Raw genomic sequence first — 72,089 nt, 5'->3', positions numbered from 1 at the left:
TCGGTCTTGGCATACAATAAGTGCTCAGCAGTGTAGCTGGCATCCAACTGGAAGGATCCGGGAAGGCTTCTGGGAGGAGGGGAGGACACTAGCTGGGCCTTGAAGGCTGAGATGGACTCTAGTTGGTGGAAATGGCAAGAGAATGCCCCACATTTATGAAGAGAGACAAGGGAGCCTGCTGTCTGCTCATCGCTGTCCCCCTGCCCCCAATTCCCCTAGAGGCAGAGGGGGAGCCCGGGGCTAGGAGTGATGGAGGCTTGTCTCAGCAGAGCAGCTGCCCTCCCCTCCCCCACCGCCCATCAGCCCCTGCCCCCAGCCCTCCCTTCGCTCCATCTAGCTCCCCCCTCCCCCATGAGTATTTATCAGTCCTGCTGAGATGCGCTTAGTGCTTAGTGGGGACCAATTTCCTGCCGTCAGTCAGGAATACTGGCATTTGTAGGGCAGTGAGGAGACCTGGGAGTGGGGAGAGGGAACCTGTGGTGCTCTGGGACTTCGTGCTCTGTCCTGCCCTCCCCTGGCTGCCCTTTATCCCTTGGGTTTGTCCACTCCTCCCTCTTGCTGGGGCTCTACCACCCCTAGGGTGGAGGAGAAATGGGATTCTAGTTCCTGGGAGACAGGGAGGATCCAGGGCTGGGCTGATTGGAGGAGCTGAGCCTGGGGAGGTGGCGGTACAGTGGAGCCATCCGTCAAAAGGACGCTGAGTTTTGCTGGCTGGGCGTCCCTGAAGTAGGTCATCGATACTCTGGGTTCATTCAACTCCGGGGCTCTGGGTGACTCAGAACAGAAATATGGGGGTTTGTGGCCGATTCCAGCCTCCATGGGAAACTAAAGCAGCGGCTCAGAGGCCCAGGAGGGGGTGAGGGGAGGCTATGACTCAGGCAGCATGGAGGTCCAGGCTCTCCCCGGGCTCAGGGACCCAGGCTGCTGGAGTCCTCTCAGCCCAGGCAGGAGCTTCCTTGATTTAGAGGTCTGGGCTGGGCGTAGGCCTAGCTGGCTACTTTCAGGAAGCTTCCCTGTATGCGACCAGGCCAGCAAGCCCTTCCTTTGGGCCAAGAGTCCTATCTGGGTCTGCAGTGCCTCCCCAGTTTCCCGTTTCCTTAGCTAGACACAGAGCTACCACTCATTGGGCAACATTATACACCAGGCCCTGGGCCAGGTGCTTGATACATATTAACTTGTCTAATTCTTTATCAACCTGGAAAGACAGGCATGATTAAAATTACCCCACCCCAATGTTTTGGGGAAATGAGTTCTAAGAGCCTAGATCATTGCTCACGATCTTTTTTCAAATGTCACCTCCTCAGAGAATTCTTCCCCTATCACCTATTTTGTTCTTTTCCTCCCCCTCCCACCCTTGTCTTTTCCATCTTATCACTTTATTTTCTCCTTGTTTATTGCCTGCCTCCCTACTAAAGTGGGAGCTCCACGGGAACGGAAACCTTATTTGTCGTGTTCCCCTCCAAGCCCGGAACAGCACCTAGAACTGTGCTTTGAATGATGAATGTTTGTTGAGTGAGTGAAAGAATGAATGAAGGAAGGAAGGAAGGATGGAAGGAAGGAAGGAATGCCCCATGGCTAATAATAGCAGAGCAAGTATTCCAACCAGGAACCAAGTTCAGAAAACACTACCTGCTGGCAGCACCTGCACCAATGCCACCCGTCACTGTCAAAGGGAAAGCAATGTGCAGAGGAGCAGTCATTACAGGTAGTGGACGCCCTCAGTCTGGGGTCCCAGCAGACCTGTCTCAGCTTGATGAACAGCATGAAGTCAGAGATGCTAAAATTCAGCCCCCAGCCCCTGTTGCGGTTCGTGGATGGAAATGGAAACGAGTTTTAAGTCTCCGGGGCAGAAGCAGGCGGCTGGGGGGAGGGGTGGCAACTCTCTTCACATCCATGGACTGGGCTGCTGACCTCTTCCAGGCCAGAAGAGCCAGATAGGGATGCATCTGCTATAGAAACCCAGCACAGCTGGGCCCAGCCGGCGGCTCTGCAGGGCTGGGTGCTGCTACCTGAGCTCAGACAGTTATTAGGATTTGGGGTGGGGGAGGGAGTCTATTTGTCTGGGAATGACAGGGAAGGGGAGAAGGGCTTTCGGGAGATGAGTGGCAGGAGAGATAAGCCTGATGTGTGACTTTCTGATGCTTGGTTGGTTTGAAAATAAGTTCTGGGCCTAGATACAGGATTGACAGGAGGATCAGAGAGGGCTGTTTGCTTTCCGCCTTCTGACTTTGAAAAGGGTCCATGAGTCAGGAGGCTGGGTCCTAGTGCCGGAGGGGCAGTGGAGGGTTGGGGGGCTGCCATGGGTCACCTTGACCAGGTTGCTCAGGAAGGTCGGGTTCCCAGGCTGGTGTGTTTTGGAATCAACCCCAGTGACTCTAAATTTCTGGGCTTGCCTTTGCTCCTGTTCTGGGAAGAAGCATGAGTGCTTGGAGCTCACAGACAAAGGGCCTTGAATGTGCTGGATTGCCGGCCGTCTTCCATGTGCATCTCCAGATCCACTTTCCACTCTCTCTGCCTTGTACCAGTCTCATTTATCCATTGGTTGCTTGGTTGGGTCAATGGGAGGCATTGGCGGGGAGGAGGATGGGGTCATGGCCTCCATCCCCCACTCCCACCCTTCCCTCCCCTCCTTCCCTGCCGTGCGGTTGGGTGTTGGTTGTGACCCTCTAAGAGGCCGCAGCTCCTGCCATGCAGCGCTCTCCCTATAACTGTGGCTTCCAGATTCCCCTCCCTTGCTGGTCTGGGGTAGTAACAGCTCCCTACCCTTGCAAGCCTAGGGTTCCTATATCACCCCTTGTTGATTCCTCTCCATCCTGCCCACACCTCTGGAAATAGTCCCTTTGTTAATTTCTGTTTAATTGGAATATGACATCTCTTTCCTTTTGGGATCCTGGCGAATACATCAGCCTTGACCACAAGGAGGTGCTCCCAAGTACACCTGGTGGTCCTGTGGATCTGTCTCTTGCTTCAACAGTGTTTGGAAGGAACTGACCCAGAGACGTCTCCTCTTCCAGCCTCTGAACACCCTCTGACCTACTCTCCAGCTGCAACTTCTGCTACCACCTTCTCGGCTATGCCCTGCTTCCTGGACTTGCCAACAGCATTTTTTTGTGGTTCACTTCTTATCGCTGACCAACCATGAGCTCCCTGGTTTTTCAGATTTATTCCACGGCCTGGTCAAGCTCCAGGTGGGAATGCCCTACGGCTAATAATAGCAGAGCAGGTATTCCAACCAGGAACCAAGTTCAGAAAACACTACCTGCTGGCAGCACCTGCACCAGTGCCACCTGCAGGCCTACACCACCTCTCTCTGGGCTTCTATTTCACCCGAGATGCTGTGGCTCTGGAGGGTGTGGACTACTTGTTCTGGGGTTGCCAGAGGAGAGGCTTGAGTGTGCCGAGCATCTCTTGAAGGTAAGAAACAGTATGGCAGGGCTTCCCTGGTGGCACAGTGGTTAAGAATCCGCCTGCCAATGCAGGAGACATGGGTTCGAGCCCCGGTTTGGGAAGATCCCACATGCCGTGGAGCAACTAAGCCTGTGTACCACAACTACTGAGCCTGCGCTCTAGAGCCTGCGAGCCACAACTACTGAGCCCATGTGCCGCAACTACTGAAGCCGGCAAGCCTAGAGCCTGAGCTCTGAAACAAGAGAAGCCACCACAATTAGAAGCCCACGCACCACAATGAAGAGAAGCCCCTGCTCGCCACAACTAGAGAAAGCTCATGTGCAGCAACAGAGACCCAACAACGAAGACCCAACGCAGCCAAAAATAAATAAATAAATAAATTTAAAAACAAACAAACAAAACCAGTGTGGCCTATATGCCCTCTTCCAGGGTATGCAGAAGCCATCCCAAGATGAGTGGGGTAAAATCCTGGACGCCATGGAAACTGCCATTGTCACGGGAAAGAACCTGAACCAGGCCCTTTTGGATCTTCATACCCTGGTTCTGCCCGTGCAGACCCCCATCTCTGTGACGTCCTGGAGAATCACTTCATAGGTGAGGAGATGAAACTCATCAAGAAGATGGGCCACCACCTGACTAACCTCCACAGACTGGCTGGCATTAGGCTGGGCTGGGCGAGTATATCTTTGAGGGGGCCACCCTCAACTCAAGAAAGGCTAGGAGCTTCCAGCCCAGCTGCCTTTGAGGGGCCCCTCTGTTATCCCCCGGTGTCAGGGCTTCTGTCTGAGCCTCTCCCTGCAGCCACTAGGCAGCTTCTTAACCACTTTGGAGCCCTCTCCCAAGCCATGGACCCAATGGAAACAAGAAAGCCTTTTACAGCACTTCCCCACCCCCTGCAAAGGTGCTCCCATAGATATTACCCAAAGTGGCTGTCAGCACAGGGATACTGGAAAGGGGTTTGTGTCTGGGTTTCTGAAGGCTGCTTTTCTGCCTATGCAGGTTGGGCCAACCTTGGGGCAGAGGGAGAGCCTCACTAGTGGGGGTCAGAGAGCATGGGTGGCAGACCCTCGCTTTCCTTCTCTCTTCTCAGGCCTCAGGTTTCTCATCTGTAAAATGGGGGTAATGATAACTGCAGGGACCAACTGCCAGGTACTGTACTAAGAGCTGTATGTGCACAATACCATTAGTTTCCCAGAAGCCCTGTGCGATGGCTTCTCTAGCGTCCCTGTTTGATGAGCAAACTGAGCCTCAGAGAGGTAAAGAGCCTTGCTCAGGTCCCCAGTCTGAGCATGGTAGCCTGGAATTCACACCCAGGTCTCTCTGTGCTCTTAATCCCTGGGCCTTCTCTGCCTACCTTCTTGGGGCATTTGAGACAAAGTCAGGCCCAGTAGTCAGCTTGGGGCCTTGGAATCAGCAACAAAGGGTAATTTTCAAGATACAGCTGCTCAGTGTGGGGAGAGGCCCGGGTGGTAGAGCTGACTTTCTCCCTTTCCCTCCCCTCCCCTCCCCTTCCCTTCCCTGCCATTCCAAAGAGAACTAGGCATGAATAACTTTGGCAGAACCTCTCAGGCCCCCTGTTTCTCGCCTGGGTAGTGGTATTAGTTTTCCTTGCTTTGCATTATGAGAGATCCACTGCCTTCATGGCTTCAGCTAGTCATCTGCCTGTATCCACACTGGTGTCCTGAAATATGCAGCCCCTCCTACTGTGACTCTGGGCTTGGCCATGTGACTGGATTTGGATAGTGGGACAGTAGCCAACTTGGTGCAAGCAGTAGCTTGAAAAACTCTTCGCTTGGACCCCTGCCATTCCCATGAGAGCTGTCCAGAGCTGGCCTCCTAGGAGATGAGGGACCAGGTGGAGCAGAGCTGAGCCATCCCAGGTGAGGACTTCTTAGACCAGCCAGTGTCCAGTGGATCTGCCAAAGGTATGTTAGCCAGGTGAGATCAGACAAGCCCAGACTCATGAGAGATAATAAATGGTTAGTTTTAAAAGCCATTAACTTCTGGGATCCTGGAGATCTCTCTCTCTTGGAGGCATCTCTTTCTTCACCAGTGCCAGGCCACATCTGGGCTTTCAGGCCTGAGGAGGTGGGAACAGTGAGAGGAGGGTTTCTACTTATACCCAATACATGGACAATGTTCTTCTGGCTCCCTGGGGCCCTCACCCCTGGGCTTCTCAGCATCTTTCCCTGGAGATTTCCTCTGGCTCCCCAAGTCCCTGAACTGACTATGAATGGGGTCATCTTTCTGGCTGCCTCCAGAAAAAGCTGAACACGGCACAGGGGACATGGAGCCCCAAGCAAGATGGCCCGGGGATGTCCCACTGCCACCCGCACCCTCCAACTCCACTGGAAAAGAGAGAAATGTTTTCACACCCAACATCACTGAGGCCCCCAGTGTCCTTGGGTGTGAAACCAAGGTTGGCCGCAGGTCATTTCCCTTCCCCCCTCCACCTGGGTTGTTCTCAGCACTGCATGTTGCAGGCAGGAACCCAGCACTACCTTGTTTCACAGCTAGCAGCAGTGGCTCATTGTCTATGGGGGATTTAGGGACAAGGCAGATCACGGCCCTCAGAAACCACTGGACTAGAGGCTTCTGGAAGACAGGGACCGTGTCTGATCCATTCCCGTATCCCACGCCCAGCATGAGGAGGACACATGCATTTTACTGCCACCGACACAGAAAGACTCAGCTGGTTCAGTGCATGGCCCCCAACCAATTTCTCTCTTTGCCCTTCCCTGTCCTCCATCCTTATCCAGGCCATTGCTATTCCTACAGCTCCCAGCAGCTGGCTCCCGTCTCCAGGAAAAAAGCACAGGGGTCCTCCCCGGTCCCCAATCCCTCCCTCTGTCCCTGGCTCCCTTCTTCATGAATCCTGTTGGGCCTTGCCAGCGCCCCTGCCCATCTCTTGACCTTTCCCTGGAGCAAGTCACCACTCAGGGCCCCAAATGGCTGGACACAGGTACCTCTGCCCAGGGCTTTGTCTTCCAAAGGCTAGTGACGGCAGGCCCACTGTCATTACAATTACTTCTGGTCCCACCTCTGATAGACAGAGGGGTCACTTTCATTTTAAAAATTAAATTCAATTTAATATTTGAGTAGGTAATAAATTATCATATTTCAAGGGTATCTACAGTGAAAAGTCCCCCTCCCATCCTGACCCAGCCTCCCAGCTCCCTCCACGGAGGCAACGTTACCAGTTTCTCCTGTGTCCTTCCAGGGACAGTCTTCGCATCTAAAGGCCATATATGGATATTCACACATATTTTTATAAATTATACGTTCCCCCTCTTTTGTTCACAAATGGTACATATCATAATATAATAATAATAATGGTACCATGTGACCCACAGGGTTCTGTGCTCTGTTTTATCACTTTACACTATATCTCAGAGATCACCCCCTAGCAAGACAGAGTTTCCCCGTTCTTTTTTTGGGGGGAGTGGATATACTTCACATACCATAAAATTCAGTAATTTTTAATATAGTCACAAAGTTGGGCAACCATCACTATTTAATTCTGGAACATTTCCATCAACCCCCAGAGAAACCTCATACCATTAAGCAGTCACTCAGTCACTACTTTGCTTCTGCCTTCCAGCCTCTGGCGATCACTAATCTACCTTCTGTCCCTATGGACTCGCCTGTTCTGGACACTTATTATAAATGCAGTCATATGATATGTGGCCTTTTGTGTCTGGATCCTTTCACTCAGCATAATGTTTTCAAGGTTCATCCATGTTGTGGCATGTGTATCAGTACTTCATTCTTTTTACTGCTGAATGATATTCTTAAAGATATACCATGTTTTGTTTATCCATTTATCAGTTCATGGATGTTTGGGTTGTTTCTACATTTTGGCTATGATGAATGACGCTGCTATGAACATTTGTGTACAAGTTGTTATAGGAACATAGGTCTTTGATTCTCCTGGGTGTGTACTTAGGAGTGGAATTGCTGTGTCCCCTCATTCTTTTTAATGTCCGCATAGTAGTATCTCATTGTATGCATATACCACAGTTGATTTAAGCAATCATCTGTTGATGGACCCTTAGTCCCCCTTCCCCCTTTTATTTATTCATTTTTACTCTTTCAAACAATGATACGGGGAATAATTTTGTACATTCACCAATTCACACATGTCCATATATATCTTTTTGTAACATTCCCAGAAGTGTAATTGCTGTGCCAAAGGGCGTATGCATTTGTAATTTTGATGAATGTCGTCACACTGTTTGCTTCCCCCCAGAGACTGTACCAGAAGCAATGTATGAGATGCCAGTTTCCTCTCAATCTCACTGATACATTGTGTTAGCAAGATTTTCGATCTTTGCCAATCTGATTGGTAAAATGTATATCAGGTAGTTAAAAAATTTTTTTTTAATTGAAGCATAGTTGATTTACAATGTTGTGTTAGTTTCAGGTGTATAGCACAGTGATTCAGTTATATATATATATATATATATATATATATATATATATATTCTTTTTCAGATTCTTTCCCCTTGTTGGTTATCTATTTTATAGATAATAGTGTGTATATGTTAACCCCAACCTCCTAATTTATCCCTCCCCCCCCACCGCCCGCTTTCATCTTTGGTAATCATGTTTGTTTTCTATGTCTATGGGTCTATTTCTGTTTTGTAAATAAGTTCATTTCTTTTCTTTACATTCCACATTTAAGCATATCAGGTAGTTTTATTTTGTGATTTTCTTAGTATGGGTAAGGTTGAGTGTCTTTTCTAATGTTTAAGAACTATATCTCCCTTGCCATGAACTATCTTCATAGCCTTTGCCCTTTTTTCTATCATGGTATGGGTCTTTTTCTTATTGATTCATAAGAGCTTTTTATACAAGTGGGAAATTAATGCTTCATCTGTGATAAGCACCAGGTATTTCTCCTCGTTTGTTGGTTGTCTTGACTTTGGTAATGGTGCTTTCTGTCATGAAGAGGTATTCTATTTATTTATTTATTTTCTTGCGGTACGCAGGCCTCTCACTGTTGTGGCCTCTCCCATTGTGGAGCACAGGCTCCAGATGCGCAGACTCAGCGGCCATGGCTCATGGGCCCAGCCGCTCCGCGGCATGTGGGATCTTCCCGGACCGGGGCACGAACCCGTGTCCTCTGCATCGGCAGGCGGACTCTCAACCACTGCACCACCAGGGAAGCCAGAGGTATTCTATTTTTGTATAGCCAAATTTACCAGTGATTTTCTCTTTGGCTTCTGGGTGTCTTGTCAAAGGCCTTTCCCACGTTAAGATTATTTAAAAAAATTCCCTCCTTGTTTCTTCTAGGCTACTTATTATTTCATTCAAAAATATTTCAATCTTTGATCTTTCTGGAGTTTATTTTGGTATAGGTGTGAGGTATGGAACTAATTTAATATTTTCTCAGTGGCTTCCCAGTTGTCCCAATAACATTACTGAATAGTTCATCTTCTCCTCATTGACTTAAATGCTACCTTTCTCATAGACTAAGTGCTCCCATGTTTTTGCAATTGTTTTTGTGCTTTATATTCTGTTGATGTGTTTGTCTACTAATAAGTCCCCACCATACTATTCAAATTACTGCAGGTCTAGGCTATATTCAAATAATGGACAGGGCTGGCCTCCCCTCATTACTCTTCTTTTCAGAATTTTTCTGGCTATTTTGCATGCTTATTTTTCCATATGAACCTCAAAGTCATCTCGTTTCATGAAAAATTCCCAGTGGTACTTTCACTGAAACATGTAAATGTCATAGATTAAGGGAAAACCAATATGGTTTTATGATGTCAGTTCTTCCTATCTAAGAACATGGTATGCCTTTTTATTTGTTCAAGTCATCTTTTGGGTCCCTCAGTAGCATTTTAGTGTTTTCTTTATAAATGTTTTCTTCATACTCCTAGGCACTTTATCTTTTTCATTGTAATTGTAAATATCATATATTCTCCCATTATATGCCCCAACTGGCTGACATTTTAAATTATGAACCCATTGATATTTGCACATTAATTTTGTAGCTAGCCACATTATTGAATTTCTTTACTATTGGTAATAGTTTTTCAGTTGATTCTCTTTGTTGTACCAGGTATACATGCCTATCTTCTGCAAATAATGATAATTTTACCTACGCTGTTCAATTTTCATATAGTTAAGTGATTTTTCTTTTTCTCTTTTTTTTTTTTTTGTGGTACGCGGGCCTCTCACTGTTGTGGCCTCACCCGTTGCGGAGCACAGGCTCCGGACGCGCAGGCTCAGCAGCCATGGCTCACGGACCCAGCTGCTCCGCGGCATGTGGGGTCTTCCCGGACCGGGGCACGAACCTGTGTCCCCTGCATCGGCAGGCGGACTCTCAACCACTGCGCCACCAGGGAAGCCCGATTTTTTTTAGTTAATTGCATTAGGTGGTATTTACAGAACAAAGTCAGTCATAGTGAAAATATGATGTCCTGGATGTCCTAGTCTCGTTCCTGAATTTAATGAGAATGCTTTTAGAATTTCCTCATCTGGGGTTAAGATGGATAAGAAGAAGCTGTTTGACTTGTGGTTGCCAAGGGGGTGGGGAGGTGGGGAAGGGATGGACTGGAATTAGCAGATGCCAACTATTATATCTAGAATGGATAAACAACAAGTTCTTACTGCATAGTACAGGGGACTACATTCAATATTCTGTAATAAACCATAATGAAAGAGAATATGAAAAAGAATATATATATATATGTATAACTGAATCACTTTGCTCAACAGCAGAAATTAACACAACATTGTACATCAACTATACTTCAACAAGATAAATTTTAAGAAATAAAAGAAAAAAAAAAGAAGCTGTTCTTATTTCATTAAGAATTTTTAAAATTAAGAATGGCTGCTGATTTATGCAGATAATTTATGCTTAGATTCTCTAATGTGGTAAATTATATTAATAGATGTCCTGACACTAACGACCTAGCACTTCTTAAACCCTGCTTGATCATGATATATCGTTCTTTTACTGTGTTGCTGGATTCTGTATGCTACTCTTTCATTTAGATTTGTTTCAGGGAAATTAATGTGAGATTGACCTGTCATTTTTGTGTTCTTCCAGTTGGGTGTTGGTATTATTATTGGTGCTATACTCACTTCATAAAAATCATCTAGAAACTTTCCTTCTTTTTCTATGTCCTGGCACAGTTTAAATAGCACTGGAGAGAACCGTCCCTTAAAGGATTAGTAGAATTTGAGGGGCCAACCTCAACCTGCTGCTGGTGCCTGGGAGGAGGGTCTCAGTGACTCAGATGATTCTGTCACCTCTGCGGTGACAGCAGGACAATTTCAGTGGTGCTGGCGGTAAGCCTCAGAGACGCAGACTCCCAGGTCCTTGGGGTGGGACTCTCCTTCCCACCATCCTGGATCGTCTCGCTGGGCGAGCCTGTAAGAATACCACATGGAAAGGTCACAGCAGAGCTGGTGGACAGACACGACCCAGCGTGAAAACAGCTGGATTTGGAGGGGAGAATTTCTTCAGGCTGGGCTCAGTGATATGGTGGCTGTGAGGTCAGACTACCCATTCCCTCTCCTCCATCTCTCTCAGAGCCCGCCAGCGAGGAGGTTCACACATCTGGGTGTGTGTCTCTGTGTGTCTGGGTAGCTGGGCCTCCCCAACCACCACCCCCACCCCACCCCATCCTCCATTACAGTTCTCTGCTGTTCTGTCTGTGGGTGTCCAGGTAACAGTGGTGCTTCTGCCGATCTCTGGTCGCCCTCTGCTGTAGCACCTTGTGTCCAGCGACCAGCAGCAGATGGGCAGGCTCCAGTTGTTTCTGTGTGTCTGCCAAGGACGCATCTTCCCAACACTTCATAAACACTGCTTTATAAGCTGCAGGGACTTCTCCCACCTCCGCCCCCTCCTCCTGCCTGCTTCCACCTCTTCAGGCCTGCTGGCACAGTTTAATTTCCATCCCTGGTATTTCTCCCCAGCCCGTGACAACCTCAGGTGGAAGCAATTTCACCGTCTTGTAACTCACTGGGTCATTATAATTAGTATCCCCGACACCTGGGGCGAGGGCGGAAGGAAGGAAAGAAAGACTTGATACAGCCGGGCGAAGACCAGCCTCTGGGGGCTGGGGCGGCCCTTCCTTCTGCTTTAGCTCCGAACTCAGATTTCCTCAGGGCTCTAATTCCATCACACCCCCTCCCCTCTGTGTGTGCAGGGTGGGAGGCAGGTGAGGAATCAGGCACTGCTGGGATGGGCCCTGGCTTTGCACAGCGGGGGTCTCTGGCCTGAGTGAGGGTCCCAACGTCTGAGGCTGGGGGTAGTGTGGCCCCTGGAGGGAGAGGAGGTCAGTACCTTCCACATCCCCCTGTCTTAAGGACCTGGTATCCCAGCAAGTCATCCCTCCCTGCCTTTGGGTCCCTGCAGCCCCAGAGCCAGAGCCCATCAAGAGCTGGTGATGGTGGCCACGGGCAGAGCTGGGTCCAGTCCCAGGCACAGCCAGGAGTGGGTATGACTCTGAGAGAAGCAGCCAGGTGGGGGGACAGGACACGTCAGGGAGCAAAATTTCCCATCAGGTTAGTCAAGGCTTTTTGGTTGCAAGCAACAGAAATATACTCACGTAAGAGAGGGAATTTATGGTTAGGGTGTTGGGCCACCTCAAAGTTAACAGGTAACAAGAGGAGAACCAGCAGCTTTGGGAAGTCAGGACCAAGGCCGCCCCAAGGATCCTGGAAGTCGGAAGAGGTGAGTCTTCTCTCCAGGGAGCAGTTTATGTGCTCAGTAGCTCATGCAGCCAATGTGACTCAGTTCCATAGCCCCCAGTCTCTCTCTGTTTCCCAGTTAAAAATTCCAAATTCCTCATGGAGGCTCATTCATTCATTCATTTGTTGGTTGACTCATTCGTTCCATAAATATTTATCGAGCCTCTCCTGTGTGGTAGGCAGAATTCAGGCAGGCACTGAAGAGACAGCAGTGATCAAATAAAACAAAAGTACTTCTCTAGCCTCTTACATTGTGGGGGGCAGAATCTGATGGCTCAGTTTGGGTTGGGTGTCCACCCGAAGCCAATCAGCTGTGGTCAGTGGATTTCGTGAGCCCGGAGGCCACCCCAAATGGGTTCTACTGCAATGGTCAAATTGCTCTTCAAGACATACCTCAGCTCTCGACTGACATTGTAGAAAGCAGGTGGTGGGCTTAAAAGAAGCAAGACTTTGTGGAGCTTATTCTTACATCTAGGCAGCAAGATTTTGCTCTGGGCAGACTGGGGGTTCTCAAGGAGGATACTGGCTATGGTGCATGCCCAGGCTCTTTGCATCATCCACTCCCAGGTGGGAGGGGGCAGGGGGCTGGAGAAGGGCCATCCATACCCGCAGCTTTCTCTGTGCACCACACCTGATGCAGCAGCGGCTGTGGGTGAGGCTTGGACACCTGCCTCCCTCACCCCACCTTCTCCTCTCCTCTGTCCCTGTCCTGGCTGGAGCTTCCATGGACAGAGAGCAAGCTTGCGGGCTCAGGGCAGTCTTGGGGCGCCCCATCTTTGAGCATTCCACATCCCCTGAGGACTGAGTCTGTCCTGTTGATTGCCGCTCCCTCTATTCCACACTCAGTTCAGAAGAAAAGCTCATCAGTCCCCCCACTTCCCCACCTTTTCACCCACACCCCCGCCGATTTTTCGGCCTTAGCCCTGGGAGACGTGGCTTAGCTGTGCCGGCTCTCAGCAGACAGTGCCCTGTGCAGACGCCCCAGGGAATTCCCAAATCAATCACTCAGGGCTTCCCACTTTCGACCCAATTCGTAAGGCCCTGGGTGACCACCCCTCCCGGGCTGGAGCCTTGTAAGGGGACTGCTTATAATAATACCATTATTCTCCTTAGCCGGGGGCAGTCTGAGCCCTCAGTGAAGCGGGCCTGCCATTAGAACCCTGCAGAAACAGAGTAATAGCCTACGCAGGAAGCCATTTGTAATGTTGCTGTAATTCCCATGATTCATTAAACAGGAATGGAAAGTGATAACATTTCCCCTAGAAAAAAAGACTCTTCCTGGAGTCACACGCTGAGTTCACTTGGCTCAACTATTTTATTGACTAAGCATCTTGTGCTGATGTGAAGAGCACGCAGGCCCAGTGCCACTTAGTTTTACATCAGCTGAAATGAAAGTGGGGGAGGGGGTCCTGCTGGGCTTGGGCCTTGACCATGGAAATGGAGCCTCTGTCCCCACTTGGTTGCCCAGTCTGGTGTCTCCTGAAGGCCTGGGGTCCTCTGGGGCTGAGGGTCCGTTTGACTGAGGCCTGTCCTGCAGCCACCCTTGGTGGAGGGCTGGGGGACAGAGTGGAAAGGCCTGTCTGCCTGTGCCTGAGCCTGCAGCTGGCATTACTCAGCCCCATGCGATGCCCACCTTAGGGCCCTTCCCTGGCCCTCATCACACACATGGTCTGTGGCCCCCCGATGGCTGCCCATCCCCCACCCCTTTCCTTTATATGGTCTCAGATCACTCACCACTCAGTGCCCCAATTAGGAACCTGGATGTTGTCCCTGATGCCCTACTTCCGTTACTCGCCAGCTGACTACTCACAGAGAGGCCTCCTCTCCCTCCACTGCCACTGCCCAAGTTCAGGCCTCACCATCTCCTGCCCACCCAGCCATGCCATTGCCAGCTGCCCATTGGAATCCCTGTCTCCAGCCTCTCCCTCCGCAATGAAGCCTTTACAGTGTGGCCGGGGTGATTGTTCTAAGCGGTGACTCTGACCGTCTTTCCTCTCTTTCTTAGAACCTCTGCAGGCTCCTGAGGGATCAGTCCAGAATGCCAAGCTGGCCTCAGTCTACCTTTCCAGCTCCACCTCCAGCTACCCTCACCCTCACCCCACCATGCATTTCAGGTTTTAGCAACCCTCAGGATCACTCGGTGTCTTCAGACCATACTGTGTGTATTCAAGTTTTTTCTGTGCTGTTTCCTCAGCCTGAAAAGCCCTTGCCATTCTTCCTTCCTTGGAAATCCCTACTTCCTCCTACAAGCTGCTCCTGTGGCCCTCCCCAGCACAGGAAATGGTGCCCTGCCCTTCAGGCTGTGCAACACCAAACTTTGAAGTCATCTTTTTCTTTCTCTCTCTCATACCTTGTATCCCTGAATCTATCTGTCACCAAATCCTATTGCCTCTAATTTCAAAGTATAGCAACAATCTGACCATTCCCACCACCCTCATCCCTGGGGGGCTCATCACGGGGCTCCCAGCCTTTGTCCTTCCTCTCCCCATTCCCATTCTGTCATCCACATGTCTGAGCACCCTGTTCCTTTGATGAAAGCCCCTTCACTGGCTTCCCATTTCACTCAGAGAGAAGGCTGCTGCCCTCACCACGGCCTTGAAGATCTTATATACTCTGCCCCCCACGGCACCCCTGACCTCACCTCCTACTGTTTACCCCATGCTTACTCTGTTTTAGCTGCACTGGCTTCCTCGCCTTTTCTTTTCTTTTTTTTTTTTTTAAGATTTATTTATTATTTATTTATTTTATTTATTTATTTTTGGCTGTGTCGGGTCTTAGTTGCAGCACGCAGGATCTTCGTTGAGGCGTGCGGGCTTCTCTCTAGTTGTGGCGTGCAGGTTTTCTCCTTTCTAGTTGTGGCGTGCAGGCTTCAGGGTGTGTGGGCTCTGTAGTTGTGGCACGTGGGCTTAGCTGTCCCGCGGCATGTGGGATCTAAGTTCCCTGACGAGGGATTGAACCTGTGTCGCCTGCATTGTAAGGCACCTTTTCTACCACGGACCACCAGGAAAGTCCCTTCCTTGCTTTTTCTTGACCACACCAAGCAGACCCCTGCCTCAGGACCTTTGCACTTGCTCTTCCCTCTGTCCTGCACCACCCCCAGTTCTCTGCAATGCCACATTCTCAGGGACAACTTTCATGACCTTCTTTTTTTTTTTTTGGTACGCGGGCCTCTCACTGTTGTGGCCTCTCCCGTTGCGGAGCACAGGCTCCGGACGCGCAGGCTCAGCGGCCATGGCTCATGGGCCCAGCCGCTCCGCGGCACGTGAGATCTCCCGGACCGGGGCACGAACCCGCGTCCCCTGCATCGGCAGGCGGACTCTCAACCACTGCGCCACCAGGGAAGCCCTCATGACCTTCTTCTTTAAACTGGGCAACTTCTTCTTCCTCTGGCACTTCCTACTTTCTTCTTTCCATTTTATCTTTCTCCATAGCATGTGTCACCAACACACTGTATATTTTATTTTATTATTTTAGTTTTAATTTTTTAGCTTATTTCCCTCCACCAGACTATAAGCTCCATGAGGGCAGGGACTTTGGAGAGGTTCTTTTTTGTTTATTTCTGTATGCCTAAAATAGTGTTTGGTGCTTCCCTGGTGGCGCAGTGGTTAAGAGTCCTCCTGCCAATGGAGGGGACACGGGTTTGAGCCCTGGTCCAGGAAGATCTCACATGCCACGGAGCAACTAATTCTGTGTGCCACAGCTACTGAACCTGCGCTCTAGAACCTGCGAGCCACAACTACTGAAGCCTGTGCACCTAGAGCCCGTGCTCTGCAACAAGAGAAGTCACGACAATGAGAAGCCTATGCACTGCAATGAAGAGTAGCCCTTGCTGGCTGCAACTAGAGAAAGCCCGCATGCAGCAACGAAGACCCAACGCAGCCAAAAATAAAATAAAATTAATTAATTAAAATAAAATAAAATAAAACAGTGTTTATATGCAGGAGACAAGAAAAAAACATCTGTTGAATGCACGAGTCATGCCAACTTCCTACTCACTTAGCTTTCCCTGACCCCTCCTGGCCTGTCCAGACTGAAGAGATCACCTACTTCTCTGTGTTCCCATAACACCTCATTCAGGCCTCTGTTAGAGCAAAGGGCTGTTTGTTGCGTTTATTTTGGGCTTGATTCCTGCCAGTGGGGGAGACCCCATGATGACCAGGCTTTGTCTTATTTATGTCTGGGTTCGAGTCTCCAGCACAGGTTTGGCCTATGGCGGGGGGGGGGGTTCTCAATATACACTAGGGAATTTATTTTCCTTGCGTTGTCCCGTTTCACCAGTCCTCCTAGCCTAGCAGAGCCAAGCCTGTCCCCACGAAGAACCTGAAGCCTGGAGCAGAGGAAGCTTGCTCAGTGTCAGTGGCAGAGCCAGGAGGGAGCCCTTGGTCTCTCAGGTGATGGGAACAGGACCCGTGGGGACAGGGCCTGGCCCCTCTCTGCCGAGTGTGGTACAGAGCACCATGGGCCTCCAGCAGAGCCTGGAGGAGGCCGGGAGCATCTGAGCTGGTTATGTTCATTGATCAGACCAGTGTGGCCCCAGCCCCCTAGGCCATGATGTTCCCAACAATCTCCTGACTCAGAAACTGCTCTGAAACTTTCACAACCCACTCTGATGAGTGATCTTCCCAGAAATGGGACTGAACAGAAGCTCTTGAGGGATAAGTCTGACTCAGAGTCGCCTCTTCATGCCCCCTCTAATGAGGGCCGAGGTCTGCTTGCCTGGTGTGGGGAGCAGTGGGGACCCCAGGCCTTGCGGGCCACAGGGAGCAGAGACTGTGGACAGACCCTTCCTCTACTGTCGCCAACCAACATTTCTTGTGCTGGATTCTGTCTTAGCGTGACCCAGAGAATGACCGTGAGCCAGCATCCTGACCCCTGTCCCAGCTATGAGCCACGGACATGGGTGCAGGGACCATGTTCTCCTCAGCAGAGCCAAGCACCCCCTGACTAGGTGCTTGGACAATGTCTGATGAATTTGCAAGAACAAAAGCTGGTTTCCACCCAATACTGAAGTGAGCCTTACTTGTGATCTTCCAAGGAAAGTTGTTAGGCTGCTCCTTGCATACTTCCTGTGACGGGGAGGTCACTACCTAATCAAATTTCAGATCTTAGTTTGGGTTTTCTAGAAGCAGACCCTGAGACAAGGATTCAAGCACAGCTAGCTTACTGGGGAGGTGACCCGGGGAAACAGTGGTAGGGGAAAGGGAAGTGAGACAGAAGGGAAGGAAGCCGGTGCAGAATGTGATGTGAACAAGTTGCCGTTATGGACAGCTGGAGTGTAGTTCTGCTGCAGATAGCATAGAACGTCTTGGAGTTATCCCAAACAAGGATGAAGAAACAGGGGTGTTTATTCACCAACTCCCATTGGTCGTTGGCTGCCACCAACTTCGGGCACTTTCAGCCTGCCCTGTGTGGTCTGAGCATGCTCGCTCAACCAGGAAGAGAGTCGCCGGTGTTGGCAGTAAGCTGGGGGAATATGGGTGGGACTCTATTGCACCATAGGTGCCTTCTGACTTTTGCATTTCTTCTTAGCACACTGGTACCCTGAGCTGTGCATCACCCATTCTCTCCCTCACCCCACATATCATTGGTTCTACCCCCATAGCTCTTTTCCCTCTGGCCTTCTGCCCCACCCTGGTCCAGGTTGCCGTCATCTCTCACCTAGATCCAGCTCCCCAGCAGTTTTCTTCTTTCCTGTCTCAGCTCACCCCAGTCTGTCTCTTTCCCTTCACAGCTGCCAGTGTGAACTTTCTAAACTCCCCTGTCACTGCTCTTTTCAAATGGCACAGTATTTGACATTGCCTACTTCTGCCTTCGTGAAATCTAGCTTCTCCTTCAGAGTCCAGATATCACCTCCTCCATGAAGTCTTCAGGAATTTTCCCAGCTGGAAGGACTCTTTGTCTACTCTGTGCTGTCATAAACTTTGGAGCTTCTAGTAACATTTGTGTTCCTATGAAAAAAATTGAGCACTTACCAGGCGCTATGCCAGGGGCCAGCTACATACTTTATCTCATTTAATGTATATTTTAAAAATTTAATATTTTGTTATTGTTGCTGAGCAATATAACATACACACAGAAAAGTACGTAAAGTATAAATGTACAATATAACAAGTAATTATAAAGCATCCAGCCATGTAAACACCACTCAGGTCAAGAAATAGAATTTATTTCATTGATGAGGCAACATGGGCCCAGAGAGGTTAAATGATTATTCCTTGGTGGGAGAATTGGAATTTGAGCTTGAGATCGTCTGACCCCACACAACTGCCTTACCTATGACTAGGGTTGTCCGATTTAGCAAATAAAAGTAAAGGATGCCCAATTTATTGTGAATTTTGGATAAATAATGAATAACTTGAGTATAGATGTGTCCCAAATATTGTGTGGGACATACTTACACTAAAAAGTTATTTGTTATTTGTCTGAAATTTGAATTTAACTGGGCCTCCTGTATTTTACCTGGCAATGTTGTGGCCCTCATCTCTTGGTTTTTCTCATGTGATGGTCATTTGAGTCTGTGTCTCGCCTCTCTCTGGGGGATGCTCTCACATACAGGGCAGACCTTTGCCTTCTTGCTTACATACATCCCACACCAGGCTCAGAAGTTGCTTGGTAAATGCTGCTTGTATGGGGTGGACACAAATTGTTATCCCCAGGAAAGACTCTGGGCAGTTTCTGCTGAACTTGGTCCTGGCTCCTTCCTGACCAGAACCTGGATGCTTTGGAGAAAGGATATGAAGAGCAGCTGGGTTCCCCTCTCTTCCACCCTGATCCCCACTCCAGCTCTGGCTGCCTACACCTGAGACTCAAGCCCACCCTGGGAGGACCAGCTGGGGCGGCAGAACCCAGACTCCCTGAGCTGAATGTGGCTCTTCCACCTCAGCCTCAGGCTCTGTGAAGGAAAGTGTACTGTTCCCATTTTACAGATGAGGAAACTGAGGTTCAGTGGGCTAAGTGACTTGCCAGATGCCACACAGTTGGTTTGCTTGTGTTTATTTATATTCTAAAGTGATTTTCACAGCTTGGTGGAAGTGGGGTTTAGATCATGTCTTTCTGACTCCAGTTCTATCCAGTTCCCTCCCCGGCCTCAGGACTGTGGATTCCAGCTTACAGAGCCCTTCTGGTGAGAGGGCTGAGTCTTGGGCAGGTGGAGGGTGGGGGAGGGGGGAAAGATGGAGGCCCATCTCACAGACATAGGTGGGGAGGGTCTGGGTATCCTAGGCTGACATCTCGGTCACAGACACTCTAGGGACCGTCCTGTCCCTCCCCCTGCTTCAGGGAAGACCACATCTGCCAGGATAGGCAAGGGGCTGTTTGGAAGGTTGGCACTCTTTTTTTTGTTTTTTTTTTTTTGGACTTTAAATTTTAAAAATTTTATTATGGTAAGAACACTTAACATGAGACCTAGCCTTTTAAATTTTGAAGCAATTTTTAAGTCGGCCATACTGTTTGTTTGTTTTTTTAATATCTTTATTGGAGTATAATTGCTTTACAATGGTGTGTTAGTTTCTGCTGTATAACAAAGTGAATCAGCTATACATAAACATATATCCCCGTATCTCCTCCTCTTGTGTCTCCCTTCCACCCTCCCTATCCCACCCCTTTAGGTATGGTTGGCACTCTTGCTGTCAATGTTTCAGGGCAGACCCCAGGCTCAGGCTGTCATAGCTTCACTCCTATTTCACTCATCAGCCAAAAAAGCAAGTCATCCATCAGCCACTGCTTAATGTAGAACTGGACCAACTGCAACCAAGTCCTTGTCTCATGACTTTCCAGCTCTGCTGAAGACCCTCAGGAACTTATGTCTGCTCCCCGGGACAGGATCAGGGATCCAGCCACCCACCAGCCCCAGCACCATTGTCAACCTCAGTCCCAGCTCCAGTGTCAACAGGCCAGCTCCTTCCCCAGCGCCAACGTCAGCTCCTTCCCGGCTCCATCCTATCCTAGCCCAGCCCTAGCCCCATCCCTCTCCAGGCTCTAGGGTCCGAATTCACCAGGAAAGCGTCCTAAGGACTCCCGATTTTGCTTTCTCTGGGTTCAACTGAGTACTGGCTCTGCCCCTCAGCTCCACTAGCACAACAGTCATGCCTGCAAACAGGGGCCTCCTGGGTCATCCCCTGAAAGGGCAGGTCTGGGAACACCGAGACGGTGTCCAGCCAGCTCTACCAGGGGCTCTCAGAGTCATGACCTCCTCTGGGGACCAAGGGCCTGGAGCTGGTCCAAGCATCCTCCTGTTGTGAGGGCCAGCCTTCCTCTACAGAAGTCTGCCCTTTGATATTGCTCTGAGGACCAGGGTAGCACGTGTGCCTTGGAGTGTGTGTACATGTATATGAACCTAAATGTGTGCACGTACACATATAACCACCCAGGTGTTCTCATGTGTGTCTCTGCACCTCTACTGCTCAGAGCACACCCGGGGTTATGTCTACTCCTGAGCCCTGGCCATAGGAAGGACGTGCACAGCCTGGAGTGTGCCCAGAGGAGGGGAGCCGCGGGATTCCCCTTGTACACTTGAGGAAGGGGTTGAGGGGAGATGCTCAGCACCGTGAACTGCAGGCCCAGGGGTCACTAGCTCTGGGTACAGAGAGTAGTGTTCTACCTAGCTCAGGGTCAGGGTTCAGGAAGGGGGTGGTGTCTTGGGCAGAGACGACTGCAGCGCCTCCTCCCGCCCCAGCCCCCCCCCCCCCGCCCGCCCCGTGTCCCCGCTTCCTGAGCTTTTCCCTGGTGATCAGAGGCCGTGAAATGAGGTGTCTCAGTCTCCTGAGCCAGAAATGGGCAAACCACAGGGAGAGCAATTTGCGTTTCAGATATAGCTGCTCCGGCTAGAGGCTTTATACCTGAGTGGCCACTTCTCCTGTCCTCCCTGCAAAGCTGGCTGGCCCGATCCATGGAGGCCTGGGCAGGGCTGGGGTCACAGCCCCCTGATCATCCTTAACCCCCAGGAAAAGACAGGGTGGGAACACCACCCCACCCCGCTAGTTCCCATGAACCTGAGGACTCAGTGGCCTCCTGGGGCTGCCTGTGTCCTGTAGCTGCTGCCCCATGGCACTGACACCTCGCTTTGACTCACTCAGGCAACAAGCATTTATTAAGCATTTCCTTTGATTCAGGTGTTCTTCTAGGAGCTGGGGAACACAACATAAAAATCCTTGCACTCCTGGAACCGTCATTCTTGAGACAGGGGAGATGGACTACAAACGTTAATGAGTAAAACAGAGAGTATGTTCAATGTGGTGAGTTTCATGAGAAAAACGAAGCTGGGGCGAAGGATAGGGAACGTTACGTGTTGTGATTTTAATTAGCTTGGTCCAGCAAGGAGATACATGAGCCAAGAACTGAAGGAGGGGAAGGGGTGGCTTGTGCGGGGAGGAGAGGGCCAGGTCGGTGCTGGCAGTCTACCGCCAGTTTAAGGACACATGGTGAGGGGGGACCCCTCTGTCGGGGACTTGGGTCTGGGGAGGAAGTTATAAAATCCAAGACCTGCAGATTCATCATCTCACTGCCGTTTACTGAGCCCTGTTACTGGCCAAGTTCTGCTCTAAGGGCTTCCACAATGCCATCTCAACAATAAGCATGGGAAGTTGGCACTAGGGTCATTCCCATTGCGTAGATGAGGAAACTGAGGCTCAGGGAAGTCATGTGACTGTCCGAGGTGACATAGACCATGACAGAGTCCTGACTGGAACCCAGACTGGTCAGACCCCGAAGCCCATGCTCTTAAAACTTCAAAGTCTCTCAAAAATGGGAAGGAAACAGCTATTAGTTATTAAGCCTAGCCCTACTTTGGGGAGATTGGGATTCAGTCTCGCAGGGTTTCCTCTGGAGGTAGCCTCTAGGTCAGAGCTTTCTGGGAGGTTTCTTCTTCCTGAATTTTCCCTATCTCTACATTTAAGAGTTCTCAGTTTTCCACAGATTTAGGTGCCTGTGGGCTGCTTGTAGTCTCCATGGGTCTACACCAAGTTCTGTCAACCATCCTGCTTCCTCCAAGAAGTCTTCCCTGATCGAACCCTTGACATCTGGTGGCTGCCTCTCTCTCTGCCCAGTCCTGACACTGAATAACTCCTTAACTCTGTTTCCCTAATTTCCTCCTGTTACAGGCTGGACTGTGTCTCTCCCACACCCCCAGTTCATATGTTGAAGTCCCAAGTCCCTGGTACTGCAGAATGTAACTATATTTGGAGATAAGGCTTTTAAGAAGTGGTTAAGGTAAAATGAGGTCATGTCGGTGGGCCTTAATCCAATATGCCTGGTGTCCTTATAAGAAGAGATTAGGACAGGGACATACACAAAAGGAAGACCACGTGAAGACACAGGGAGAAGATAGTCACCTACAAGTCATGGACAGTGGCCTCAGAAGAAACCAACCCTGCTGACACCTTGATCTCGGACTTCCAGCTTCCAGAACTGTGACACAATAAATTTCTGTTTTTTAAGTCAGTCTGTGGTACTTTCTTATAGCAGCCCTAGCAAACGAATACACCTCCTTTCCCCTCTTTTAAATCTCCTATCAGGATGGGAAAGCAGAGCCTCACGGGCTACCTCTCGCCTGCTAAGAGCACGCCAAGCCCACACCACCTGGTGTTACGTGGCCTGGGTCCCAGGGAATAGAGGTCAAGGTTGCTAGCTCTCCCCAGCTGCAGGCCTCGCTGACGTTCCCATTCACCGACAGCCCGTCAAAGCAACAATCCCTGCAACTGACACTTCAATATGCAGCCATTCCGCCACGCTGCCCTTCTGACACACAGGCGTCCCGCCACCCTGTCATTCTGATCTGTCGGCCCTCTGGCCCGCTTACATTTCGCCCCCACGGAAGTCCATGAAACTGACACTCGAGGCATAGGCTGGCCTCAGCCCCGCTACTCCCCGGCCACGTTCCGCCACACTGACAGCTCGCCCTGTGGACATTCACGGTGCTCGGATACACTGACCCCTCCATGTGCTGACCTTCCTTCCTGTCAAAATGTCAGGGTCGGTCAGCCTTCTCCGTTCACCAGCTAATGAGAGTTCTGTGCGTTTCTCTCTTTCTCTGTGTCACTAACATGGTCCTCCCGCCTGCTCTCCACCCCTTTCTGCTCATCCTCACCTGTAACCCTCAGCATGGGCCTTGCCCCACGCGGCCTCCCCCCGATCAGACCCCTGACCCCCACTTCCTCCCTGCTGACGCCCTTTGCTAACTGCTTCTATTTAACCCAGATCAACTAGACATGTTTCAGGCCGCTCACACCACCTTCTGGGGAAGCAATGGTCTCCATCCCCTGCCGAGTGCACTGAGGGCCATGTGAGCCGCCCCTGGATACAAGGGAGGCCTTTCCATCGGTTGGCCATGACCCACTGATCTGTTTTTACTCACAACACCTCTGACAACACATATGCGGGGTCTTCCAACACCAGCAACAAATTCTCTGATTCTCCAACACCAGCTGCGTGTCTAACCATTCAATTCAATTCTGAGACGAAATACCCAGAGTTAGCATCAGACCCCACAAGTTCAAGGGCCCGGTGCCGCCCACCCACCCCCCCTTTCAGATACCACTTGCCAGTTCTGGGCTTCCTGTACTTCTGACTGACTGGCTATGAATCGGGGGTTCCCATAACACCTCCTCAGTTTTGATAGTTTGCTAGAACAGCTCACAGAACTCAGAAAATCACTTTCTTTATAGTTACTGATTTATTATAAAGAATACAACTCAGGAGGAGCCAAATGGAAGAGAGGCATAGGGCAAGATATGGGGAAGGAGCTCGAAGCTTCCATGCCCTCTCTGGGCTCGTCACCCTCCCAGCACCTCGATTCACCAACTCAGAAGCTCTCCAAACCCAGTCGTTTAGAGATTTTTACCGTGGTTTCATTACGTAGGTACCATTGATTAAATCGCGGGCCACTGGTGACTAACTCGATCTCTAGCCCCTCCCCCTTCCCTGGAGGTGGCAGGGTGGGAGTTTGTGTGGAGGTGGGGCTGAAAATTCCAATCACGCCTCTTTCAGCAGCCAGCCCCTATCCTGCAGCTCTCTAGGGGCTCCCAGCCACCAATCATCTCATTAGCATACAAAAGGCACTCTTAATACTCTGGAGATGCCAGTGGTTTTAGGAGCTGTGTGCTGGGCAACCAGGAAACAGAGCAAATATTTACTTTTTTGTTATATCATACCCATGCACATGTGTAATTTCAACAAATCTCCTTTTCCCTGAAGTAGTGAATGAGTCCGTCTGTTGCCGCTGAAAGATCCCCAAGTGGTCCCTTTACTTGTGCTGACATCCTTAGCCTTTTCTTATTCCCGCTACCCATCCCTGCAATTCTGGAGCCCTGGGTTCTGAACTCAGATGCTCCACGTACAAATTGTGTGACCTTGGGCAAGCCCCACCTTGTCTCTGAGTCTCAGTTTCCTCATCTACAAAATAGAGCTGGTACTAACAGTACCCACCCCACAGTGATGCTGTAAGGAGCCAACAGGACATGCGTGTAAAGCACTGACTGAGGGCATGGCGTAGAGTAGGTGTTCAGTAAACAGGGCAGCGGTTCAGGGTCTGGAGTCAGATGCTGGAGCTCACCTCTCTGGGTTTGCATCTGGGTAGCACAACTTACTAGCTGTGTGACTCTGGGAATGTTACTTAACAACTCTGGGTGTTATATGTAAAATGGACATAGCAATAGTATTTACCTCCCAGAATCACTGTGAGAATTAGATGGCTTAACGTGAAAAGGGCTTGGATCAGTGTCTGGCATGGAGTAAATTCTATACAAGTTTTAGCTCTGATTGGTCATATTATTAGTAGTTATATTACCATTGGATATATTATTAGTTATGGTTACATGAGTGTTAGCTACTATTACTCACTCAGGCTTCTTCCAGGTGACGCCACGTCAGTGGAATCCTTCTACTCACTCACGGCTCACACATGTTTTGCTCCCCTTTGGAGATCCTAGTACAACTGTCCTGCCAGTGTTCCGCCACATTGCCGCTGTCCCCTCTGCCTGGGTGCTCGGCTCAATTTCACTTGGACAATCCTCCACATGCTTCCGGTCTCAGGCCACAAGCTACTGCCTTAGGGAAGCCCCTCTGAGCTCTTGATAAGTCAGTCCCTGTTACATGCACTCGTGAGACCACGTGCCTCTTGTACCTTGCACTGATTATAATCATCATTTTGCCTCTATTTCTGTGATTGTCTGATTCGAATCGGTCTCCTTTCTTGACCGTAAACTTCCTGAGGTCACTGATCTGTCTGTCCCTTGCTCATGTTTATACTGTCAGTGCTGATACTTCGTAGGCGCCCAATAAATATTTGTTGAATGAAGGAGTGAATAAATGAATGAATGTATGGAGGCCCCGTGCCACCTTCTTCCTCCTTGTATTCCGCGGCCCCTGGGTTGGGCTCCCTCCCTCACCTAGGGGGCTGCATCAGAGCCGGGCTCTCAGTCCATTCTCTGATGCCACAGTTGTGGGGAGGGGCAGAGGAGCAAGCGGGACTCACAGCTGCACACACTGTGAGTCACACTGTGAGGCCGGAAGCAGCACCTCCAGCAAGACCCCAGTGTTGGTGTTTTCAGCCTCGTGTGGGCGGCAGACATTCTCAGCCTGAGGCGGCACCTCATCCTGCCTCTTGTTCCTGGGCTCTCTTCCTACCATCCTCGCCCACCTTCTCCTGCTTAATTTTCTGACTTCAGACACTCTCTAGTAGGGCTATGTCTTCCTAGAAGTGTCTCCCTAGCCTGTCTGGGGGTGGGAGGAGTTCTCTGGAGGTCCTGGTCCACAATCAGTCTTGAATTGGAATTTTGAGCATGGTGTATGGTCCAGGCATCTCCGCTAGCTGTGCTTGGGGAGGAGTTGATTCCAGAGACCCTGCAACCTCACCTGTTTTGCCGGCTAAAGCCCTGATATCAGTGTCCCTCTGGGTTGTCTGAGCTTGAGCTCTAGTGTCCTGATCCACACACCTCGTGGGGTTGAATCCCCACACACGGCCTGACATGGTCAGAGTTGTGTTTGTGGGACAAGTGGCTTTGCATTCCAGCTCTGCCACCAGCTTTCTGATCTGGGGCAAGTGGTGTCACCTCTCCAAACCACTGTTGTTTCATTTAAACTCATACTTAGCTTATTGTGAAGATCCATCTAGCAGAGAAAGGATGAGGGACATTTGGAGACGGTGAATATTGGAGCCATCTGCCTCCAACCTGACACTTGCCCCAGGCACTCTGACACCTTACTGGCCTCTGGGTCACCATCCACCTTCTCCTCCTTCTCTCTTGGACCTGGTCCAGTCCCCATCTGTGTCCTGGATCCTGCCCCCTCCATCAGTTGAGCCCCCGCCCATCAGTGTAGTTCCAGTCTGTTATTTTATGCACAAACATGTTTATGTTCTTCTACTTACAAAATAACTTCCCCCAACCATAAGGTCCCTTGAACACAGCACCTCCTTCACACACATGGCTTCTCTTCCTTTTCATGGTCAGAGTTCTAGAAGGAATAGTCTAAGCATAGTTAACTCAGATCCTGGCTCTACTTGCAGTTGTATGCCTTGGCCAAGTTCCTTTATTTCTCTGTGCCTCAGTTTCCTCATCTGTGAAGTGGGGATAATAATATTTACCTTACAGGGATGTTAGGAGGATCAAGTGAGATAATCCACGTTGAGCACGAAGCACAGTCTGGCACATAGTAAGAGCTAATTAAATAATTAGTGGCTCTTGGGCTCCCAGGTGAGGTCTCCCGCCCTCTGAGACCAGGGGTGGGAGGCACGCCTGGGGCCCTTCGGTTCTGTTGAGGCTAAGCGCCCCCCCCTCCACAGCCCCCAGGGCCTTTTCCAGCCCTGTGGGTCATAAGCATAGGCCCCGCCCACTGTCCAAAACTTACCCTTGCTTAGGCCCTGCCCACCACAGCCAAAACCTTTTCCAGCTTTTTTTTTTTTTTTCTCTCTTCCTTCCTCCTCTTTTTTACTATTGTGGTACTGTTGTACCTTCTAGTTGTTGATTCATCTATATTTTTATTTTTATATTCTTTCTAACATATCTGTTAGTTTCCTAGTCTAATTTTATGTTTTACTTTGTTATTGTTCTCTCTCTCTCTCTCTTTTTTTTTTTTTTGCCACCCCACACAGCTTGCGGGATCTTGGTTCACGAGCCAGGGGTTGGGCTGAAGCTCCTGCAGTGGGAGCTCTGTGTCGGAACCACTGGACTAACAGAGAACCTCAGACGCCAGGGAATATTCATCAGAGTGAGGTCTCACCTCTGTGAGACCTCACTCCTATGAATATAAGAAATGTTTAACAAAGATCTAGAAGAACTAAAGAACAAACAATAACTGAAATGAAAAATACACTAGAAGGAATCAATAACAGAATAACTGAGGCAGAAGAATGAATAAGTGAGCTGGAAGACAAAATGTTAGAAATAACTGCTGAGGAGCTGAATAAAGAAAAAAGAATGAAAAAAACAATCTCAGAGACCACTGGGGTAACACTAAATGCTCTAACATTCGAATTATAGGGGTCCCAGAGGAAGGGAAATAGGAAGGATCTGAGAAAATATTTGAAGAGATTATAGTCAAAAACGTCCCTAACATAGGAAAGGAACTAGTCACCCAAGTCCAGGAAGCACAGAGAGTCCCATACAGGATAAACCCTAGGAAAAACACACCAAGACACATATTAATCAAACTAACAAAAATTAAATTCAAACAAAAAATATTAAAAGCAGCAAGGGAAAAACAAAAAATAACATACAAAGGAATCCCCATAAGGTTATCAGTTGATTTTTCAGCAGAAACTCTGCAGGCCAGAAGGGAGTGACAGGATATATTTAAAGTGATGAAAGAGAAAAACCTACAACCAAGATTATTCTACCCACTAAGGATCTCATTCAGATTCCATGGAGAAATCAAAAGCTTTTCAGACAAGCAAAAGCTAAGAGAATTCAGCATCACCAAACCAGCTTTACAGCAAATGCTAAAGAAACTGCTCTTATAACTTAAATAGTATAAATAAAAATAAATTTTGAGATTAAAAAAAAAAAGAAACTTCTCTAGGTGGGAAATACAAGAGAAGAAAAAGATGCCACAGATGAAGGAAAAAGGTAAAAACCCAAACAAAAAAAAACCCCAAACAATTAAGAAAATGGTAATAGGAACATATATATTGATAATAACCTTGAATGTAAATGGATTAAATGCCCCAACCAAAAGACACAGACTGGCTGAATGGATACAAAAACAAGACCCATATATATGCTGTCTACAAGAGACCCACTTCAGACCTAGGGACACATACAGACTGAAAGTGAAGGGATGGAAAAATATATTCCATGCTAATGGAAATCAACAGAAAGCTGGAGTAGCAATACTCATATCCGATAAAATAGACTTTAAAATAAAGACTGTTATAAGAGACAAGGAGGGACACTACTTAATGATCAAAGGATCAATCCAAGAAGAAGCTATAAGAATTATAAATGTTTATGCACCCAACATAGGAGCATCTCAATACATAACGCAAATGCTAACAACCATGAAAGGCGAAATCGACAGTAACACAATAATAGTATGAAACTTTAACACACCACTTACACCAGTGGACAGATCATCCAAACGGAAAATAAATAAGGAAACACAAGCTTTAAATGACACAATAGACCAGATAGATTTAATTGATATTTATAGAACATTCCACCCAAAAGTGGCAGATTACACTTTCTTCTCAAGTGCACATGGAACATTCTCCAGGATAGATCACATCTTGGGTCACAAATCAAGCCTTGGAAAATGCAAGAAAATTTAAATCATATCAAGCATCTTTTCTGACCACAACACTGTGAGATTGGAAATCAATTACAGGAAAAAAACTGTAAAAAACATAAATACATGGAAGCTAAACAATGCACTACTAAATAACCAAGAGATCACTAAAGAAATCAAAGAAGAAATAAAAAAATACATAGAAACAAATGACAATGAAAACACAAAGACCCAAAACCTATGGGATGCAGCAAAAGCAGTTCTAAGAGGGAAGAATCTTACCTCAAGAAACAAGAAAAATCTCAAATAAACAATCTAATCCTACACGTAAACATTTAAAACAACTAGAGAAAGAAGAACAAAGAAAACCCAATGTCATGGGGCTTCCCTGGTAGTGCAGCGGTTGGGAGTCCGCCTGCCGATGCGGGGGACATGGGTTCGTGCCCCAGTCTGGGAAGATCCCACAGGCCGCGGAGCGGCTGGGCCCATGAGCCATGGCTGCTGAGCCTGCGCGTCCAGAGCCTGTGCTCCGCAATGGGAGAGGCCACAGCAGTGAGGTGCCCGCATACCGCAAAAAAAAAAAAAAAAAAAAAAAAAAAGAAAACCCAATGTCAGTAGAAGAAAAGAAATCATAAAACTAAGAGCAGGAATAAATGAAATAGAAACGAAGAAAACCATAGCAAAGATCAATGAAACTAAAAGCTGCTTCTTTGAGGAGATAAACAAAATTGATAAACCATTGGCCAGGCTCATCAAGAAAAAAAGGGAGAGGATGCAAATCAATAAAATTAGAAATGAAAAAGGAGAAATCACAACTGACACCACAGAAATACAAAGGATTATATGAGACTACTACAAACAACTATATGCCAATAAAATGGACAACCAGGAAGAAATGGACAAATTCTTGGAAAGGTACAATTTTCCAAGACTGAACCAGGAAGAATTAGAAAATATAAACAGACCTTTCACAAGTATTGAAATTGAAACCATAATTAAAAATCTTCCAACAAACAAAAGTCCAGGACCAGATGGCTTCACAGCCGAATTCTATCAAACATTTAGAGAAGAGCTAACACCCATCCTTCTCAAACTCTTCCAAAAAATTGCAGAGGGAGAAACACTCCCAAATTCATTCTATGAAGCCAACATCACCCTGATACCAAAACCAGAAAAAGATATCACAAAAAAAGAAAATAGACCAATATCACTGATGAACACAGATGCAAAAATCCTCAACAAAATACTAGCAAACAGAATCCAACAACACATTAAAAGGATCATACACCATGATTAAGTGGGATTTATCCCAGGGATGCAAGGATTCTTCAATATATGCAAATCAATCAATGTGATACACCACATTAACAAATTAAGGAATAAAAACCATATGACCATCTCAATAGATGCAGAAAAAGCTTTTGACAAAATTCAACACCCATTTGTGATAAAAACTCTCCAGAAAATGGGCTAGAGCGAACCTACCTCAACATAATAAAGGCCATATATGACAAACCCACAGCAAGCATCATATTCAATGGTGAAAAACTGAAAGCATTTCCACTAAGATCAGGAACAAGACAAGGATGTCTACTCTCTCCACTCTTCAACAGAGTTTTGGAAGTCTTAGCCATGGCAATCAGAGGAGAAAAAGAAATAAAAGGAATACAAATTGGGAAAGAAGAAGTAAAACTGTCACTGTTTGCAGATGACATGATACTATACATAGAAAATCCTAAAGATGCCACCAGAAAACTACTAGAACTAATCAATGAATTTGGTAAGGTTACAGAATACAAAAGTAACGCACAGAAATCTCTGGCATTCCTATACACCAACAATGAAAAATCAGAAAGAGAAATGAAGGAAACAATCCCATTTACCATCACAACTAAAAGAATAAAATACCTAGGAATAAACCTGCCTAAGGAGGTGAAAGACTTGTACTCAGAAAACTATAAAACACTGATGAAGTAAATCAAAGATGACTCAAACAGATGGAGAGATATACCATGTTCTTGGATTGGAAGAATCAACATTGTGAAAATGACTCTACTACCCAAAGCAATCTACAGATTCAACGCAATCCCTATCAAATTACCAATGGCATTCTTCACAGAATTAGAACAAAAAATTTTACAATTCATATGGAAACAGAAAAGACCCCGAAAAGCCAAAGCAATCTTAAGAAAGAAAAATGGAGTTGGAGGAATCAGGTTCCCTGACTTCAAACTATACCACAAAGCTATAGTAATCAAGACAGTATGGTACTGGCACAAAAACAGAGATATAGATCAATGGTACAGGATAGAATGCCCAGAGATAAACCCACACACATATGGTCACCTTATCTTTGATAAAGGAGGCAAGAACATACAATGGAGAAAAGACAGCCTCTTCAATAAGTGGCACTGGGAAAACTAGACAACTACATGTAAAAGAATGAAATTAGAACACTCCCTAACACCATACACAAAAATAAACTCCAAATGGATTAAAGACCTAAATGTAAGACCAGACACTATAAAACTCTTAGAGGAAAATATAGGAAAACACTCTTTGACATAAACCACAGAAAGATCTTTTTTGACCCACCTCCTAGAGTAACGGAAATAAAAAGAAAAATAAACAAATGGGACTTAATTAAACTTAAAAGCTTTTGCACAGCAAAGAAAACCATAAACAGAACAAAAAAGACAACCTTCAGAATAGGAGAAAATATTTGCAAATGAAACAACAGACAAAGGATTAATCTCCAAATTATACAAACAGCTCATGGAGCTCAATATCAAAAAAAGAAACAATCCAATTAAAAAATGGGCAGAAGACCTAAATAGACATTTCACCAAGGAAGACATACAGATGGCCAAGAGGCACATGAAAAGATGCTCAACATCACTAATTATTGGAGAAATGCAAATCAAAACTACAATGAGGTATCACCTCACGCCAGTCAGAATGGCCATTATCAAAAAATCTAGAAACAACAAATGCTGGAAAGGGTGTGGTGAAAAGGGAACCCTCTTGCACTGTTGGTGGGAACGTAGATTGATACAACCACTATGGAAAACAGTATGGAGGTTCCTTAAAAAACTACAAATAGAACTACCATATGACCCAGCAATCCCACTACTGGGCATATACCCTGAGAAACCCATAATTCAAAAAGACACATGCACCCCAATGTTCATTGCAGCTCCATTTACAATAGCCAGGACATGGAACCAACCTAAATGTCCATTGACAGATGAATGGATAAAGAAGATGTGGCACATATATACAATGGAGTATTACTCAGCCATGAAAAGAAACAAAATTGAGCTATGGGTAGTGAGGTGGATGGACCTAGAGTGTGTCATACAGAGTGAAGTAAGTCAGAAAGAGAAAAACAAATACCGTATGCTAATGCATATATATGGAATCTAGAAAAAAAAAGTGGTACTGATGAACCTAGTTACAGGGCAGGAATAAAGATGTAGACAAAGAGAATGGACTTGAGGACGTGGGGTGGGAGGAGGAAGCTGGGGCAAAGTGAGAGTACTATCGACATATATACTCTACAGAATGTAAAATAGTTAGCTAGTGGGAAGCAGCAACATAGCACAGGGAGATCAGTTCAGTGCTCTGCGATGACCTAGAGGGTTGGGATAGGGAGGGTGGGAGGGAGGCTCAAGAGGGAGGGGATATGGGGACATATGTATGCATATGGCTGATTCACCTTGGTGTACAACAGAAACTAACACAGTACTGTGAAATAATTATACTCCAGTAAAGATCTACTAAAAAAAATAATCAGTGGCTCTTATTATTGTTGTTTTGGTATCCCTATCTCTCATATCAGCCTCAGTCAGCCACAGCTTGACTCCCTCCCACACCTGAACGAAAACCTCTCTGGGTTGAATTACCAGTGATTTTGCAGTGACCATTCCCCTTCTCCCTTCCCGAGCAGCCTCCCAACTTCTCTGCAGTCTTTGGAATTATCAGGACCAGGTGGAAGGCTCCAGAAGTCCTGCAGGGAATGTCAACCTGTGGCCAGTGGGACGTTCATGGGACAGCCCCACAATGAACAGAAGGGCTGCTATGGGGCTTCTCATGTGCTTGGTGCCATGTTTATTGAATGACTAGAGGTTCCTGCCAGGAGGGGCTCTGAAAGTGTAAGGGACAGGACTTTCATGAGCTCCAGCGTGTTTGGAAATTGTGCGGGGCTGAGGATCGGTCATATCCAGGGTGTTCTAAAGCAATTTGGACTGGCAGCCTTTGAGGATAGGTACCATGTTTTAGGTGACTAGCACAGAGTAGTAGCCACAATTTTCTGTTAAATACACAGGAATGGGGGTGAATGTTCCCATGGAACCAACGCACAGCCAAGTCTGTGCAGTTATGATGAGGAACAGGGGGTTAATGCTTCTGTGGGGTGAGCTCACAGCTCTGCCTCTGCAGTTCTGGGGAGAAATCTTTTTCCTTTTTAGCTCAGGCAGCCTGGCTCCTGCATTGCACAGAGGGCTTGGTTTGATCTCTTATTCATTACAGAGAATATTCTCTGTTATGGTGAGTGCAGGGGATGGGGAATTTTAGGAGCCTGAGTTTTCACTGACTTTGCCAGCCAGCCTGTTAGGGACCCTGGCACCTCCAATGGCCCCTCTGGTACTGCATTCCTTCTCTCACTCATTCATTCTTCCATTCATCCAGTGTATTGGAACACCCATCATGGGCCAGGTCCTGAGCCAGGTGGAGGAGAGGCCAGAAGAAGAAACATGAAAACTGTTTATGGTAGGCTAAGTATTGGCCTCCAAAGATAATAGGTCCTAATCCCCAGAACCTGCGAATGTCACCTTATATGGCAAAATGAACTTTGCCGATGTGATCTTAAGCTGGGAGATTATCCTGGATTGTCCAGGTGAACCCTAAGTGTAATCACAAGTGTCCTTATAGATGCAGGCAGAGGGAGACTTGGCACAGAGGATGATGTGAGCAGAGATTGAAGTGATGCTCTCGCTCTTTGAAGATGGAGGAGTGGGCTACAAGATGAGAAATCCAGTTGGCCAGTAGCAGCTAAGGAAGGCCAGGAGATAGATTCTCCCCTCAGAGGCTCCAGAAGGGACCAGCCCTGTCAACATCTTGACTTTAGCCCAGTGAAAACGATTTTGGACTTCTGACCTCCAGAACAGTAAGAGAATACATTTATGTTGTTTAAACCACTAAGTGTGTGGCAACTTGTTACAGTGGTGATAGCAAAGTAATATACTACCCTAAGGTATTCAATACCTCGGGGCAGCAATGGACAGATTTGCACAGGGTTAAGTGCTGTTATAGGGTATAATGGAAGGGGGAGGCGTGTAATAGCGGCTGTGACCCAGCCCTGGGGTGGGGAAGGTAAGCCTGGGAGGGCTTCACCAAGGAGGAACGGCTTTACTGAACCAGATCTTGAAGAATGGGTAGGGATTCAAAAAATCAACATGAAAAATAGCACATGCACAGGCAAACCTGGAGTGTGAAATAACAAGGCCCATTTGCGGAACTGTGGAAAGTGGGGAGTGGGTGGAAGTTCAGAGCAATAGGAGATGGGGCTGGTGAGGTGGCTGGGTCAGCTCCTGGAGGGTCTCCATGTCAAGGAGTTGGGATGTGACCCTGCGGGCAGTGGGAAGCTCTTCGGTGAGTTGCATTAATAGCCCCAATTCCTCACTCCTCCTTGTACCCATGCCCCTTGCTAAGTGACTTTGTATATCCATTCATCAAGGACAGAGTGTATTTTCCCACCTCTTGACACAAGTTCAGCTATATATCTTGCTTTGGACAATAGAATAATACAAATTGACCATGTGTCAATTCTGAGCCTTGCACATTTCTGCTGGTCCCAGGAGAGGATGTGCCCTGGAAAAGCCAGACTAGAGCAGAGCCCCTAGCTTACCCACAGACCATGACTGACCCCAGCCAAGGTCAACTGATCCCAGCCAGCCCACAGATGCATCAGTTTTAACAAATGACAGTTATTCTAAGCCACTGAAATTTGGGGTGATTTGTTATGCAGCACTAGCTAGTTGATACACCAATGAAGAGTTCAAAGGAAGAGCGTGATCTGGCCAGATAAGAAAAATCTAAAAATGATCATCTTGTAAAAATGATCACTCAGGGTGGTGAGTAGTGGGAAGTAGTGGGAAGCCTCCAGTGAGGAGGCTTGGTTTAATGGTTTAGGAGAGAGATGATGGCACTGAGCAGGGTGGTAGCTGTGTAAGTAGGAAGAAGTGGTCACATGTGGGAATTCTTTGGGTGACGTCAGGACCAGAAGGACTTGTCTATGGATTGGATCTTGTGTGCGCACGCGTGCGTGCACAGTGATGGGAATGCCGCATGATTCCCAGGTTTCTGTCTGAGTCAGTGGGAAGGCTGGAGAAGCAGGAACAGGTTTTGTGGAGGGGAAGGTGTGGAATGCTTTTGTCTTAGAGATGTTGAGTTTAAAATGCTTGGTAGGAATGCAAATGTCGATATCGAGGAAGCAGTGGAGAATGTGCCTCTGGTGTTCGGGGGGAGAGGTTTGGGGTGGAGGTACACACTCAGGAGTCATTTGGGAACTCGGAGCCTCTACCTCCATGTGACTGGGTGAGCGTTCCTTGGAGGAGCACGGTGCTGGAGATACTTGCTCAGTGTTGTTGTTTCTATTAGACTCTAAATGCCATGAATGCAGGGCCCTTGTCTGCCTCGTGCATGGCTTGGGGCCGGTGCCTAGGGCAGTGCCTGACATACAGTAGGCAGTCCGTAAATGCTCGTTTGAGGAATGAGATAAATGAGTGCCGTAGGGGTTGGTTAGGTCAAGGAAGGGAGAGGTAAGAGTGTGGCGAGGGACGGCCTGTGCGTGGGAAGTTACCTAGTTACTGTCCAGGAAGAAATGCTCTTGAACATTTTCTGAATTTCCCACCGCCGTGTCTTTGTACCTGCTGTTTCCTCTACCTGGAATTCCCTGCTGCATGCCCCCTCCCCGCAAGACCCCAGACCCACATGGGCAAATCCTGCTCCCCCTTCCCTCTGAGTCGTTAGGAATCACCTAAGCAATTCTGCCACCAAGCTCCTTTCTACTGTCTTGTCCACAGGGGGGACAAGAGCCTTCTTCAAGCCCCCAGAGTTTCACTAGGTTGGCGGGTCACTCGACAGTACGGGAAGTGAGGTGAGTCTGGCATGTTTCATTTTGGGGTGACCTGTGCTGGGCCCTGGTGATCACATACCCAACTTGCCTTCCATGTGCACACAAACCGGATGTCCTAGATCCTGTCCAGGATGAAGTTCAAGTTAGAAAAATCTACCTTTTCATCATTTTGCAAAATGAAGACATTTTGCTCGTTGGGAGTTTTTTCACCCCCTTCTGCTCTCCAGGATTTCTTGGGCTTTCTCATCCTCCTGTATGGGAATTTTTCTGCGGTTTGGAAATGCCTCTTAAGTTCTTTCCTGGCCTGTTTCAGTTCCTTAGCATTTGGCGGCTGTGGCGATTCAGTGCTTTGGCAGCTCTTGTGGGTCTGTGGGGCGCTCAGCCCTGCTCCTCTGCCTTCTGCACAGTCCCTTTATTTTTTATTTATTTATTTTTTTGCGGTACGCGGGGCCTCTCCTTGTTGTGGCCTCTCCCGTTGCGGAGCACAGGCTCCGGACATGCAGGCTCAGCGGCCATGGTTCACGGGCCCAGCCGCTCCGCGGCATGTGGGATCTTCCCGGACCGGGGCACGAACCCATGTCCCCTGCATCGGCAGGCGGACTCTCAATCACTGCGCCACCAGGGAAGCCCCTGCACAGTCCCTTTAAATCAGGTTTCCCCGGGGGTACCCTAGACCCCCTCACCCTTCTTTACCAGGGTCACTCCAGGCCCCGGTTCACCCTCACATTCCCATCTGCCCCTCTGGAACCATCTTCCCCTTTGAAGACTCAGACGGGAGCTTGCATCTCTCTAAGAGGAAAACGCTTTAAAACCTTCCCTTTCCTAGAGGAGGGGCACTTGTCAGACTAAATTCTGCTTTTTTTCCTCTTTGACCCACGGGGGCTGGTACAACCAAGACCCTTTGTGCCTCTCAATTCCCCAGCAATGATTTATTGGTTAAATTCTGTCCAGAAAAATTCTTTTAAAAAATATTGAAATAGATTTGACATATAACACTTTGTAAGTTTAAGGTGTACAACATGTTGATTTATATTTATACATTTTGTCAGTTCTTTGATCTGAGCCTTCTTCATTTATACAGTGGGAATAATAACACTTACCTGCTAGGGTTGTTTCAAGGATTAAATGAGCCCATATATTTGGATGCTCCGAGCCCAGTTCCTGACACCCACAGGCACTGAGTAGGGATCACCTGGCTCCTCCCTTTCCTGCCTCTTATTCCCTTTCTCCTCTTCCTCTGCCTTCTGGTTATGAAACTTTCAGGAGTCACTTAAGCCCCTACCCCCACCCCACATGCTGCTGGGTGGAAGGTGGAAGGTGGAGGACCTTCTCTCGCCATGGACAGCCCGGCTGGCTCATCTATAGGGGGACCAACCATCCGGGTTTGCCCAGAACCAAGGAGTTTCTGAGGCACGGGACTTTCAGGGCTAACCCTGGAAGCAGGCTTTACCTGTACTGTCTATTCTGACCCCGTCTTGGATGAAGTGTGCAGGGCTGACACCTTTCTAAACCTCATTGTTCCAGGCTTGGCTAGAGGCCCTGGTTCTTACTTTGAGCGCTGGGTTCCTGAGTTGCCCTCTCTCCCACTACTCCATCAGGGGCCTTCCGTCTCCTTCCCCTTGGGAATGGTTCTGAGCTGCGGGCAAGTAGCCCTGGAACCATCAGAGGCACCAAGGTTGATTCCTTCATGCCAGGAGTCACTGGCATTCCCAATAGCTTTCCGGGTCGCTGCCCGACACCACTGTGCATATGCGAGTCAATTACCACGCACCTCCCCGGGAAAGCGTCTTCAATCTGGCTCTGCTGTGATGTTATCAAGACTCTTCCAGCGCTTACCTGTCAGTTCTTGGTTGACCCTGAGAAGCAGGCCTCTGAGAAGCAGCTGTCATTTCTGCTGCACCGGCCGGAGGTGGGCCTCTTGGGCCAGGCAGGGGATTCAGACGCTCCCCTGGACACTTCATATCAGCCTCTGGAAGCCAGGCCCATGGCCCAGCAGCCTGGACTGTGCCAGCTGGTGATACATCCCCCTGGGAAAGGGCCCATGTGAACAGACCCCTGGGCTCCCCTGGGCATGGATGACCTGGGGACTCTGAGGCCTTTGACTCAGAAAGGCCTGGTTTTCATTCCCAAGTCCACTGTGCAACCTCAGAGCCATTAACCACCCTCTCTGATCTTTCTCCATTCTTTATCTATAGAGAGGGCATGGTAATACCTTGCACACAAGACCACTGAAGGAAGAGCACTCAGCACAGGGCATGTGTGGTACCCAGCAAGAACCTGGTGAGGTCTGGCCCTTTCTTTCCTTCTTTTCCTTGGGAACATGGTCTGTCTTTTCCTTGCTTCACTGCTGTTACCATCCCTGCCAGTATCAGAGGTAGATGGGATAATAATAAGCAAGAAACAGTCATGATCTGACTTCCTTTTTCACGGGCCTGGAACAAGTTAACCAAATTTGACACAGCCTTTTAAACAAGGATCACTCACCCCCAGCTTCACTAGGGTGTTGAGTGTGGCACGAGGACTTTGCTGACTCTGTCTTGGGAGGGAAGAGAGGCTTGTTGCACCCCCTCTCCCCCTCCTCCCTCCTTGGCCTGATTGTTGGGGCAGCAGACTGACCTCGGGGCAAGGCTTGGCCTCAGGATGCTGTCAACAATCTCCCTTTTCTATTGGTGGGCTGGTGTCTTGGGAGAAGCCCCTAGTTTTCCCTAGCTTCCATTTGGTCATTGGTAAATTGGGGATATTAATGTCTACCTAATCAGGGTTTTGGGGGGCTCCAACAAGATAACGGGCACAAATACTCATTGCAGAAACAAAGTGCTGAGAGCACGGAGATGTGAACGTGGTTGTTATCTGACTTTTAGGGAGGAACCAGTTCGGTGTCCTTCCTTTCCTTATAGCTGTTTCAGAGGCCTGGGATGGGACACAGGAGGGGTAAGATTTTTTTTTTTTTGCGGTACACGGGGCTCTCACTGCTATGGCCTCTCCCGTTGCGGAGCACAGGCTCTGGACGCGCAGGCTCAGCGGCCATGGCTCACGGGCCCAGCCGCTCCGCGGCATGTGGGATCTTCCCGGACCGGGGCACGAACCCGCGTCCCCTGCATCGGCAGGCGGACCCTCAACCACTGCGCCATCAGGGAAGCCCAGGAGGGGTAAGTTTTGATGGTAGATGGTGGATCAGGGCAGGATGGACCCGTGAGGGCCCTGGGAGTAGGGGCAGAGTGGGTGCTGTAGACAAAAGGCCCATCGTCCAATCGTCTGGGGCCCAGCATGTCTCTCCCTGCCTTGCCCCGCCGGCTTGGCTGCATTGATTTACTTGAAAGTTTTTAATGGGCTATAATTGGAGAAGCCCTGGGTGAGATTTGCATATTGATTTGACATTTAAGTATATGATTAAATAAAAGCTGACTGAGGTCATCACTTGACTAAATTGGCTTAATGAGTGTTGATTACGCTGTGCATGTTAATTTCATTTACCCTGATTACTCCGTCTATCTCTCTCATTAGCACCTTTGACTCAATTGTACTCGATAGGACAAGAAGCAGGACAAGGATCGGCGGGGGGTGGTCCCTGGTCTGTCTGCCTGTCCATCTGGATGTAGGCTGAGTACAGAGGTTCCACGCCCCTGTAGAATTCAACCTCTCTCTCTTTTTTCTCATTCTCTCTCTCTCCCACCTTTTTTCTCCTAATCACAGAATCTGATCACTAACTCCTTCTAAACAGGAGTGTCACCACTCTGCTGCCGGAGAAATCAGGGGCTGCAGGAGGGAGAGGTGTGGGGCAAATTGTGAGACCGAAGAGAAAGGTCTCCTCTCCCCCAACTTTACACCCTCCCCTCCTGACACACACAGAAATACACCTGCATTGTCTGAGTCCCCTGGGAGTCTGCTGCTCTTCCATAGGTAGCCTAGCATTTCTGAAGATGGGGATCCTTACAGCTGGGTTCGCTGTCTTCTGTTTGCCCCTCCAGACCCACTCTCTGCCCTTCTCTGCTCTGCTGATCTGTATGGACCCATAAGTGGGCTCCGTTACCCTCTGGCCTCCTGTTGGATTCGGCCAATGGGGACCCTCAGCAGGGGGTGGAGGGGGGAGGAGAGTGAGGCTGGGATATTTCTTTGCCTGACTGCTCCCTGATCTTGGTCTCTGCCTGCCAGCCTGCTTCAAGGCTATCTCTTTGTCATCCCTCTCCGTGCCCCCGCAGCCCTAGGGTGGTAATGGTACCAGTCTCCCCCCAGACAAGCCTGATGGAACTACCTACTCCTGTGGTTCCCTTATGCCCTGCCCACACCTGTGTAAATAGACCCTTCCTTCATAAACTCTCTTTAAATTACCCAATTTGAGTGTGCCATCTGTTTCCTGCTGAGACCCTAACTGATACAGCAGGCAACATATTTTCCCACTCGAAAATCAGGACACACAGGCTGACAAGTCGAAGCGTGACTGTAGAACGCAGGACTCAGTGCACATCAACCCAGCATCACTGCTCTGCCCTGCATCCTGGGTCCCGGCACTGGCGGAGGGTTCGCCCACTCAGGACCTCCACCGTCACAGCCCTTCTGCCTCCCCCCAGCAGCCCCTTCTCCTCACTGGCTACACCAACCACTTTGACCCTCCCAGAGCTCCTGGTCCCCACTGGCACCCTCACTCTCAGCAGACACACTCACTTCCAGCTTCATTAGAAAAAGAGGCCATTATTTGGGAATGCTCCTTAACAGTATACCCCTTCTCACCAGCCAGCTTATTTGGGGAGAATCATATTTTCTGAATCCTTTTGTCCAAGATCAATATCCTCCCCTTTGCCCAGTATCCTTTTCCATCCACTTTCCCTAGGGGATCCACTGTGGTAACTTCCCTTCTATTGTCTCTTTCTCTTCAGCCCAAAGACATGTACAGATTTCTCCCTCCTCCCCTCCGTCCTCTTCTCCTTTGTAGGCTAATTTTTTGATGAGCCCTCTGTACTCACTTTCTCTTATTCTTCAGCCTTTCTGTCCCCACCCCTGCACAGGAGGCTGCTCTTGCCAGCCCACCGATGATCTCCATGATGACAGCCCCAAATGATGCATCTCAGATGGGTTCCCAGATAAAGGGTCACCAAAAGCAAACCACCTCTCTCCTTTCCTGACCAGCGTGGAGGTTGTCTCCCCAAATTGCCCAGCATAAGGGCCTTTGGACCTTGGAAGCTGGGAAGGTGAGCTGAGATGTGATGTCGCCTTGACATACCTGTCTGGGTCAGTCAAAATCACTGGACCAGTCAGCAGACATCTCCGCCTGGGGCCCACCCTTCATCCCACCAGGCTTCTGGACATGATGCCACCAGCTCCTCTCTGTTGTGTAGACTTCTCTTCCTTCCCGTTAGAGCATGTATTCCTCCAAAGTTTAACAGGACATACACTTGATTGAATCAGTCCCTTCCTCTCCATCCCAGACAACACACCTTGGTTCTGGCTCTTACCTGGCCTGTTACACCTCCCCTTGCTTCCCAACACTCCTGCCCATTCACCCTCTGCCTACAGCAGCCAGAGAGATTGTTCCGAAGTGCAAATCTGATTCTGTTATTACCCCTCTGTTTGAAATCCTTGGTGGGTCCCTATCACCCACCAGTGCAAGGCCAAACGTTTTTAGTAGGGAAAAATATGTTCCCAGGGAACTCCTATTTATACGTCAAGGCCCATTCAATGGTCTCTTTGGTAGAGCTGTCTTGACCCCCATTCCCAGGAAAGTTCCCATTCTTTCCACTGAGCCCCACGTTACTTCACTCTTTTCTCTGCCAGAGCACACGGGACAAGATACCATTACGATCTGTTTCTATACATCGACCTTTCCCACTGTCTGGGAGCCTGAGACTATGTCTAATGTTCTTTGTAGTCCAAGGGCCCAGCAATAGCCCTGGCAGAGAGAGTCATTCATTTATTAAAAAATATTTATTTGGGTTTCCTATATGCAAATCATTGTTCTAGGATAAGGCACTGGGGCAGTGAACAAAAACAGATAAAAATCTCTGCCCTGATATGGGGACATATGTATATGTATAACTGGTTCACTTTGTTATAAAGCAGAAACTAACACACCATTGTAAAGCAATTACACTCCAATAAAGATGTTAAAAAAAAAAAAATCTCTTCCCTCCTGAGCTTACATCCTGGCATGGGGTAGAGGGAGACAGATAATGAAGAAACAAAAAAGATGATAGTAAAGAGAGGCAAGTGCTCTGTGACTTTTTCTAGTTCCCAGCAAATGAACAGAAAAAGTGGAACTTGAACTCAGTTCTTTGATTCAAGTCTATTGCTCATTTTCCCTCCCCCCAGGTGGTTAGTCGACCCTGATTGCCCACTTCTCTGGAGTATGTGACTTTGGGGCACCTCCCCTAGCCTCTGGTTGTCCATTAGTAAAGGAGGGGAAGTCACATTTGCTTGCTTCCCTTGGGGGTTGGAGTTAGTGGCTGTATTAGTGTTCTGGGGCTGCCGTAACGAATGACCACAAACTGGGTGACTTAAAGAAACAGGCCTTGGGGGATACAATTCAACCTACTATAGTTGGTGTGAGGAGAAGGGAAAACAGACAGGAAAATGCTTGGACCTGAAAACAGGGAGGGAACACTAGACCCGCCTGGGACTGGGGCCAGACACGATCTGGCTTCTTCTTTTGAGGCCTTGAATCTGGGGAGGGGACTAAGGCTTCTGGCTCAGAGCCTGGGGAGGGGGGTGTGACAGGGCTTGCAGCTCAACCCCACGTAGCTGGGCTGTAGGTGGAGTGACTCAGAGATGGGGCTGTCAAGCTTGAGGGTGTCCTAGAAATGCAATGCTGTGCTTCTGGCATATTCCCCTCACCTTATGGGGCCGAGAAATAACATTTTTGGAAACTTGGAAAGCTTGAGTTAAAAGAAATTAACCAAAACCTTTTATTTTTCTTTATGGGGAAAAATAGAAATTTTGGGAAAATTTGAAACATATGCAATTCTTATTTTTGTAGCACCCTTTTCATATCTAAAGTCACTCTCTTAATTTAGGAGTGCAAATGCAACCTTATGTAATTTGGTTTGCTCAATAAAATTATCATGTTTGACAAATTCAATCAAAGGCTTGCTCAGGCAATAATGACAAATTTGCTAATTGAGTCAAGTTTTCAGTGTTTCAGACTTTGTGACAAATGGAACTCTGTGCAGCTGAGCTACAAGCATGAGCTTTTCTGAGATGAGCAGAAAAAAAATCAGTACGATAGAAAGAAGAACTAAAACATGACAACACAACACATATATATGTTCTATATAATACAAATGTGATATATAATATGATATCAATAATACTAATATTAAGCTGTGTTCAGTATTCTGTAATAACCTATATGGGAAAAGAATCTGAAAAAGAATTGATACATGTGTATAACTGATTCACTTTGCTGTACACCTGAAACTAACACAACATTGTAAATCAACTATACACCAATCAAAATTTTGAAAAACATGAAGAAAACAACAACAGCAATAACAACAACTGTGACCTCCTAAGTGTAAGCTATACGCTCTCATTTCACTTAATCCAGTGAGACAGGTCTCTCCCCATTTTATAGATGAGGAAACTGGGGTTCAGAGAGGTTAAGCCACTTGCACAAGGTTCTACGACCCGAAACTTGTTGTGGTTTCAGATGCATTAGGAGCTGAGCCTCAATTCACTTATCAGTAAAGACCCTCTCTGTCGACACCATAAAGTCATCTGCACTGGCCAGGCCACAGCAGTTCTGGTTCTTGGATCGGTATGTCTCTTGTGTGAGTCACATATGGATGGCTTCTGCATTAGGAAGTAATATGAGAACACGAGGGCACCTTGGGACCCCACAGGAACTAGGACAGGGATAAGGCAAGGATCTTGGGCCCTGCAGGCCAGTTTGAGGACGGAAGACAAGAGAAGCCAGGCTCAGGTGATGGGCAGGGCGCTGAGGGCAGGTACCCATGGGAAAGGCAGCTGGAAGAGAGTGACCCAGGAGGGCTGGCATCCCTGGGCCTGGGGCTGCCTGTGTTGGTCTATACAAGGCCAAAGATGATGCTGGAACATGCCCCAGAGGCGAGCTGGACAGGAGTTATTCCTGAAAGTCCACTCCAAGCTTAGGAGATGCTCAGGTTCTTGCTAGAGATAGAGCCGCGCACAGGAGAAGGCAGATGGGGAGAACCCCAAGGAAGCCAGACACAAAAATTAGACAAGAAGTGGAGGCAAAACAGACCAAAGTCCTGAGCACACCTTGGCCCTGGACACACTGTCTAAATCAGTCTCATTTCTGACCCGCCATTGTCTGCAGTTCCTTTATTATATATTTTATAGCACCTCCAGTGGCTTCTGAGGAGGGTGGGTCCTCAGGGTCCTTGCCTTCTCTTCACCTAGGTTTCCTACCCTCTCACCTGGCATGACGGGCACAGCCGACTTTCTTCTGGGCTGTCTGCACCTGCCCCAGCCCCATGACTCCCCTCCCGTGTCCTCTCCACCCCAACCACCCAGTTTCTGGGCCCTGGGCGGCTCCTCCTGCAGGAGGAGGGAGCTGGTTTCCTGGGCGACAAAATGGGGGAGGAGGCTGGTATTCCTACTGGTGTGGGCTCAGTGGAAGCATATGCCATCCCGGCTGCCCTGTGAATTATTCAGCGGCTGTGAGAACTGACTCAACCCCCAACCTGCAGTCTTCTCCTGAAAGCTTCCTGCTCTTTCCTCTTCTGCAAGCCCACCACTGCCTCTGTCTTGGGGGCTTAAACCCCTGTCCTAGGCTTCTATCCTCAGGACGCTTGTCTCTGGGTATCTGTGAATCTCTCCCTGCGTATTTCTTATTATTTATTCTTTCTCTCTCTTTGAGCCACTGTTTGGTTGTTTCCTCTATACCAACCATTGTGCTAAGTATACAGATGTGGAAACTGATGCTCAGGTAGGTGAAATAATGCAGTTACGAAGTGACAAGAGTCAGAATTTAACTGACTCTGGATTTGACCCCAGAGCCTTGTTCTTGGGTCTTGAAACGGCCCTTGGAGCCATGGAGAGGATTCTCTTCAGAGTCTGCCCTGAGGCTGTTCTGAGAGGGTAATGGATAGAGGGGAGACCCGTGCAGAGATCGTCCATGTTGGCTATGGGCTATCCTACCTAAACCCAGAGTGGCCCACCCTCCGCCCAGGCACCTGGGTCCAGGGCCCCCGGAGCTGACTGCAGGTCTGGCCAGAGCAGAGGTTCTTAGGGGGCTTCTGGCTTAGCCACCTCATCTTGCAGAGGAGCAGATGGGCCTACATGTCTCACCGGGAGCCTGCAGGCCTCTCTCCCCTGCACCCTGGCAGTTCTGAGTGGGAACCCCAGCACTGGGGTAAAGGTTGCTCAAGGAGAGAACAGAGACGCTTCATGGGGCCTCAGGGTAGACCTGGAAGAGGTCAAAAGAGCTGTGATCCGAGGCGGCCGCAGCTGTGGTGGGCCTGAGGTCGGGCCTGGGAAGTGGCAGCAGTGCTTCAGCGACCCAAGTGTGAACCTGAGGGGCCTCGCTTCCTGTGAGGAATCCAGCGTTCTGAGGGGAGGCAGAAGCTGCCCTTTCCCTGGCTCACTCAGTTCAACCCAAACACATGGTGGCATTTTCTCCTGTAACCAGGGATACCTCCCTGCGCGGTTATGTGCTGGGATTTCTGGTGGGACCAGGCTCTGGGGTTTATTACCCCCGTCCTGTTCCAAGTTCCTCACATGGTTGGCGCTTATCATCTCACCTCCCATTAGGCTCCCCTGCTGCTTGTGACCCATCCAAAGTTGCCAACGGTGTTGCTTTTCTGCTTTGGATGCAGTTTGGGGGTCAAGAGAGGACATCGTCACTGAAGTTCAACAAATGAGTCACCATGTGAGAATAAGGCTTGGGCTGGTTAGTAACATCCATCCAGGAAGACCTTTCCAGGTACCCCCGAAATGTTGCCCTTTGCCAGGGTTCACCTGCTGGGTGAGGCTGGTGGGAGGCTGGGTGCTTGGAACAGAAAGCTAGCTTGCTCAGCTGTGTTACCTGTGCTCTTCTGATGGCCGTGGGGTTCCGCATTTGCCTGGGTGCCAAGCCTGGGCCTGTGTTTTGAATAATTGAGGTCAGTAGGAAGTTGCTTTCGTCCACCTTCCACCTCCCCCTTGCCTTGCTTAAACCATTTTCCTGCCCTTCCTGGGGAGAGCTCCTCATCTCTCTCCTCCTCCCCTGAGCTCCTCAGCAGTCCTCCTGGAGATATAATTCCCTTACGCTGGACCTTGGGTCTAACGGCTGCCCTCTTCCTTCCTTTACCTGGGAAGGGGGACTGATCTTGGCTTCTGGGTCACTTCTTTGCCTCTGATCTCTTCCCATCACTGGGACCTCCCTGGCCTCCAAGACACCCGCCCCCCTCCCCCGCCCAAACACCAACCACAAAGCAATCATCCCTGCTGATTACCTTATGTCGCCACCCCATAGCACACTTATCCCCTGCCTTCCCCTTTTCCTGTTGCTAAGTACACATGCCCCATCTGAAGCTTTTCAGGCGTTCTGGGTAGTGTGCTGCAATTCGGATAGCTGCCGCTAGGTGGACTGTGGGGTCTGGGCTAGAGTCACCTTGAACAGAAATCCTCTGCCTGGTTTTGGATCATTGCAGACATTTAATGTTTTCCCAAACCTACACATTGCAATAACAAGACAAAAGAAAACAAAAACTGAAACTGTGTGTGCAGTCAAATTTATTAAATAACACAGCATAACAGCTAACTAATCTCTAATGCTCATATACCAAAAGTGATAGCTAGTTGAGAGCAAGATGTAGAAATAGCCATTTAGGTGAATCAGGCATCCTCATTAGCCCTTAACTGTTAATAATTAAGCTTAATTTTACTTTGATTTTTAATTTCTCTCATGCTCAGGGCGATTTAGTTTTGGCCTCTCTGAGGCTTGTCTGAGCCCCTGAGGCGTCTGGTCAGCCAGACGAGGTGTTAAACCCCTGAGCCTTTGCTTTCTGTGGCTTTAACTGCCCTGGTGAAAGAGCCTTATCTGTGATTGCTTTCTGCAAATCCCTGGAAAGGCCTTGGTCTCCTTTGTCTGTGCTCACAGCCCCTCCGTCTTCTCCCTTTCACAGAGGGAAAGAGAGAGGGGGGAATCACGCTACACGTGTGCTGCACTTTCCCTGGCTGTCTTTTTTCCAATTAAGAAAAGCATTTCCTCACTCTGATCCCTTCCCCTGGTCAAACTTCTCAACCTTTGGAGATGTGTCTTGTCTCAAATCCCAGCCTGCTTCTAATTCTTGAGGTCAACCACTAACCTCATGTTTTTGAAGTGTTTCGGCTCGTGTAACCTCCTCTGTGAGGAACGTGGCTCTCTGTTACCACGGCTTAGAGTTAGGGCAATTCCAAATTATTTCAGACTTAGCTTTTATTGAAACATGATGAAAACCGTGTACTGACATTTAAAAATGAAAATGTATGGTTTGCTCATAGGAAGCTGTGACCATAGGGAATCCCTGATCTGAGAGAGGACGCACTGTAGTCTAGGGGGTCTTGCGAGGACTGAGGGTCCAGGTCGCAGACCCCACTCCTTTCTGCCCCAGGGAAAACCCACATGTGCTGCTCTTATTGCTGTCGGATCCCCACATCCTGGCAACTTTAACGCCCCAGGTCAGGTGGGAAGAAGGGAAGGAGCTAGGAGCAAGAGAGGAGAGAGGGAGGGACAGAGGCCCCAAAGCTCAGTTCAATTCAATTTAGTTTAAAGCACCAACTAAGTGGCAGGTTTTGTGCAAAGTGCTGGACATTTAGAGGTTGATCGCCCATATAATTTGCAGGGTGCAATGCAAAATGAAAAGGTGGAATTCCTTGTTCAAAATTTATTAAAAATTTCATTGCAGCTCTATTTACAATAGCCCGGAGATGGAAACAACCTAAGTGCCCATCATCAGATGCATGGATAAAGAAGATGTGGCACATATATACAATGGAATATTACTCAGCCATAAAAAGAAATGAAATTGAGCTATTTGTAATGAGGTGGATGGACCTAGAGTCTGTCATACAGAGTGAAGTAAGTCAGAAAGAGAAAAACAAATACCGTATGCTAACACATATATATGGAATTTAAGAAAAAAAATGTCATGAAGAACCTAGGGGTAAGATAGGAATAAAGACACAGACCTACTAGAGAATGGACTTGAGGATATGGGGAGGGGGAAGGGTGAGCTGTGACAAAGCAAGAGAGAGGCATGGACATATACACACTAACAAACGTAAAATAGATAGCTAGTGGGAAGCAGCCACATAGCACAGGGAGATCAGCTAGGTGGTTTGTGACCACCTAGAGGGGTGGGATAGGGAGGGTGGGAGGGAGGGAGATGCAAGAGGGAAGAGATATGGGAACATATGTATATGTATAACTAATTCACTTTGTTATAAAGCAGAAACTAACACACCATTGTAAAGCAATTATTCTCCAATAAAGATGAAAAAAAAAGCTAGATCATGAAAAAAAATAGATAAGCAACAAGAATATATTGTATAGCACAGGGAATTATAGCAATTATCTTGTAATAACTTTTAATGGAGTACAATCAGAAAAACACTGAATCACTATGCTGTACACCTGAAACTAATATAATATTGGAAGTCCACTATACTTCAATAAAAAAAAGATAAATTAAAAAAAAATTTCAAAATGGTGACAACAGAGCATTAAGGCAAATGCAGGTGAGAGAGGGGCTAGACGCATCGTAAGCTGCCTCGGGGTCCCGAGGAACACAGCTGGAAAAACACTGAAAATGGAGCCTGAGGTAAGGACCTGGGTGCAGGAGGTTATTTGGGGGACGATCCCAGGCAGCAGGAGTGAGAGAGCAGGGAGACAGAGGCAGGGGAGGAGAGAAGCCAAAGTAAGAGTAAGTTAGCAAGGTTGCTTAGGGGGGCAGTGGGAGCACGACCTCAGCAGCCCCCCTGAGCGTGCTCCCAAATCCTCTGCCTGGAAGACAGGGAGCTGAGGCATGTCTCCACCGACTCCCAACCTCATTGGCTGAAGCGTGCCCCTGGGGACACTAGCTTTCTCGCATGTCTGAGTTGAGCTTTTCCTACAACCAAGCGAGCCCCCAAGCTCCTGGGATGTTTGAAGAAGTCCTGGAGCAGAGGAAGGAAGATACTGGCAGTACCCCATTGAGGTGGGGCTTTTATGTGCCCGATGGGTCTGGGCTTGCAGGTGTGGATGCCGGCAGAGGTGGCTGAGGGGAAGTGACACCGGGCTGAGAGGCGTCTGCTGCAGACTTTTGAGCAGGGGAGGGCTGGGTCATTCTGCACGTTGGAGATTTCCCTCTGGCAGCTGGTGAGGACTGGGCCAGAGATCACCCCAGGAAGAGGGGCGGCAGCCACCTTGTTTGAACCCTCAAGCCCCTCGAAGACCATGCCCCTCCCCTCCCTTGCTGTAATCATTAGTTCCAGGCCCTGGTCCTCCCGGGACCTAGTTATTTCCTCTGCTGCCGCAGCGATCAGCGGCCAGGCCTGGGTTCATTACATCTCCCGGGCCAGCGGCTGGTGGGTCAGGTTGTATGAAGTTGCTGCCTAAGCAGCCTGGCGCCTTCCCATTTGTCAGCAGCATTAGCGCTCACGCAGTGACCTACCCGGCGTTCGGGGGAACAGGTCCCGGACGGCCAGTGTGGACTTCCAATTTAGTATTTCCTTCCATTTACAAGGGAATCACCCCTAAAGAACAGCATTTATGGAGCTTACAAAGGCCAAATTAGATTTCAGATTCCACTTCTGTGCGTGGGTGACAGGCCGAGAGCAATGAATTAGTGGGGAGGAAACCGCAAACGGCGCGAATGCACAAGGATGCGCTGGCTTGTCCTCTCTCCCGCAGCCCCTCTGGGTCTTATTTCTCTGCAACAGCCTCTGCCACTGGTTCAGTGAACTTTCTTTGCCACTGTCTCTTTCTGGGCCTCCCTTGGACTGTATGTGTCACTCTGCATCTTAGACATCTTCCCTGGGTCCCCTCACCCCTTCTCTTTCCCTCTGCTTCTTGTTGGTGTTTCCTTGTTCCTAACTCCTAGATCTTGTTCTTTGGGTCTCTACCTCGTTCTCTTTTGGTGGCTCTCTTATTTAGCTGATGGAGGCCTCTATTCTATGTGATCAGAGGGCTACAGCAGAGATAATGTCACGTGTTCACCAAATCCTATATTATCCCCTCTCCGGGGAAACTGGAAGACTCTTAAAAGGGATAAAGTTAAGTTGAGACTCAAAAGATGAACAAAAGCCAGCTATGTGATGAATGGGAGAGGGTGGGAAAGAGCAGCCCAGGCAGAGGGAACAGCTGAGAAAAAGGCTCTAAGGGGACAATAGCTGGACCTGAGGACTGCCAGAATCCCAGTGACTGGATTTGGTAGACAGAATTATCTGTCCCAACTCCTCACTCCCCTGTATTATTTTATACATCCACACACTTGCCATGGCCTCACGGCAGGAGCATGTTTTCCACTGTTTTAATTTAGGGCTCGATCATGTGACTTGCTTTGGCCAATGGGATATTAGTAGACATGATACAAGTGGAAGCTTGAATTGTACTTGTGTGGTTGGGCTTGTGCTCTGCCATGGCTAAGAAAAGGACATGGACCAGAATACCCCAGAAGAATGAGAAATGTGTATAGGAGACCTGAACTCAATTCATGTCCTGGAGCCAAGCTCAGCCAAACCCAGGCTAGATCAGAACCCATTGACCTACTTGTTGTTGTAGGCCATTGAGTTTTGGGACTGGTTTGTTACGCAGCATTATTGTGGCACTAACTAATACACTGAAGCAGGGTGAATGACGTGGGCAGTGGGCTGGGATGAGGCTGGAGAGGTGGGCAGGGTCAGTTGATGCAGCATATGTCAAGACATGGTAGGGACTTTTGATGGGAAGCCTTGCAGGACTTTGCTTTATAGGTATAGGGTTTATTGGTGCCATTGTGTAGATGGGAGAAAATAAAGCCCAGAGAATTTAAGCAAGTTGACCAATATCACAGAGATAGTAAAGTGACAGGGTGGTATCAGACTCCAGATCTGTCTGAGCCACTAAATGGTTGTTTTGATTCCTCCCCCTTGGGTCAATTCTATCTACCTAAGTTTCACAGTGTGACATTCTCTGATCATCTCCAAGCTCTTTGGTGCTGACTGCTTCTCCTTCCCTCCTTCCTTCCCTCCCTTCCCATGACTGTCCATGTGACCACAGGCCAGCCTTCTGCTCTTTTCTGCTGTCACAGTTCCTTGTAGATCACCAGCTCTGCCCCACCTCCCCACTGGCCCAGACCCCTGCATAGCCATTCTTTCTTTATCTCCCCACCTCTCTGGTCTCCTGGCCCTATGACACCACTGGCCAGCACAGTCCTCAGCCCTGAGCAGACTCCACGCCTGCTCTCTCCTCTCCCACTCCTGGCTGCCAAGTGGTGCTGAGGATAACGCCAGAGTTTGGTTCACAGGTCAGTAAAAAGAGCATGCGCCTTGGCATCTAACCGCCTCAAGTTCAAACCCCAGCTCTGCTGCTCAGCAGCTGTGTCACCTTGGACAAGTTACTCAATCTTTCTGAGCCTCAGTTACTTTTGTCTGCTCATAAGGGATGATGAGGCCTCCCTCATTGGGCTTTCATGAGAATGGAATAATTTACATACCGACACTCAACAAATGGGAATTATTGTAGTTATTGTGGGTAATGAGAATGGTTTCCAATGTCATCTGGGCCTCACTGCTCTATGGCCTTCATTACGCCCAGCTCTGTCTGTCTTCCTATAATATGTCCTCAGCTGCTCACAAGCCTTTCCACCCTCTTCCCACCTCCATCCTCCTATCACTGTCAGACTCTGCAGACAACCTCAACTTGACCTTTATTGCGTAGGTCAAGGTCATCAGAGATGGGCTCCCTCTATTTCCCTCCATTCCCCCTCAGTGTTCTCACCCCACCCTCTCTCAGAAGGAAGGGGTCCTACTCTGGTCGGGTCCCCCGACCCTCACCATGAGTGCCTTGGATTAGAGCCCACCAACCAGCTCCAAGACCCTCCTCCATCAGTTAGCTTCTTAAGTCTTCATTTCTTTGTCCACTTGTTCATTTTTTCACATCTCCTCCTCTTTCTCCAAGTCTGGATTAAACCCTCAGCTGGCACATTTGCTCAAGCTTTTCCTGACTAAAAAGCCCCATTTCTCACTTCTCTTCACAGCAACACTCTATTGTCCGCATTTCCTGCTTCCTCACCATCCACACTCTCCTCATCTACTCTATTCTGGCTTCTGTCTCCAGCTAAGCAACTCTTGCCAAAGTCACCAGTGACCTACGTACCAAATCCAATGACACGTCTCAGTCCTCATCTAACTAGATCTCTTGGCAGCATTTCACAGTCAGCTCCTTTGCTTTCTGCAAATTCTCTCTTTCCCTGTTTCAAGACACCTACTTTTTCCAGCATCTCCCCTCCCCTCTCATCAGCTCCTTCCTCTGACTCCTACAGGTCTTCTCAGGGATTAGTCCTTGGCCCTCCTTTTTTCCCTCCTTAGGAGTGGCATCTAACTGCACAACATTGACTACTGTATGGCCTCTACATTGTCTTCTAAATCTATGCCTTCAATCCAGACCTCACTCCTGTGCCCCAGACTGATCCAGCCAACTGCCCACTGGGTACCTCATAGGTATCCTGCCTTCTCCAACCTGTCCTGCCATTTGTGCTCTGTATATATGTTAGTGGTACATTCCACATAATCCTTGGGTCAGAAATATCATCTTTACCTCCAACATGTAATGAGTGGCCAAGTCTTGTCAAGTTGATGTCCCAACCTGGTTGAGACCCTACCTCCCCTCCTATATCTCCTGGGAAACTTCTCTGACCCTCTAGAGAGGCAGGGCCCCTATCGCATGCATTTATAGTTCTGTTCTTCTCCTGTACAGCACTTAGTCACGCTTGCAATTAAATAAATCATCATATGTTTAGCTGTTTAGTGTCTATTTTCCTAGCAGACTATGAGGGTAAAGTGCTGTTTCTGTCCTGGTTGTCTCCGTATCCCCAGTACCTGGTGCCTGGTGTATGTTAGGAGTTCAATAAATACATGTGGAGGGCATGGGCAGCGATGGGGAGGGACTCTAAATTGGGGAGGGGTGGGACAAATGCCCTGGGGTTGGGTGCTTACATAAAAAAGCACAAAGTAGAGCACGGTGCAGACCCCTGAACCCCTTTGCCCATGTCCCCCTCCAAAGCCCCTGGAAACAGTGCTGCTGAGCCTTTTGTTCTATTGACAGGAGGTGAAGCAGCTACAAGCTCCTTAATCAGCTCTCTACAAACATGGGGAAGCCTCATTAATCCCAGTGAACGGATGATCTATTGTTTCCAGCTCAGGTGTCTGGTGGACTGGCCTTCCTCTGCAGAAGCAGAAACCCTCATGGGCAGGAATGCCCCTGCAGTTGATCCACTAAGCCATGGGTATAGTACCCCTGGTGGGGCTTTTGACCCAGGTGATACCTGGACTGAGACTAGGACCAATCCTCCGCAGACAGCCACTGCTTACCTATCAGAAGGGCAACATTGAAAAGTTGGATAATATGCGATGTTGCTGGGGAAATGGGCACTCACACGCACTGTTGGCCATGGGGTGTGTATATGTGTGTGTGCGTGCATGTGCAGAGGTGTGCAATTTGGTAGTATGAATGATTAAGTGCGTCAGCTCTGGAGCCAGACTAAGTTAAAATCACGACATTGGCACTTGGCAACCGTGTGAGCTTGGACAAGTCACTTACCCGTCTCCATGCCTCAGTTTTCTCATTTGTAAAGTAGGGATAATAGCGGTACTTCCTTACAGGGTTATCGTGAGAACAGAAAAGTTAATATATGTAAAGGCTTGGTTTAGGTCATCTTCTATCTGAGAAACCCTACTCCTTCTCTCCACCCCAAACTAGGGCCCAAAGGGTTGCTATGGAAACCGTGGGGTGGAGGGCAGGGCTCTCATTGATTTCTCTTTGGCTGGTGGTTTTGCAGTCTCCTTAGAAGTGAGACTCAAATCTCGCCAGCTCTGCCCCACTGTGCAGACGCATCCTGTGCCTTCATGGCTTGGATTAGAGGCCAGGAACTCTGGGTTCTCATACTGGTGTTGCTTCTGGCTTGTATGAACCTGACTTGTATGAGTCAGCTTTCCCTCTGGGCCTCAGTTTCTCCATCTGTACAATGAAGAAGTCAGCCTCAAAGGGAAATGCATTTGATTTCATATGCCACTTCAGGTCAGCTGGACCTGTAGACTTGGACTGAGAAGAGTTCTGAAACTGTGTCCAGGTTATGTAGGAAAGAGTATCTGCAATCGATTAGTGATGTCTGTAATGGACAGGGGATGGAGGAACAGAGTTCTCTGTGCCTTGTGTTTACCATCCCTAAGCTAGATGCTTGATTTCTAAGGGGTCCACCTTCTTGATCTAAAGCTTTCAGTGTTATGAATGTTCAAAATGAGACTCATTAACATCTAGATATAATCTAGGCATTAGTTCTAGGAAGTCCTTGTCACTATGCTTCAATATTATTCAGGTTTGAGGGGGAAAAGTGGTCTTCTAAAGTTCTGTCCCAATTACCCATAAATATAGCTGGTGGTCACCATGAAGGGAAGAGAGACTTTGGCTCTAGGGAGTGGAACCCATACAGGGGCTGGGGAAGCATGTGAGGGGACAATGACTAGCCTGGGAGGGGGTCAGGTGGCAAGCATAATGGAATTCCAGGGAGCAGGCAGGCCTGAGAGAGTTACCTGTGAGTTTTAAGGTCTGGGGCCAGAGGGATAGTAGGCAGTGAGACCAAAGGAGCCAACCTTACAAATGTGCCTGGGACTGATTCTGCTCAAAGCAGGACTGGTGTAGGGCTGGGACATAGGAGGCCTTTTTGGGAACTTCTTCCTGTAGACTCCAGCTCCAGGCTGTGGCCATATTTCCCTCCTCTTAACAGAATTCACTCCTGGACAGACGAATTGGTCAGGAAGCAAAAGCCAAGAAGAATTGACTGGGGTTGGGGCTGCAGACTTAAAATAGAAAGCTCTGAGGGTAGACGGGGATTTTCTGGAGCCTGCATGGAAGCCTGAGGTCATTACCGTTGCAAGGTTTGGAGGAGGGGAGAGTCGAAGGGTGTGAGTAAAGGGTTCCGTTCCTGGCAGTGGTGGTTTTGTTGGAGGACATCTGTCATGCTCTCAAATGTTTCCCAGCCTGCAGGCAATTTTCGAATCCATAAAGTTCATAGCACAGTGCTCATCAACAATTAAGCTCATGTAACCATCTCTCTCTTTATAAATTCATTGAAAGTTGGAAGAATGAATTTCATTGTTCTTTAAATTTATTGTCTGCTAACTTAATCATGTTTCTTTTAGTAACTTAATTGTTTCTGAACTCAGGAACTCCTAACTCAACAAAAGTGTCAGAAAATGAAGTTGATAGCTTAAAAAACTTTATTTTACACCCAGCAACTACCTTTTCACATCCAAGCATTTTCTACACTAAGGCTCTAAACATAAAAGTAAAGGACACAGTCTATACAGTTATATGGCTGCTGTCACAAATAGCTACAATAGTCAGACAGACCTGGGTGTATGGTTGTTCCCCTGCCCTCCACTGCCACATACTGGTTGTGTGATCTCAGGCAAGTAACTTAATCTACCTGTACCTCAGTTTCCTCATCTGTAAAATGGGTATGATAAAATCTACCTTGGAGGGCTGTTGTATGATTTAGTAAGGTAATTACACATAAACCACACAGCCGAGGACGGCCTCACACACAGAAGGTGCTTAACAAATGGTAGCTATTATTATTTTATTATTGGAGTAAATGCAAATTCACAGTAACATTTAGTTGCAGTAAAGCATGACTTCAATAATAAATGCAGTAACATCTAGATGCAAAAACATAAATACAGTAACACATGGATACAGTAATACAATTAGAGTCCTACACACAATAACAGAAGCAGTTACGTGGATATAGTAACATATAGGTGTAGTAATATAATTGCAGTAACCCAGCCACAATTATGTATACACACAAAAACTTTTAGCGACACTAAAGTAGATTATTTATTACTTTATTTAAGTAACAGAGCTACAATATCAAGATACAACATCACACAACTGCAGCAATATATATGTTACAGTAGTGTACAGATATATTAAATTAGATACAATAAAAATAGATACCTTTAAGTCACAACTAGAGTGACATTCCTTAGAAGGGATAGAAAGCTACAGTAATACATGGATCCTATAATATGGTTGCAATATCTTCTAGGAATTGCAATGTATAAGTATAATAACATGTAGACAGAGGAATATACAGTCACAGACCTGTAGGAACACTGATACAGATGGGCAATGGTGCATCTAGCATTCTCTCTACCGTTGGGATTCTTACCCTTTTTGGGTCAGAGCTTTTCTGAGAATCTGTTGTTCTTAGGGAAGAAAACCCAAACAAACCCAAATTTTCCCAAGTGCACTTATAAGTGGCAAAATTCTGTGCCCATGTAGCCCTAGCTCTAGTCTGGTAGTTAATGCTTAGGTGTCCTGGATTCAAAGATTTGAGAATCAGAGCAAGGAGAAATAATATCTCAAGAGATCAGACTTCAGTCCACAGGCAGGCATAATCCAGACTGGTTTCTTAGTCCTCTTCCTGCTTACTGGACTCTGATCTGATTTGACATTTAGGTGACCCAGACTTCTGACCTACTGGAGGAAACAGACCTATCTCTCTTTCTCTCTGATCATGGTTTTGAAATCCAGCTACTCTTGTTTGATAACCTTATCTCTGCTGAGATCAGCTTTGTCTGAGCAAAAGTCTCTTTTGACCAGTATCTAGCAAAGCCTCAAAGGACATTTCCAAGCAGTCCATGCAAAGGCTGCTTGATTCTTTTGTACGGGGATGTTGGCAGCTCCTGCAGCCTGGCTGGTGCATAGAGCAGCGTTGGAAGAGGAGTAACTACTTAGAGGCAAATGTTGTCTGCTGGAGCCAAACTGATAGACTTTTTCCTAGTCATACTTACCTGGCCCAGTTTGACAATCCAAGTCCTGAGTTGCTGTATCAGTTAGCTATTGCCACATAACAAAATATCTCAAAGCTTTGTTTAAAGGAATACACATGTATTATTGCTCATGTGTTTGCAGGTCAAGAGGATGGTTCTTCTGATCTGGGCCAGGCCTGGCTGATTTCGGCTGGACATGCTCATCTGTCTTTGTTCAACTGGCTGGTCTAGGATGGCCTTGGCTGGGGAAACTGGTCCAAATGGGGGCTCTTTCAATGTGTCTCTCACATCCTTCCAGCAGGGTTGTTCAATGGCAGTGGTAGGATTATGAGAGACAGGGGGAGAGGGGAAGGGGAGGGGGAAGGAGGAAGGGAAGGAAGTAGAGGGAGGGGGAGAGGGAGAGGTGTACTGTCCCTTCTGCTGCATTCTGTTGGTCACAGCAAGTCACAAGGCCAGCCCATATTAAAGGAGTGAGAAAATAGATTCCACTTCTTGATGGAGGGAGCTGCAAAATCACATGGTAAGGGTATCGACACAGAGAGGAACAGAGGGTGGGAGACATTTTTGTAATGACTCAACAATACTTGCTTTTCAGGGGTGATTGCTGGGACCACTGCAAGCCCTCCTTTGGATCTCTGAGCAGAGCCAAAACTGCGTTTTGGGAGAGATTTCCAACCCTTTATGCCTGATGCCCAACTCCGTGTGGGTAGCAGGGCACATTATATGGTCCCTAACCCTCAAAAGCTCCTCCTTCCCTTGGCTTATTTGCCCTAGTTACCTGACTCTGACACAAAGGGGTGTCTCCATTGGCTTCTAGTGACCTGCACCTTACAGGCTTTTCCCCAAACAGTGATCTGGGCCACATTTCCCTACTGGGAATTTGAAATCTGGACCCAGAGGTCTTGGAACTGTCAGTGGTGAGTGGAAGTTCATGATGTAGAACCAGAACTGGGGGAGAGAACAGAACAGACTCTCTTCTCTCTCAGAGGGGAGAGAGCCACATGAACCAGAAAGGAGATGGAGGGAGAAGCAGCCCTGTTCTTTTGCTCTCCTGCTTCCAAAAAACTTGAGTGAACTTTGTTTTCTGTCTTTGAATCCAGAAAAACCTCTATTTCCTTATAATACACTCCTCATTTTCACTTGAGAAAGTCTGATGTGAGTTTTATTTTTTTGCAACCCAACACTGCTGACGATAGGACCCCCTTTGGGAGGGAATGCAGGCCAGACAGCTTCTCCGGCAGAGTGCTCACCTGGAGGCCACCCAGCTGGAACTCCCAGCTCATGGGTATCCTTCCATAGATGCCATAGCATTTGCCCTCCTAGGTCCTCACTGAGAGCTCAGCCTTGGAAGAACTAGCTCTCTACATCTAGCTCCTGCCTCAAATCAGAGAAACAATTGATATCTGAGAGAGAGTTGAAAAGAGGATCATTGATACTCATCTCTGAACATACTACAATCTTTACCTTAGGGAGAGAGCCATATAACTCACTAACCACAAAGATGATTTCTCTAAACTAGGTCTGAATATTCTTCCTTTTACCTTTATATAGGGCTAACGCCTGAAAATAATTTCTACACTTTTTACACTCTCATTGAAAGCATTGTCAGTTAAATATTCTCTATATAAAGTCCTATGTGATCAATTTCTTTAAGAATTCACTGACAGATAAAAGTTTTGAGGAACATTTTATGAGAGACATCCAATCTTTTCTCTTTTTGCCATGGTTGCCAGGAAGCTCACACACCCAAATTTACCACTTGATCACTTGCAGACAGTTCCCGATAGTTTCCAATGTCTGTCTGAAATGTTCTCTGGCTGTGGGAATGTGCTTTGCAACCTTCAATCAATGAAGGATGAGAGTTGATGGATTATATATATATGAAATTACATGTGTATGTATTTCTTATTGCTGTTGTAATACATTACCACAGACTTAATGGTTTAAAACGATATAAATTTATTATTTTACCATTCTGGAGGTACAAAATCTGAACTGGGTCTTAAGGGCTAGTTAAGGTGTTGGCAGAACTGTATTCCTTCTGGAGGCTCTGGGAGAGATTCTGTTTTCTTACTTTTTCTAGCTTCTGTAATCTGCTTTCCTTGACTCATGGCCCCTTCCTCCACCTTCAAAGTCAGCAATATAGTATCTTCCGATTTATCTCTCTGACTCTGACCCTCTTGCCTCTCTCCCTTAAGAACGTCTGTGATTATATTGGGCTCACCAAGATAATCCAGAATAAACTCCCCATCTCAAGATCCTTAACTAATTACATCTCCAAAGTCCCTTTTGCCATATGAGGTAACATATGCACAGGTTCTGGGGATTAGGTTGTGGACCTCACTGTGGGTCCTACCACAATATATATATTCAGCCTACCACTATATGTATATCTCAGCTTCCTTGCCCCATTGATGGGACAATTCTGAGTTGTGTTCTGTAACCTCACAGAGGTTCCCCCCGGATCATTGAACCCAGTTGCTCACAGCAGTAACCCACTCATGGATTAGTTCTCTTGTCCGTGTTCCCACTTCCTTACATGATCCCTGGGATCACCTCTCAAATAACTCCTTGCACCTAAACTTTTGTCTCAGTGTCTGTTTTGGAGGAAACCCAAACTGAAATAGGAAGCATAGTCTCCTAGATGTATTGGTACAATTGCCTCACCCTTCTTCTTTGACTTCCTCTGAACTTCTTATTTTTAACTGTTGTATTATTTTTTTAAAAAGCCAGCATAATGTAGAAAAAGAACATGAGCTTTGGAGCTAGAAAGATATAGGTTCAGATGCTAACTCAATTTCGTATGAAGTGTGTGTTTTAAAATATTACAAGTCGCCAAAGTGTCCTCTGAACCATGCAAAATACAATCCCCTCCCCACCCCCTGGTTAGTGCGTTATTGGAGCAAAGTGCATTTCATGTTACTCTGATTTCTTTAAAATTGATAATCCACTTATATATGCTCTAGTGTGCAGGATATTTGCTTCACCAGAGCATTTATTTAATGATCAATGGGATGCAGGGATTTACCAGGGTGTGTATTTTGTTTAATGAGAACCCCTAGTTTTGCATTATTAAAGCCCATGTTTCCCCCATATTTAAAATTATCAGAGCATCTGTGCATAGGCCTCTGAAATACTTGTCGGGTAGGGGGTGGTGATTACATGCTGACTGGGCAGGGGCAGCGAGGATCTGATCTTTATAGAGTGCATCACCTGGCTCTGTAGGACCTGTCCATGGTCCTGATATGGGCTTCAAAGCAACAAACAGCTGTCTCCAAAGTGGGGTTTTCAAGATGATATTTTGGAAGTGGGAATAAAAGATTAGAACTGCAATTTACATTGATTTATCTATTTAAATATAAGAGCCAAGTTCACCTTTACTAATAATTAATATGTGGATTGACACTAGTGTCCTGTCATATGTCAGGCAGTCATGGGGCATATGGAGGGGCTGAGGGAGGAGTGGCGCTCCATAAGGCAACAGGGTTAATCGTGGTGCCTGGCTTCATTTGTCACTTCTGGTTATATATTTCCAGTTTATATGTGGCTGGCTAAGGGCTTCATGGATTATGCCATCCAGTTTGATTTTAAGTAAACTTTTAATCGAAGTATAATTTATATACAGAAAAAGCGCACAAATTATAAGGGTACAGGTCGGTGGATTTTTACAGAGGGAGCACATTCATATAACCAGCGCCCTGATTAAGAAACATAAAATTGTCAGCACTCCAGAGGCCATTTTTACGCCTCTTTCTAGTCACTACCAGCCTGTTGGTAACCCCGTCCTGATTTTTAACACCACATATGAGTTTTGAATGTTTTTGAACTTTGTATAATTGAACTCATATATACGAATGACTTCTTCCCTTCAGTGTTCCATTTGTGAGGCTCCTTCATGTCACACTGCTATTGTAGTTCATTCATCCTCACTGCTATATAACATTTCATTGCTTGCATATGTCCATTCTCCTGTTATGGACGTTTTTGGTGCGTCTAGTGTCGGATATAATACGCAGTGCGCTAAGAACGTTTTTCTATGCGTCCTTTCATGAGAGAATTCAATTTTAACTAAAGTAGCCCTCGCAAAATGGTCACGTGGCTTTAAAACTTCTTGCAAGGATACCATGAATTGAAGATAATACTAATGAATGCAAGCACAAGCAAACAGCTAGAAAATGGAAAGCGGATACTTTTACTCTAAATAGAATGTTTGGAGTTAATAATGATGATTTCATCAGATCCAACAAGAAATTAGACAAAAAAGGAGGAAAATTTTAAGAAGACTCTGCTGTGTGGATTTATACACTTAACCATTAATGATAAACGTTGAGATATTTGCTAGTGAGTGTGAAGTGTCTGCAGTTAGCATGGGTGGACGTCATTGGTGCCATGCACCAGATATTTCTGATTCTCTTCCCAAGCATATGATAGAATTGACTTCCTGGTCTGGTTCCGGTTAAATATCACCACGTGACTTATTTTGGCCATTGAAATGTGAGCAGAAGTGACGGATGTCACTTTCAGGCAGAAGCTTTAAGAGCTAGAGTGTGATTCATCACAGTATCTCTCCATTTTGCCACAAGAGCTGGGAATGTTCTGGAAAGAAGCTGCTTGGTCAGTCTGAGTCCCACAGTGAAGACACTGTGACTCAGAGCCACAGCTGATCTGTGATGTACCTTCCACATGCACTAAACCTGTATTGCTTTAATCCACAGATACTGTTATCATAGCATAACCTAGCCTCTCCTTGCTGATACAGTAATAGCCTTAAAAAACAAAGACTCAGAACACAAAGACAAACCTGTAATCTTTTTTTCAATGATGTCTAAAGTTATGTGATGCTCCCTCCGGTTCTTTATATTAGTTCTGATACTTTGTGACAAATATTTAGATGCCTCTTTCGAGACTTTCTCACTTAATAGTGAACGTTAAAAAGCCACATATCAAAAAATATATATAAAATAATATAAAATAAAATAAAATTACTGCTTCAAAAAAAATAAAAAAAAAAAGCCACATACCATCAAGAAAATGCTTGTACTTCTTTCCTCAGGCAAAATGGATGAACTAATCCAACAGAAAACAATTCATGGGCAAACTAAAATGCATTCGTTGGTCAGAGAATATGGTTGGAAGATGCAAAGAGAGTACCGCTGAAGACATGAGGTAACAAGTACTAGAACATACTTTGCAGCTCCGGAGCTTTACTCTACAATTGGATGAAAGCACAGATGTTTCTAACATGTCTCAGCTTACGGCATGTGCCAGATTTAGGTCTCAGGAATGAAATACACAAAGAATTACTTTTTTATGAGGTGTACTGGAGAAGAGAGAGTTTCAATAACCAATGACTTATTTAATAAAAACAGTTTTATGGAAAAAACTGTATAAATATAACCACCGATAGAGTGGGTGCTTTAACTGCAGTACACTAAGGATTCCAGGTTAAGGTTATAGAGATTACTCCAAACATGAAATTCACTCAAAGAAGAGCTGTTGAAGCCAAGAATTTGAGGCCAGAAGTGTACAAAATGATGCAGGATGTCCTGATGTGGTTTATATTATAAAAATAAGACCTTTAATATATAATAAAATCCTCACAGGATTTTGCAGCAAGCATATAGAGGTTTGATTATTTTGTAATGAGATATACAGGTTTGATGGCTGTCTTGTGGCAAACTATTTTAATGATGTAGGGAACTTAAAGATGAGTTACACATTTTTTTTTTACAAAAGAGGAATATTTCAAACTTGCTATTTTTATAATGACAACTGGCTGTCAGTAGTATGCTACAACCAATTTTTTAAAAAATATATGTTTAGTTTTGAAAGAATTTTATGCCTAAAGTAGAGTTTCAAAGATAGTACAGAGAGTTCCTGTGTACTATTTTCTCAGTTTCCCATAATGTAACTTCTTACATAACCAAGGTGCATTTGTCCCAACTAAGGAATTAACACTGGGGCATTACTATTAACAAAACTCCAGAGTATATTCAGATTTTACCACTTTTCCCACTAATGTCCCTTTTTTTCTGTTCTAGACTCCAATTCAGGATACCAGATTGCATTTAGGCAACAGATATTTTGAAAGAAACACACACGCGCACACACACACACACATTTTCTCTGAACCCCCAGGGTATGTTTGATATGTAAGCAATGACTGAAAGATAAATTACTGCCTGAAAGGAGCAAGTGTTATGAAGAGAGGATTTTTTTTTTTTTTTTGTGGTACGTGGGACTCTCACTGTTGTGGCCTCTCCTGTTGCGGAGCACAGGATCCGGACGCGCAGGCTCAGCGGCCATGGCTCACGGGCCCAGCTGCTCCGCGGCATGTGAGATCTTCCCGGACAGGGGCACGAACCCGTGTCCCCTGCATCAGCAGGCGGACTCTCAACCACTGCACCACCAGGGAAGCCCTGAAGAGAGGATTTTTAAAGCAAACCTTTGGAAGTGTTTCCATTGTTTTGTGTTTTTTGTGATAGAAAATGATTTACCTACAGCACCTAAACGACTCCTGTGTATGCAAACTTTAAAAACTTGGAAACAGAATTTTTTAACCTGTTAGAAGAAATCTTTCAAACAAAGTGTTTCAGAACCTGTTTGTTTGCTAAAAATATAAAAGTGTAACACCTTTTGATTAGTTTGCAAGAACCACTGATTGACATCAGGGAAGATGGAAAGTTGCTTGCTGAATTTCAACAAAAAACTTTGCAGACTTTGTGGATAGTAATGAAAAATAATGATGAGGATTTAGTAAGCACAGCCAGCATCACTGTTTTCCCACTTGGATCAGTGCATCTTTCCATGATATCTTTTCCTTTCCCCAGCCATAACAGCAATTAAAATCAAGTATCAAAATAATCTGAATTAAGAACCAGACCTTTGAGCCTCTGTATCAAAAAGATTTGCTTTTTAAAAATGAAACGTTTTCAATCACATGGCTCTCATTAAAATTTTGGGTGACAGCAAAAATGCTTTGAACCACTATAAATATGATACAATTAAATGATTTAAAATATTTTATCTGTCTTATCATTTTTAACCTTAATAATTTAAATTACATTTTACAATGCATGTAAAATATTAGTGCAGTGCTGAGTGTAGGCATGTGCTCATTTAAAAAGAATTGGTAAGGGTGCCTGGATGAAACAGTCTGGGATGGTGACACCCATGGATGGCGCCTGGTGGACCTTGAGGAGGGCGCAGCTCTGTGGCAGCTTGGAGGGCTGCCTAAGACAGAAGAGGTCAGAGCCACCAGGCTCCTATGGCATGAGCCAGACATCAGACTCTGTACAAAGGAGGTAGCCAGAACTGGCATGAGAGTGGAGGCCCAATTCCATTCCGGGTTCAGAAAACGGAGAAGAGTCTAGAATTAGCCTGCTGCCCTAAACCAGCGTTCAAAGAAATCCCTCGGGCACTCATGTGCCTACCAAGTTGCAGTTCCCCCCACCCTACCTCTCATAACCAGTCTGGTTTGGGGGGAGTCCCTACTGATTTTGGCAACAGCACCCAGTACCTTCTCTGGGGAATCTCAGGCTGCTTGCCTCAGTGTTTTTTTTTCTTAACATCTTTATTGGAGTATAATTGCTTTACAATGGTGTGTTAGTTTCTGCTTTATAACAAAGTGAATCGGCTATACATATACATATATCCCCATATCCCCTCCCTCTTGCATCTCCCTCCCACCCTCCCTATCCCACCCCTCTAGGTGGTCACAAAGCACCGAGCTGATCTCCCTGTGCTATGCGGCTGCTTCCCACTAGCTATCTATTTTACATTTGGTGGTATATATAAGTCCATGCCACTCTCTCACTTTGTCCCTGCTTCCCCCTCCCCTTCCCCATGTCCTCAAGTCCATTCTCTACGTCTGCGTCTTTATTCCTGTCCTGCCCCTAGGTTCTTCAGAACCATTTTTTTTTCTTTTTAGATTCCATATATATGTGTTAGCATACGGTATTTGTTTTTCTCTTTCTGACTTACTGCACTCTGTATGACAGACTTTAGGTCCATCCACTTCACTACAAATAACTCAATTTCGTTTCCTTTTATGGCTGAGTGATATTCCATTGTATATATGTGCCACATCTTCTTTATCCATTCATCTGTCGATGGACACTTAGGTTGCTTCCATGTCCTGGCTACTGTAAATAGTGTCTCAATGTTGACTCTGCCCAGGCCACTCTCCTCTCTCATCCTGAATCCCATCTCACATGGCAATTCCATGGAGGGTTCTATCCACGTTGAACATTGTCCATGGAGGGCTCTATTATTTGGGGCTATGTCTTGCTCCCCTTTGCCTGACTACAATGGGCTGAGTGGGAGCCCCTAAAAAGATATGTCTACATCCTAACCCCAATAACTTGTGAATGTGACCTTATTTGGAAAAAAGGTCTTTGCAGATGTAATTAAGTTAAGGATTTTGAGTTGACATCATACTGGTTTGCCCAGGTAGACCCTACATCCAATGACAGGTATCCTTATAAGAGTCAGAAGAGGAGGAATCACATACACCCAGAGGAGAGGAGAAGGCCACGTGAAGATGGAGGCAGAGACTGGAACAATGCAGCCACAAGGAGAGTCGACAGCCAGCAGCATCTGAGAAAGGCGAGGAATGGCTCGTCTCCCAGAGCCTTCGGAGGGAGAGCAGCTCTGCTGACACCTTGATGTTGGACTTCTGGTCCCCAGAACCGGAAGAGGATAAATTTCTGCTGTTGTATGCCACCCAGTTTGTGGTAACTTGTTACAGCAGCCCCAGGAAACTAAGACACCCTCTAGCTTTTCAGTCCCAGCTTAGACATCTGGGAAGCCTCCTCTGGCTTCTGGGTCCTTTGGGCTTCTGACCCTTCCCCCTGCCAGCTTTCTCTTGTTAGCACTTATTCCTATGTATTAGAATACACCTTGTCCATCTGATTAGCTGTTACTTTCCTGGGGGCAGAGGCCAATCCTTCTTATTAACCATTGTTCTCTGCTGCCCAGAAAAAAAGCCCAGTACACGATGACAATAGTTCATATTTTTTGAGAAGTTGAAAAGTAAAAGGCACAGTTCTAGGAGCATTAAGTACAGTATCTTATTTATTCCTTGCATCACCCCTATGTGGAAGGTAATATTATTAGTTGCATCATATAGATGAGGGTAACTGAGGCTCAGATAGGTGATGTAACCTGCACAGGTTCACAGCACTGGTAAAAAGAGTCAGGATACGAACTCAGGTCTTTGGCTCCAGAGCTTGCATTCTTAGCCTCTACTGTCTCAATTAGTAAGCCAGTAAATATTTGTCAAATAAATAAGTGAATGATTCTTTCTTTAGGTTGGGAGCCTGACTTTCCTCCTCTGGGGTTTAGCATACTTGTAGCAGCGTCTCAATCAGGACTCTTTGCAAAAATCCATTTTGCACACAAAGTCTAGTGAATGGGCGATCCGACTTCACAGCCCAGAACTAAGAAATCTGTCCAAGCTGGGGAGGGCTGCAAAAGGTGTCACTTTGTGACAGCCGGCAGCTTGATGGGCAGTGGCTGGGAGGGGTGATGACTCCAGAAATCAGAGCACCTCTTCCAGCCCCAGGGCAATGTTGGGTGGCCCCTCATTTCAGCAATGTGTGTTCATGAGTGAGCACAATATCCCAGCCAGAGTTAGTTAATTCTCCTCAGCATCCTCTGAATGTTTGCGTGTGAGTGTGTGTGTGTGTGTATGTGTCTGTGTGTTGGGAGGGTGTAGAGAGAAAAAGGATAGATGGGGGTGTGATACATTTTAGACGACTTTTTAAAATCAAACCCAGTTAAAATCAAAATAATATTTTGGTGCCTAAAAAGGGTAAACTTCAATTATCTTGAAAATTTCCTTCCGAGGAAAAGCTCATTGCTGATAATGATGAATAAAGGAGGTGTTACTGTGCTAATATCGTTGATCATGACAAACATTTGCACAATTGTTTTCAGGCAAGGAGACACATTCATTCATTCATTTATTCACTCACTGGTCACTGTATCAGATAGGAATGTTTATAGTTGCAAGATTCTACACACCAAACTAGAAGTGGCTTGAATTTAGTGGACATTAACAAACAATTCCATGGTGGGAGATCCCAGGGTTGATTTGTCAGCTGAGAGGTATTCTCAAGGATCCATGCCCTTCTCTTTTTGTTCTGCCATCCTCAGATAATGGTGACATTTCCACGGGTGGTGGTTAGTTGTCATCTCCAAATACCTTACTCCCCCACACGGGCCTGGAAAGCATGAGGAGGGAGAAAGGTACAGGAGCAGTGTGCTCTCCTCTCACACCTCCCACCTTTCATCAGGGATGGAAACCTTTCCCAGAATCCCCACCGACTTCCACTTACGTCTCATTGGCTAGAACTGGGTCACATGCCCACCCCTTCACCAATCACCATAAAGGGGAACAGGGTTGCCATGACTTGTTTAGGGGGATCAGGCTCAAGTGTCTGACTTCAGTTGGGGCTCTGTTAGCAAGAAAGAAGGCAGAACGGCCATAATGTTGGCTGTATTTATTCATTCCACAAACATCTTCCCGTACCCTGTTCTAAGTGTAAGGGATACAGAAATGATTAAGATGGAGTTCTGGTGACTCTCCTATATTATCTCCATCTTATGGATAAGCAAACTGGCTCAGAGAATCAACCTGCCCAAAGGCCCTACCCAATGCATGTGAATTCAGAATTTGACCCCCCACCATTCCAAAGTCCATAATCCTTCCAACCTCGTGGAGCCGTTTCTTTGCACTGACCTTTTTGGAGCGGTCCTGAGTGTGTAGCCTGTGTCCTCCCTGGACTGTATTTTATGCCTTGATCTCTTGCTGGCAGGTGCTGCCCTGTTCATCCTGGGATTTATGGAGTCTCAGGAGGCGCCTGTGGGATGCAGATGGAAGATGCCCCATCTCTCACAAGCAGGCAGGCTCCCTGCAGATGGGCCCCAGATGGTGGCATCATCTGAGCAGTGGGATGGAGCCAGCGGAGGGGTGCTGGGAGAGGGTGGAGACCAGGCTTAGTCGACCAAGCGTTCAATGGAGAACAGGGCCCAGGCCAGATGGACGGTGCCGTGTAGCTTCAGAGCTTCTGGCCGGTGACAGGTTCGGCTGAAGTTGGCGCCATTGCTGTGATCCTGGCGCTTGATATTTCACGTGGATCAGGGATGAGTGCCTGGCAGGGAGTGGTGTAGACCCTGAGCTTACTGGAGCTTCTAAGAGATGCTGAACCTGGAGTCAGGGCTATGAGGGCTCCAGGCTGGATCTTTACCTTCAAGCTGTTGCCCTGTCTACAGACCTGAGGCCAGGCTCTCGTTTGTGACCTTCATCACCCACTCCTCATGCTGCATGAGACAATATGAGTAGCAACTGAAAATGTGGACTCTGGAGCCTGAATTTCTGGGCTTGCCTCCCAGCCTCACCACTGATTAGCTGTGTAACTTCAGGTAGGTTATTTAACCTCTCTGTTCTCAGGTTTTCTTATCTGTTAAATGAGACTAACGATAGTGCCAACGCCATAGAACTGTTTTGAGGATTAAATTAATTAATTAATGTGCTTATTAATTAATTAATTAATATTAATTAATAAAATGCTTTTCCCAGTCCCTGGCACGTAGCGAGTGCTTGATGGGTATCGGCTGCCCTTAGTATTACCACCAACCCCTTCGCACTGTACAAACCTCAAGTTTGTTCAACCTAGGTATCAGCTGGAAGCCTCGCTGTTCTTGCATTTGAGTTAAAAGTGGAAGGGGAGGACTTCCCAATTCCTATGACTCGGGGAAGCCCAGTGCCTTCCCCAGGATCGCTATGACATCTTGGAGGACTTGAGGTCTCTGGTCCTCACCCCCTCACTTCGAGTCCACTTGGCGGAAGAATTCAGATGTCACTTTGCTGGTTTTCACAACAAATCCGGTCTCACCAGGCATTTCAGGAGCGATGGTGATGGGGGATGGGGTGTCACGAGGCGCGGTTTGCCACGTGATGCCGGCTCCTATCCCTGTTGCTCATCCTCTTGCCTTTCTAGATTCTCCCAACTGTTTCTCCCTCTGTTCAGCAGAGGGATTTCTCCCTGAATCACGCCAGGAACTGCCATTTACGGAGCACTTGTTAGGGGCCAGGATCTGTTCTGAGCACTTTGCAGAGTCACCTCATTTAAATCTCACGAGATGTGAGTATGTGCTTTTACTATGCCCGCTGTGGGGACGAGGATATGGGTGACACATTGGATCCAGGCGGTCTGGTCCTGACTCAGGGTTCCACCATCCACTGCACTGCTTGGCTTTTCTGAAACCTTAGCTCCAGGCTCTGGGGCTCAATTGATATCTACCCGGGTTTATAAACAAATCTTTCCCCGGCAAACATGGATCTCTCCTTACAAAGAATCCCTGCGCTAACGTGTCCCTCTTTATTCGTCTCTGCGTACACACAGGGAGGCAGGGGGTTGCGGAAGAAAGAGCCTGGGCCCGGATGCTGCTCAGACTGGAATTCCGGGCCTGGTCCTTGGGCCAGACACTTCAGTTCTCTGAGGCTCAGTCTTCTCTCCTGTGAAATGGCTTAATAATAGTACACAAGCTGTTGGGAGGGTCAGTGAAGATCAATGTCAGATGGCCACTGTTGTCAACATCTCTGTCCACAGCCCCCAGCATGCGGCCCTGCTGGTAACATCAGAGAGGGTTTGCTGGGTTGCATCTCTCTGTCATCAGCGGTGACGTCTGTATGGCTGGCCTAAGGTGCGGTCTTTCTTCTTTCCATCCCGTTCATGCCTCTGCCTTTGGCTGGGTCTTCTCCCACCTGAGCCCTCTCGTCCTGTCTTTGGCATCTCCAGGGGCAGAGGGGCTACTCTTTCCCGTGCTTCCTGATCCCCATAAAGTCAGCTCTAGGACAGAACTAACCCAGGTTTGTGGGGGACAATCCCTGGGTGGATGGGTGTGCTTCCTGCTCAGCCACCCCTGCCTCACCCCGCCTGGAGAGTGCCTGGCCCGGCCTGCCCCAGGCCGAGAGGAGAGGGCCAGGCTCCGCTCTTCTCAGGATGCAGGGGACCCGCGCTCCACCTCTGGGAGCTGTGCTGGGCCTGGGCTGTGACACCGAGCAGCCTGGCTGGGCAAACAGGCTTCTCCTTGTGGTGTGAGAGGCAAGGAAAGGCTCCCGTGCCCACAATTCGCCCGGTTCCCACTGTTATCCCCAAGGCTGCTTCCCCGAGTGGAGCTGCAGAGCTAGATGCGGACCAGAGCCAGGAGTCCTGGGCTCCAGTCCCAGCTCCATGCAGCGTGGCTGGGGGACCCTGGGCAGGTCTCCTCCTGATATGGGCCTCCTTATTCTCTGCACGAGGAGGGCTTGGGGGCAACTACACTGCTATGGTTGCTTCGACTCTGATTGATGTGAAACTGTTGACTTGAAGGGACCCCACGTGCCCTGTGTAGACACACTCATCCCCTAACGGATGGGGGGATCTGGGTTGACCTGCCTCTGTGACTTTTGTGGGGTCTGGGGAAGAAGAAATCCACCTCCCCCGCCACACCATGGACCACCCACCCCCTCGGCCCCTGAAGGGCGTGTGTGTGCATTTGTGTCTGTGTGTGTCTATGTTTGCACGTCTCCATGTGTATGCATGTGTTTGTCTGCGTTTGTGTGTATGTGTGTATATCTGTGTCTATGTGCATCCTTCTGTGCGTATCTGTGCTGCTTGTGTGCTAAGCTGAATGCTTCCTGCTGCTTCCCTCACTTCCCTGGCACTGAGACCCGGTGTGGGCCCAGACCCTCCTCCGGCACTCACTCCAGGCCCCCTTTTCCTGGACTCCTCAGCATAGTGTGAAAACCCCCGAATTTCTGCTCTGAGGTTTCTTCCTTCCTTCCTGCAGTGGCAGGAACGGGCTTCGGCGGGCGTGTGGGAGCTTCCTCTTCCTCTTCAGGTTTGCCTGCTGCCTCTTGGCCCAGCCTCTCCCTTCTCCGTCTTCCCCTCCCCGTCTCACCCCTTCACGGTGGCTCTGAGTCTCTCTCCCAGTCTCTGCCCTGCTTCCCCTCCAAGTCTCCCCTCACTGTCTCTCTCTCACTTGCACCGTGTCTCTCTGTCTCTGTCTCTCCCATCCCTGGGCACCAGAACGCACTGACAGCTGCTCCCCCGGGGAGGCGCGAAGACAGAGTTGGCAGCTGAGGAACTGTGGAGGGTGCAGAGCCAGGAGGCCCCGTGAGGCTGCTCTGTACTCAGGATGGGGGAACGGCAGTGCCTGCGGGGGAGGAGGAGCTGGGGGAGAACCAGGAAGAGCTGTGGGGTTGCGTCATGTCAGCGCCAGGAGGGGACTGAGGTCTGCAGGGAGTTGGAGAGCGCGCGGATGGGGGTGAGGCTCTGAGGACGGCATGTGCGTGTGCAAGTGTGCGTGTGTGCGCTTGTGTCTGGAGGGCAGGGAATGAAGCCTGGAAGCTCTTGGAGAGGAAAAACCTGTTTTCTGGGTCTTGTCCCTGTCCACTTTAGTCCAACAGGGGCCAGGCCACTAACACACAGAGTCATAGCCGATGGCATAGGAGCCCGACTGCTGTGAGCTACGGCGGCAGAGACCAGGAGAGGCCTGCCATTCTGGGAGCAGAAGGTGCCTAGCCTATGTTGCCGCGCCATCAGTGATGGCAAGGGGCTGGGAGGAAAGCTGGGAGGCAGTAAGCAGGAGGGAGATGCAGGGCTCCCTTTCTGTCCTGTGTCCTGACCATGCTTACGTGTCACTGGGGTGACCTGAAGGTCAGGGACTCAGAGTCACCTTGTACTCTTCCATGCCAGAGAGCTTGCAGTTCAAAGAAGCAGGCTGTTCTGTTTCTGGAAACAGGTGTCTCCTAGAAAGAACGAGCAAGGTGATAAACTCCTATTCATCCCTCAAAGCCCAGCTCAGAAGTTACTTTCTCATGGGAAACCCTTCACGACTCTTCTCTGGGCCATGTCTCTACCTTGAAGCTGTCCCAGCAGTGAGCCCACAATTCGGTAATAGTTGTGGGTTTGTGTGTCTTCTTCATGAACTTTGGAGCTCCTTGAGGTTGGGGCAGATGCCTGATTTACCTCTGTGTCCCCAGTGTCCAGCTTGGGGTGGAGCCAGAGTGGGTTCTGAGTCACACAGATACTTGACGGGGCCTGAGGGGTGGGGCTGGGCAGGTAACATGCTCCAAGCCCATGGGCTCCAGGGATTGGATCTTGGTCAGTCA

This window comes from Tursiops truncatus, chromosome 1, assembly GCF_011762595.2.
Source record: "Tursiops truncatus isolate mTurTru1 chromosome 1, mTurTru1.mat.Y, whole genome shotgun sequence".
NCBI lineage: Eukaryota > Metazoa > Chordata > Mammalia > Artiodactyla > Delphinidae > Tursiops > Tursiops truncatus.
This window is presented reverse-complemented; position numbering follows the sequence as displayed.